General features: G+C 45.1%; 1 protein-coding gene across 2 annotated transcripts; it reads left to right on the top strand.

The window, feature by feature from the left end:
* The first annotated feature begins 12244 nt into the window (after positions 1 to 12244).
* LOC139233186 (bile salt-activated lipase-like) lies at positions 12245 to 55648 on the top strand. 2 transcript variants are annotated; one of them, XM_070863817.1, is made up of 14 exons: positions 12245 to 12348; positions 12440 to 12567; positions 12930 to 13077; positions 13492 to 13640; positions 16533 to 16674; positions 20413 to 20508; positions 23448 to 23627; positions 32771 to 32901; positions 37744 to 37851; positions 40763 to 40871; positions 42970 to 43144; positions 47950 to 48153; positions 53898 to 54077; positions 55359 to 55648. In XM_070863817.1, the coding sequence occupies exons 3-14, from the start codon at positions 13020 to 13022 to the stop codon at positions 55522 to 55524; spliced, it is 1698 nt and encodes a 565-aa protein (XP_070719918.1). In that variant the 5' UTR covers positions 12245 to 12348; positions 12440 to 12567; positions 12930 to 13019; the 3' UTR covers positions 55525 to 55648. The 2 variants fall into 2 exon arrangements, with proteins under 2 accessions (XP_070719918.1, XP_070719917.1); XM_070863816.1 differs by lacking the exon at positions 12440 to 12567 and having other exon boundaries at positions 12247 to 12348.
* The last annotated feature ends 16441 nt before the right edge of the window (positions 55649 to 72089 follow it).

Here is a 72089-nt window from a genome sequence, read left to right as displayed (position 1 = left end):
TCTCTGTGAAGCGGGAAACTCTGAAATTGTAATGAGAATTTTCAAAGTGTTTAAGTGCCTATTAATTTTCATTGGTTTAGTAACAGAAATAAGATTGGACTACACAGTACAAATCTTAGGCAATATTTTGTTTGCTGATGTTTAACCAACACTTTCAGTAAATGCTTCTCGAGATAACAACAGAGTTCTGTTGAGAGGATGTTGAAAGAAAAACTGCCAAAAAGTCTGTTAGATATCTTACCGCACAGTGCTGTTCAGTCATATTTGGGAACTTGGTATCATCATATTCCTATTTTAATGTTTATTACTCTTTTTTAAGTTTAGATATTTATTTATATACTTTCCATTGCCCGTAGGGTCCCACTCATTCAGGTTGGATTTCTTTTAATGAATAAAGTTGTATCTATTTTTAGATTGAACCAGAAGCCATAAAATGAAATACTGACCAATACAAACAGCTTAGTAACGAGCTCAATTTGTGTAACATTAGCCTCACAGACATTGGCACAATTATCACATTAAAATTGAGAAAAAAAGTTGTCCCTGTATCGCCCTTTCTATGCAAAGCATTACACAGGGGGGCAATGTGAAAGAATAATAATATAAATGCTTGCCCACCCTGGATGAACCCAATATCTCCCAGTATTGCTCCCCTATGATCCATTGCCACCAAGGAAAGGATGACAGTTGGCTCATGAACTAATATAAAGCACAAAGTCCCCCCCCCCCCCACCGCCCCTGCACCCCGCCACAAGTAGAGAATCTCCGTTACTCAGTCCTGTATTCCAAGATTGTTCCTCATTTTCCCCAAAATTTTGATGGTAGAATCCTCGCATCCCTGCACTATAAACTGCTTCCAGGTTCATATTCCTGAGGATCAAGAAAGAAAGACTTGCCTTCCTATAAAGCCTTTCACGATCATCGGATGTCCTAAAGCGCTTTACAGCCAATGAAGTACTCTTTGAATTGCAGTCACTGCTGTAATGCATGAAATGTGGCAGACAAATACACACAACAAACTCCCACAAACAGCAATGTAATAATGGCCAGATAACCTGTTTTAGTTATGTTGTTTGAGGGATAAATATTGTCCAGGACACCGGGATAACGCCACTGATCTTCTTCGACATAGTGCCGTGGGATCTTTTATGACCACTTGAGAAAGCAGACAGGCCCTCAGTTTAACATCCAAAAGACAGCACCTCCGACAGTGCAGCAATCCCTCAGTGTCAGCCCAGATTTTTGTGCTCAAGTCTCTGGAATGGGATTTGAACTCCAAACCTTCTGACCCAGAGGCAAAAGTGCTACCCACTGAGCCACGGCTGAGTGGGAGTACACAAAGGTCTCTCTTGATGGACTGTAAGCCTCTTCAACACAACACTGACAGAATCATTCTGTGTGAAGAGCTTTAATGGCAGACACTAATCACAAAAATATATCTTAAACTCATGAACAATGATTACTCCCAGGGATCTAACCTGGGACTATCTCAGTCTCTATGGGTCATCTACTCACTCGATAAGCTTGCTGAGGAATCAGATGAACATGTATTGTTTAACTTACATTATTGCATATTAAAAGTTAAAAAGGATGAACAAGCACATTCCATTAATTGAGTGGTAACCATATATAATCCCTATAATCACTGTCCAAAAGCTTAATACCCATAGAAAGGATGGGGCCAAAATTGCCCTCCGCCCAAAACGGGACGCATTTGAGCGTCCCTTACCGCTGAGATGGATGGAGTGGTGTTAAGATTGAAGACTGCTTTTTCGGGCCCAAAATGGAGTGGAGTGGTAATGATTGGGGTTATAGGCTGGTTTTAGCGGTGTGGCAGCAGAGTGGCGTTTGGACCGTGAAATTCTGCTCTGAACCAATTGATCCTAACGATGCAGCTGCTCCCTGGCCTTCTTAAAGGGAAGGTTTTGCAGCCGTGTCATGACTTCGGTCTCACTTATATCAGAGGAGATGGCTGCAAGGGGACGTTTGAGGAGGGCCAGCCGCTTCAGCGACACGGAGCTCTGTTGGTAGCTGTGGAGGGAAGGAGGCGGCTACTCTTCCCTGAAAGTGGTGGGAGGCCAAGTAGGAGCATCTTCACAAATGCCTGGAGGGAGATTGTGGAGGAGGTTTTGGGGACCTCAATTCACCAGCGCACCCCCACCCAATGCAGGAAAAGGCTAACTGACCTTATTCGACTGATGAAATTGAGTACACATTCTCCAAACTCCTCACATTACATCTGCCAGATTCTCCTTCACCTTAACTTCTTTCTCACCGACACTACATAGTAGCTGAAGTAGCTGTTGATTGCTAAGGCATGTATGTGTGCACACTCACAATGGAAGATCCCTTCCATCTGAGATTCACAGCTGCATGTAATCGACCCAATTTGCACTCATTGCCGAGGCCTCTGGAATCTGCGACTTATCAACCCTTCATTGCTTTGCAGACCAAGGTAGCGCACAACCGTGTCGACTGACAAGCCACTGGTGAGGGCGAGTCACAAAATGCCCAGCTCACTGATCTGGAGGAGAGGGTGCAGCGGCTAGTGGGCAGGCATGTTGGAATCTCTGTGGCTGTTGGTTGCTCCGATGACTCTGGGCGCAGCATGGGTAAGTGAAGGCCTTTGTGCAATGCCATCTCTCCCTCAGTGCAGTGGGCACCTGGCTATCGCTTATGCTTGTGTGCAAGCTTTTTGCTGCATGGTGCTATGCAGCACCTCACCCTCATGACACCCCTTGTCCCTTTTAGGATTGCAGATGACACCCCGAGTGTGAACCAGGTGAATGCTGGTTGCACACTGGGAGAAGCACCGGGGCCTAGCCGCTGCAGCATGGTGAAGGGCAAAGGGAACCTCGTGTGGTATCTCTCCGGGGGGGCGGTGTACAGCCGAGTCCTGCTGAGGACGACTTGGATGAGCCCATCGATGTTGGGGCTTATGAACAAAGGGTGGAGGCCATGCAATCCGAGCTCTTGGCGGCACTGCAAGGGGTGCCCGACAGGCTGTCGCAAGTGGTCGGGAGCGTGGAGGAGCCCGCCTCCCGCATTGTGGACACCATGGGGACCACCATTGCCAGTGTGCCGACGATGGTGGAATCCCAAAATGAGCGTGCGGATCCAGCTGCGATGATGCGTACCTTGACCGAGGTGACAACTGCCATTGCAGCACAGGTGCGAGGAAACAAGCGTGGCTGTGCTTCTTTGGGCAGGATGGCCACTGCCCTGGAAGCTCAGAATGCTCTCATGCACTCTGGGCAACAGGGCACGGAGCATCTGACTACTGTCGTCTCTGATGGCTTCCAGAGTGTGGCTGCTCTCATGTGGTCTCAGCTGGAGGCTACACGAGATCTGACTGCTGCCATTGCAGCTGGGTCCACCATGGTCTACTGGGGGCCTAACGGTGCCACCCCACCCCGCCGATCTGTGCTCCAGCAGCTTGGGGGGAAGTGGGGTGCTGTCCCAGGGGAGTGGCGCTGGCTCTTCGGACCAGGATACTGACATGGGCTCTCCGGTTCACAGCAGCCCTGAGCCAAGACTTGCCAACCCGCAATTACTGCCATCCATGGCAGAGGAGGATGCGGCCCAGTCTCCAGCCGGCCCTTCCAGAGTCAGAGCTGGTCGAGAGTGTCCAAGAAGGACATCTGTAGCTTCCTCTACAGACACACAGCAAACTTCCCAAAGCCCTGAGGCAGCCACAGGGGACACACTGCGGCATAGTGTAAGGATAGGTCTGCGTAAGAGGGGTAGTAACGAGTTGCACAAGAGTGATAATTAATTATCTGAATGTTTTGGAAATCCACTGTTTGGGTTCTAATAAATCTTTATTTTGTTTCAGGAAATTCTGATGAGGTCTCTCATTTTAGTGTGCGGGAATGATGTGTGAGTAGTAGTGAGGTTGGGGATGGCATCAAACAGGAAATTAGGGATGCGTGCAATAAAGTTACAGCAGTTATCATGGGAGACTTTAATCTACATATAGATTGGGCTAACCAAGCTGGTAGCAATGCAGTGGAGGAGGATTTCCTGGAGTGTATTAGTGATAGCTTTCTAGACCAATATGTCGAGGAACCAACGAGAGAGCTGGCCATCCTAGACTGGGTGTTGAGTAATGAAAGAGGACTAATTAGCAATCTTGATGTGCGAGGCCCCCTGGGGAAGAGTGACCATAATATGGTAGAATTCTTTATTTAGATGGAGAGTGACAGTGTTAATTCAGAGACTAGGGTCCTGAATTTAAGGAAAGGTAACTTCGATGGTATGAGACGTGAATTGGCAAGGATAGACTGGAAAATGATACTTAAAGGGTTGACAGTGGATAGGCAATGGCAGACATCTATAAATTACATGGATGAACTTCAACAATTGTACATCCCTGTCTGGAGTAAAAAGAAAACGGAGAAGGTAGCTCAACTGTGGCTAACAAGGGAAATTAAGTATTGTGTTAAATCCAAGGAAGAGGCGTATAAATTGGCCAGAAAAAGCAGAAAACCTGAGGACTGGGAGAAATTTAGAATTCAGCAGAGGAGGACAAAGGGTTTAATTAGGAGGGGGAAAATAGAGTATGAGAGGAAGCTTGCAGGGAACATAAAAACTGACTGCAAAAGCTTCTATAGATATGTGAAGAGAAAAAGATTAGTGAAGACAAACGTAGGTCCCTTGCAGTCAGAATCAGGTGAATTTATAATAGGGAACAAAGAAATGGCAGACCAATTGAACAAATACTTTGGTTCTGTCTTCACGAAAGAAAACACAAATAACCTTCTGGATGTACTAGGGGACAGTGGGTCTAGTGAGAAGGAAATTGTGTTAGGGAAATTGATGGGATTGAAGGCCGATAAATCCCCAGGACCTGATAGGCTGCATCCCAGAGTACTTAAGGAAGTGGCCCTAGAAATAGTGGATGCATTATTGATCATTTTCCAACATTATATTGACTCTGGATCAGTTCCTCTGGACAGGAGAGTAGCTAATGTAACACCACTTTTTAAAAAAGGAGGGAGAGAGAAAATAGGGAATTATAACCGGTTAACCTGACATCGATGGTGGGTAAATTGTTGGAATCAATTATTAAAGATGAAATAGCAGCGCATTTGGAAAGCAGTGACAGGATCGGTCCTAGTCTGCATGGATTTATGAAAGGGAAATCATGCTTGACAAATCTCCTAGAATTTTTTGAGGATGTAACTAGTAGAGTGGACAAGGGAGAACCAGTGGATGTGGTGTATTTGGACTTTCAAAAGGCTTTTGACAAGGCCCCACACTAGAAATTAGTGTGCAAAATTAAAGCACATGGTATTGGGGGTAATGTACTGATGTGGCTAGAGAACTGGTTGGCAGACAGGAAGCAGAGAGTCGGAATAAACGGGTCCTTTTCAGAATGGCAGGCAGTGACCAGTGGGGTGCCACAGAGTTCAGTGCTGGGACCCCAGCTATTTACAATATACATTAATGATTTAGATGAAGGAATTGAATGTAATATCTCCAGGTTTGCAGATGACACTAAGCTGCGAGGCGGTGTGAGCTGTGAGGAGGATGCTGAGAGGCTGCAGGGTGACTTGGACAGGTTAGGTGAGTGGGCAAATGCATGGCAGATGTAGTATAATGTGGATAAGTGTGAGGTTATCCACTTTGGTGGCAAAAACAGGAAGACAGAATATTATCTGAATGGTGACAGATTAGGAAAAGGGGAGGTGCAACGAGACCTGGATGTCATGGTACATCAGTCATTGAAGTTTGGCATGCAGGTACAGCAGGCGGTGAAGAAGGCAAATGGCATGTTGACCTTCATAGCTAGAGTATTTGAGTATACGAACAGGGAGGTCTTACTGCAGTTGTTCAGAGCCTTGGTGAGGCCACACCTGGAATATTGTGTTCAGTTTTGGTCTCCGAATTTGAGGAAGGACGTTCTTGCTATTGAGGGAGAACAGCGAAGGTTCACCAGGTATATTCGGGATAGCAGGACTGACATATGAGGAATGACTGGATCAACTGGGCTTGTATCCACTGTAGTTTAGAAGAATGAGAGGGGATCTCATACAAACATATAAAATTCCGATGGGATTGAACAGGTTAGAGGCAGGAAGAATGTTCCCCGTTGCTGGGGAGTTCCAGAACCAGGGGTCACAGTCTAAGAATAAGAGGTAAGCCATTTTGGACCGAGATGAGGAGAAACTTCTTCACTCAGAGAGTGGTTAACCTGTGGAATTCTCTACTGCAGAAAGATGTTGAGGCCAGTTCATTAGATATATTCAAAAGGGAGTTAGAAACAATGGGCCCAAGTTTCGGCCTCAGTTGCTCCTGATTTTTTGGAGCAACTGGTGTAGAACGGAGTATATTAGAAATTCAAATTCTCGGCATTTAGTTTGCTCCAGTTCTAGTCAGTTAGAACAGTTTCACTTTGGAACAGAATTTTTTTTTCAAAAAGGGGCGTGTCCGGCCACTTACGCCTGTTTTCAAAGTTCTGGCAGTGAAAACTTACTCCAAACTAACTTAGAATGGAGTAAGTGAAGATTTTTGTACGTTCGAAAAAACCTCGTCTACACTTTAGAAAATCAGGCGTAGGTTACAAATTAGGCGTAGGGAATGGGGGGGGGGGGGTTAAAGGGAAGTTTACAAACATTAAACACTACAGTTTTACAAATAAAGAGCCATCATCAATAATAAATGATAAAAACATCAATAAACCAACCAATAAATCAATCCAAAAAAATTAATAAGAAATCTTTTTTTTTTTAAATCAATAAATAAAACATTTTCTACTTACCGACTGCATCACTGGGAGCCCTCCAACAGCATGCTGGGATGCTCCCCCCCTCCCCCAGTGTGTCTCTGTCAGTGTCTCTATCTCTCTGTCTGTCTGTCTGTCTGTGTCTCTCACTCTCTGTCTGTCAGTGTCTGTGTTTCTGACAGCGAGGGGAGGGGGGGTAGAGGGAGAGAGGGGGGGCAGGGGGAGGGCAGGGAGGGAGGCAGAGGGGGAGGGAGGGAAGGGGGAGGGATGGGGAGAAGGAGAGGGAAGGGGAGAGGGGGAGGGAAGGGGGAGAAGGGGAGAGGAGGGGGTGGAGAGAAGGGGGGGAGGGGGAGGAGGAGGGGAAGGGGGGGAGGAGGGGGGGAGGGGGAGGAGGAGGGGAAGGGGGGAGGAGCAGGGGAAGGGGGGAGGAGAAGGGGAAGGGGGGAGGAGAAGGGGAATGGGGGAGGAGAAGAAGGAGAAGGGGAAAGGAGAAGGGGGGAAGGAGAAGGGGAGGGGGAAGGAGAAGGGGAGGGGGAGGAGAGGGGGAGGAGAAGGGGGGGAAGGAGAAGGGGGAGAAGGTGGAGGGGAGGTGGGGGGAAGGGGAGGGGAGGAAAGGAGAAGGGGTGGGGGGAGGAGAAGGGGAGGGGGGGAAGGAGAAGCGGAGCGGGGGAAGGAGAAGGGGAGGGTGGAAAGGTGAAGGAGGGGGGGAAGGTGAAGGAGGGGGGGAAGGTGATGGGGGAAAGGAGAAGGGGGAAAGGAGAAGGGTGGGGGGAGGGAGAAGAGGGGGGTGGGGGAAAGGAGAAGGGGGGGGAGAGAGGCTGAACGGGTCAGGCCCGGCCGGGCCCAAGACTTCGGGCAAGGCGCGTCCCCAGCACCAGATTTACAGGTAGGTGGCATTGGGTCGGGTCGGGTCCGGGTTCCGGGGTCGGGAGCGAGATCGGGTCGGCGGGAGCGCGGGTCGGGGTCGGGAGCGCGGGTCGGGGGGGGGGGCGGAGGGAGGTCGGTTCGGTTCGTGTCGGGGGCGGGGGGAGGGAGGTCAGGTTGGGTCGGCTCCGGGTGGGAGGGGGGGGGGCGGACGGGAATCGGGAGCATGGGTCGGGTCGGGGGGGTGGTGGGAGGGAGGTCGGTTCGGTTCGGGTCGGAGGGAGGGAGGTCAGGTCGGGTGCGGGGGGGGGAGCGCGGGTCGGATCCAGTCCGGGGGTTCGGGTCCGGTCCGGTCCGGGGGCAGTGGGGGGGCGGTGGTGAAGCGGGAGTCGGGTCGGTGTCGGGGTCGGGGTCGGGGTCGGGTCCGGGGGGGGGGGGTGAAGCGGGAGTCGGGTCGGGGTCGGGTCCAGAGGGGGTGGGGGGGAGTGAAGCGGGAGTCGGGTCGGGGTCGGGTCCGGTCCCAGGACGGGGGGGAGGGGGAAGCGGGAGTCGAGTCGGGTCAGGAGGAAGCAGGAGCTGGGTGTGGGAGGCAGCCTTATGCACGCAGCCCCAGTGAGGCCATTCGGCCAGGGCTAGGAACTGCGTGCTTCGGGCCCCTCCCACACAGATTTGGGTGCCTGGAGCTACTGCACATGCGCGCCCACTGTAGCGCGCATGTGCAGAGGTCCCGGCACTGTTTTCAGCGCAGGGACCTGGCTCCGCCCCCTACAGCTTGTGCTGCGCCGCGCCCGACTCAAGAGGACCTGCAGGGAGCCGGAGAATCTGTAAGTTTTTTTTAGGCGCACTTTGTGGTGCGAAAAACGGGCGTCCAGGCCGGGGCTGCGCCGTTCTCGGCGCAGCCCGAAACTTGTGCCCATAGAAACATAGAAACTAGGTGCAGGAGTAGGCCATTTGGCCCTTCGAGCCTGCACCGCCATTCAATGAGTTCATGGCTGAACATGCAACTTTAGTACCCCATTCCTGCTTTCTCGCCATACCCCTTAATCCCCCTAGTAGTAAGGACTTCATCTAACTCCTTTTTGAATATATTTAGTGAATTGGCCTCAACAACTTCCTGTGGTAGAGAATTCCACAGGTTCACCACTCTCTGGGTGAAGAAGTTTCTCCTCATCTCGGTCCTAAATGGCTTACCCCTTATCCTTAGACTGTGACCCCTGGTTCTGGACTTCCCCAACATTGGGAACATTCTTCCTGCATCTAATCTGTCTAAACCCGTCAAAATTTTAAACGTTTCTATGAGAGCCCCTCTCATTCTTCTGAACTCCAGTGACCACAAGCCCAGTTAGATATGGCCCTTATGGCCAAAGGATCAAGGGGTATGGAGAGAAAGCGGGAAAGGGGTACTGAGTTTGAATGATCAGCCATGAACTCATTGAATGGTGGTGCCGGCTCGAAGGGCCGAATGGCCTGCTCATGCACCTAATTTCTATGTTTCTATGAGAGGACTCACAGGTTGGCCCATGGACCTGGCCAGATGCAGGCTCAGCTGGTTATTCAGTTATGTGAAAAGTGCAGTTATGAGACGGCTTTGTGCTTCCCTTGCAGGGTCATGATAGCGACGCCGCCTCCTGTGTGGCTATCCACCTGCATCCTGCTCCAACCCCTGTGCCTCCTCCTCCTCATGCGCCTCCTGCTCCACGGATGGCACTGCTGCCTCATCCTCCAATGGCTGTGCTCGCATGATGACCAGGTTGTGGAGCATGCAGCACACCACCACGAATATGGAGACATGCTCAGGGAGTACTGCAGCATACCCCCTGAGCAGTCCAGGCAATGGAACCTCTGCTTGAGAATCCCAATTGTGTGCTCAATGATGGTCCTGCTGCCCGAGAGACTGTCATTATATGCGTGCTGTGTAGCAGTTCTAGGGTTGCGAAGAGGAGTCATGAGCCAAATGCTCAGTACGTAGCCCTTATCACCAAGGAGCCAGCCACAATCTCGATCTGAACCAGTGAAGAGGTGTGGCACACATAGTAACCTTGGAGGCCACGCTCAGGGCTGTCCTCACCCGTGTTTGCGGCTCCAGGTCTCCCTGCAGGAGATTACAGAGCTCCATCACTACGACCTTGCGGAATCGAAGTCTGCGCAGGCACTGATCATCATTCAGATCCCTGTATGAGAATTGGTGGCGGAAGACCCTTTGCCGATATGGCCTAGCGCCCCCACGTCTGTGCAGCCGTCTTGATCTCTGTTGTGCCTCATTGACTTCTCCCTGCTGCTCTGCTGACTCCTCCACCTCTGCAGGCTGCTGCTGCCCAGCATCTGCCTCTACTGCAGGCTGCAGGCTGTCCTGTTGGCCCAGTATCTTGTGCGGAGGGTCCTCACTCTCCTCCTTAGGGGATGCACTTGTTGAGGGCCTTCCTGTGGCAGCTCTCTGGCCTCCCCTCTTTCGCCATCTCCCTGGCCTTCTCCATGCTGGGCCGCAATGATAGCTGGGGCCCTTGCCCGCTGCCTCTGCTGCCTTCTCCTGCGTGCCTCGGCGGCACGCACAATGTGCAGGAGGCATTGGCCTGCCAGCACTACCCCCATTTCCAACCCCTCCCCAAGCCCAGCCTCCTCGAAGTCGCCTCCAGCAAACAATCGCGCACTGTATCCTTGCACTACTTCTCAAACGGGAAAAAGTCACCGACACAAACTCAACAGAAACCAACACACCGTTAAGGCACTCTGGTGGTGTGCATCAGGAACTATGCACCACCTGAAAAAAACAGCTCTTGGCACCGCCGAGCAGTCAGACGATTTTTAGAGCAGAATGTCGTTTCCGGACCGGGACCTCAGCAGTGCGTGCAGTGATGACGCACTTGTGGAGTGTTGGCCAGCACCGCTGCGGGAGTGGTGGGGGGGGGGGGCGTGGGAGCGGTGCAGCAGGGCAATTGGGCGATTGGTGACCATTACACGGAAATTCGGCGGCCACTCCACTCTGCAGCATGGCCGCCGATTTCCGGTGGTAACAAGCCTTAAGGAAAGTGGCAATTTCAGTCCCGATGACTCTTGCCATATATTCATGAACAGAATTCTTGCTTGTGCATGTGGCAGTAACAGACACTGGTTCAAACACTTTTGCCTAACACTGGAATTAGCTGTCACAAATTCTTATCTGTTGCTCTACCTCTCTCTCTCCTCCGTTAAGACGCTTCTTAAAACCTACTTCTTTGACCAAGTTCTGTTCTAATATCACCTTGGGTGGTTTGATGTCAAATTTTGCTTGGTAACACTCTTGTAGAGCACTTTAGGAAATTTTACTGCATTAAAAGCGCTATATAAATGTAAGTTGTTGAAGCAGAGTCCATAGAGTATGGTAGCATGGTGGTTATGTCACTGGACTAGTAATCCAGAGCCCTGGACTAATGATCCGGAGACGCGAGTTTAAATCCCACCACGACAACTGGGGAATTTAAATACAGTTAATTAAATAAATCTGAAATAAAAAACTAGTGTCAGTAATGGTGACCATGAAACTACTGGATTGTTGTAAAAACCCATCTGGTTCACTAATGTCCTCGAGAAAAAGAAATCTGCTGTCTTTACTCGGTCGGTCTGGCCTATATGTGATTCCAGACTCACAGTGATGTGGTTGACTTTTAACTGCCCTCTGAAATGGCCTAGCGAGCCACTCAGTTGTATAAGGCAGCTCACCACCACTTTCTCCAGGGCAATTAGGGATGGGCAATAAATGCTGGCCTTGCCGGCGATGCCCACATCCCATGAACTCATTTTTTTAAAATGCTTTTAAAAGGGAATCAGATTGCATTCTAGTAGCTTACAGTTTGTGGAGATATCTGAGAATGCATCCATGGAGGAGTCTAAAATTTATATTTGTGCAGTGCTGACCAAGCTGCAGACCACTATGGAGAACATGGCCACTTTGAGACCTGCTGCAGCAGAGGTGCTTAGCTCAGCTATAGGTTCTTTAATGAATGCTTTGGCTGCTCATTAAGTTGGGGAATAGACTCTAATCTACAGCAGCCTGCCTGGTGTGGATTTATTATTTTGGGAAATTAGATTGAAATAATCATAATACAGGGCTTCAACAGCCTCATTACTTTCCAGTAATCCTCACACAGATCTTTAACCAGGCAGCAGAAGTGGCAGGAGCTGGTGTGGATCATGGCGATGTCTCTCAGGGTGAAGCCACATAAATGATCCAGAAATCCAGTTAAATGGTGGCCAAAACTCCACAGAAGCAGAAAGGTTCTGCTTTCCACCAAATGTTCCATTCTCATTCTGAAAAATATTAATTTAAAACTTGATTTTCTTAACCTACAGTATATGTGGTCTATGTTGTTGCTTTGTGTTTGATATTCCATATTTCCACACAAGAACAAAAACTTTCATGGGCCTGGTTTTAGTGACTGAAGTATTGTGCTGTGGCAATAATGAGAAAAACAATTTATTACTAGGTTGCAACAATGGGCTAAACCAATGATCTTGTAAAAAGCACATGTTTAAAATTGCACTTAGTCAATATATTGTTGCAATTCTCATTTTACAGATACCCCAGGCTAATGTAACCAAAGTGTAATCTTGCCCAATGTCCATGCCAATTGGTTCACTGATCTGAAACAAGAGATGGTGACTTACTATAAATGTAGGTTCGCTTTTCGGAAAAGCTGACAATCAGGTGATGATAGAGTGTGAGGAGAAAGAGACACCTCTGTCAAGCAACAGGGACCAACAGTGAAGGAAGGCTGTAAGAGGTAAGTAGAGAATGGAGTGGTAACTGCAAACAATGCAGCCTATAATGTTATACAATTGTATGTTTTTATCTGCAACCACTTAACCCAACAGAACACTTCACCTCGGCCTTTCACAGGAATCATAAAAAAAACAAGCATTCAAAATTGAAATAATAATCGTTGTTGTGAAACGTTTTGTGGAAAGCTATCTGACTTTGATAGTATAAGGTGAACTCTATTGTAAGTATCTGCCATGGTATCTGTAGAATTACTTTCCCTTTTAGTGTGATGTGTATTTTGAGTACGAAATACATGTGTGTCACATCAAAAAAGGCCATTTAGGTTTCAAGTTTAAAAAGACCCTGATATTTTTGCTTTCAATAGATTTGAATCAATTGAAATTGAGGAATAATTACCAGTGATGTTTCTTTCTGAATGTGGATAATCAGGTGTCAGAATGAGAGGCTGGTGCTGCATCACTAGAGCCTTCAGGCACTGATATTCAGATGGGTTTCCAAGAATTTGCAGATCAGACATGTAAAGTGGTCATTCTCTTACTGTTGAGATTTCTTCTAATACCGTCTAACTATTATTCTGTCTAGCCCGCATAAGAACAGTGCATTCATTGCATCTCCTGGATATACAAAGAGAAAAGGATAGACAAAAAAAATAGCAGTTAAAAGGATAAAGCTATGGAGACAGTTCTACTAGTGATGCTACTGATTGCCTTAGGGCCAGGCGCACAAGCAGGTAAGCCCGTGTTAAATGCTAACAGTTCTTATTGACAATTGTCACACAAATTAAAATGTAACTTTTTTCAGGATTCAAGCACATCCTGACGCAATTATCCAAACTGCAGTTGTAGTAAAATATGAATGGGAGAAACCAGGAAAGATGCTGACAGTAACCAAAATTTAATGAGTAATTTGGAAGTTTTAATTAGAGACGGAGTCTCCTTAAGGCACATTATATAACACAGAAAAAGCAGCTAAAATATACTTGCTTACATTTAGCGATAAAAAGAAAAATATTAAACACTGTAAATTCCCAACTGATGGGGACGAACAATGTTAACATTGACACCTTAACGCATCAGTACAAAGGATAGAAGTGTAACAAAAGTGAATATAGCTGACACTATTGTAACTGTTTTCTGTTTGACAGGCTCTTTGTACACACTTGAAACTGAAATTCAGAAGGAAAATAGCGTTGAGTTTAAAAACCCTGTTATTCCAGAAGGTTATGACTGTGCTGAAAGCATTGGCGGTCCTGAAGGAATTGATACGCGAAGTCTTCGTGAAAATCCGGAAAGGGTAATTGCATAATCTTTAAAGGGAATGTATTTGCTTTCTTGAAAGAATTATTGAAATGACTTTTACACAGATTCACATAACAAATATTAAAGCTGGCTAATTAAAAAGCAATACACCAGTGTGATTTGCAGAGTAATTTATGGTCATAGAATTTAGTAGTAACTTGATCTTTCAGAGCAGAACATGGTGTGGGCATGTTGCAGTTCTAAGCTGTGGCATAAAGTGATAAGAGGGCTTTATGTCCACAATATTTTGTAGGGAGAGTTTCCAATCTCATCCATCCAGTCATCATTTTGATTTTGACTTCGTGTTGGTCTAACTTCATGCTTTCTGTGCTCTGGTTTATACAGTTCCCTTCCTTGCCCCCATGCTAGCTGACTCTGTAATCGGAACCCTCTCAAACACTGCACAGCCCCTTTCAAACTTGTTGTCATTCCTCCCCTCGTAAAAAAATCCAAGCTCTTGCCCATCTTTCCTTGCCTCGTTTCTAATTTCTCTCCAGGTTCTTTGAACATGTTATCATCTCCCATCTCTCCCATAGCTCCCTGTTTGAATCCCTCCAACCTGTTTTCTGCCTCTCCCATAACTCTAAACGGCCCTAACCAAAGCAACGAATCACATTTTCTGTTACTGTAACCTTGGTGCATTATTCCTCTTCAAGCTCGTTGCAGTCTTCAACATGTTAACCACACCATCCTCCTGCAATGACACTCCTCCAACGTTCCAACTCTGGCAATGCCCTCACTTGGCTCCACCTATCCAATCGTAGCCAAACCATTTCTAATAATGTCCTCTTTTCCCACCCTTACACTCAAAGAATTCATTCTAGGCCCCTTTCTTTTCCTCATTAACATGCTGCCTCTTGGCATCTGCAGGCATGGATCATAGGAACAGGAGTAGACCATTCAGCCCTTCAAGCCTGTTCCACCATTCAATCAGTTCAAGGCCGATCTGTATCTTAATTCCATTTACTCGTCTTGGTTCCACATCCCTTAATATCTTACCTAAAAAAAATATATCAATCTCAGTTTTGAAATTTTCAATTGATCCAGCCTCAACAGCTTTTTGGGAGTTCCAGACTTTACTACCCTTTGCGTGAAGAAGTGCTTCGTGATTTCACCCCTGCATGATCCAGTCCGAATTTTAAGATTATGTCCCCTTGTTCTGGACTCCCACAGATCAATTTCCACCTGATGTTGTATAACTCTAAATCTCCACACCACCACAGCTCTACCATCAAACTGCTTGTCCAACATTCAGTTTTGGATGAGTCTTTACTTCGTCCAATAAAATATTGGAAAGACTGAACCATCGTCTTTGGCCCCTGTCACAAACTCAGCTCCCTTGCCACTGTCTTAGGTTGCACCAAACTGTTCAGCGTCCTGTTTGACTCTGAGCTGAGTTTATGACCCCCATGTCACTCCACCACAAGAAACTGCTTACTTCCATTTTCATAACATCACCCATCTTCTCCTCTACATCAGCTTATCCACCAATGAAAACCTCATACACACATTTATCACCTCTTGACGTGATTACTCCAGTTTCTCCTTGCCATTCGCCACAAACTCCGGCTTGTCCAAAACTTTGTTGTTTGCATCCTATACCCCATTACCCCTGCCTTCACTAACATATATTTGGTCCTGGTTTGCCTGTGGATTAAATTTTAACTCATGTTCTTCTGTTTCAGCTCTCCATGGTCTCACCTTCTGCTAACTGTGTAACCTCCTCCAATCCAACAGCCCCCCTTCTGCTGATCTCCGTTCCTCTAATTCCAGCTTCTTGTACAGCCACCTTTCTTTCATTCCATTATTGGTGGCTTTTGCCTTCAGGCACTAAAATCCCACTCTCTGGAATTCCCTCATGAATCCCTTTTGCCTCTCCACCTTCTTCTCCTTTTTAGAAACCCTCCTTAAAGCTCATCTCTTCAACCAATCTTTTGGTCAACCCTCCTAATCTCTTCTTATGTGGTCTTGCATTCATTTTCCTCTGTCTGCTTGAAGTGCCTTGTGATGTTTTCTACATTAAAGGCAGTCTAGAATTGTAATTTTTTTTATTGTTGTTGATAGTGGTCACCAGCTACACACAAGCAGTCTCTCTAAAATAATTGTTGGTTTCCAAAACATGCCATGTGGCTTTCTCCGTTAAGTTTATACCATGCACTGACAATGGTCAGTTATGCTTGAAAAGAACAATTGATGAATAGCTAGTATTCAGGGTAATCATCTGCACATATCATGAACTGGGAGTGTATATAAACGAGACTGTGAACCCTGATATCTGTTTTAGTTACTGCTCAGTTCTTAAGAGAAATACAGACAAGATAATGGGGTAGAAATTGGAAATTTTGGGCACAGAGCATACCAATTTACCAGTGGGATGGCCAGCACCCTATTTGTGCAGGCGTTGGTCCCACTGTTAAATTCACGGTGCCCTTTTTTTTTTAGGTGTCCGCACTTCCCCAGTCTAAATTAAATGATTTTAAAATTCTCATAACCATGTTCAAATCCCACCATGGTCTCGCCCCTCCCTATCTCCGTAACCTCCTCCAGCCCTACAACCCTCCGAGATTCCGAGATCTCAGCACTCCTCCAACCCCCTCCTTCCCACCATTGGGGACCACACCCTCGTCCATGTAGGCTCTATGCTCAGGAATTCCCTCCTTAAATCTCTCGGCATTTGCACTTCTCTCCTCCTTAAAAAATACTTCTTTAACCAAGCTTTTAGTCACCCATCTTAGTAAATCCTTCTTCAGTCTGTTGTCAATCTGATTATGCTCCTGTGAAATGCCTTGGGACATTTTTGTATGTTAAATGTGCTATCTAAATGCAAGTTGTTGTTGAGTATTCGAAGGGAAGGCAACTTGTGTAATATTTGCTCCATTATGTGCAGGTAATTGTACAGACTGAATATGGACCTGTGAGGGGATCTGTTGAGACAGTTGATGACAAGACTATTAATGTTTTCAAAGGGATTCCATTTGCTGCACCTCCAGAACGATTTCAGAAACCTAAGCCACCCAAAAGTTGGACCGGTAGGACTAGATACAAACACTCAACAAGAAAGTGAAAAGTTATGTTTTAATCAGATAGAAAAGTCAGACACTGATGTGTATATTAAGTGCAAATATTTTTTCTTGACGTGGAGGTGGTTTGCATAAGGCAACCTCTCTCAGAATTAAACAGTCACTTATTAAAGGCAGGTCTCTCTCTCCACTATTATTTGATTTATCTGTTCTGGAGAGTTATGTCTGTACATTGACAATTCAAAGATAAACATTTTCCTATTAATTTATATGTAATATATATCCAGTTCTAACATTGTTTTTATTTTGTCATATTTTAAAATTTAAAATAAGCTTTTAAAAAAAATTATACATAGGACGGGGCATGGTTTTGGTATCATATTCAGGGATATAGTCATGGTAGAGCTTTGTCCTGGAGCAATGTTTTAATTATTACAAATACTATTTTATTAATTGGTTCTTCCTATTGTGATGACGACCTTAATATTCAAACATAGAAATTATACAGAAGAGAGCCACTTGCTGTTTCTTCATCTCAGTCCAATTTTATTCCCTTGCCATTTCTCTGTATCGATCCAATATTTTTTCAGTTTCCTATGTTATTAAAATCTCTGCCTCAATAGCCACTTGCGGTAAAAGAGTGATATGTTCTGTTAGCCATGAGTGTGACATTTTTTTCCCATCTTCTCCATTGCTTTTATACTGATAGCCTTCAGTCTCTGGCTGGTATTTTGCCTACCTCGGCGTGTCCGGTGCAGTCGGTGGTCATGGCAGGTCACGACCCCACTGCTAGCTCCATCCCATTGCTGAAAATGAACTTACGTTAATAGGGCCTGTTAAGCCTGTCCAGCGTGTTACCCAGTCCAATTAAATGGAGCGAGTCTGGTGACGTCATTCATGACGTGCTTTCAGCCGGGATCTTTAAAGGGTCCATGGCCACATTAGATGTGGCGTTTAATGTAACTTAATGCTGTCAGTGTACTACAGCATTGGAGGGCTGCAAACACTAACAATGACTGCACAAACGCAGAGGGCTGCACCCAGACTCTCCAATGACTTCCTCCCTATGGTTATGTTTATGGAAGGAAGCAGAGTACACAGGGAGGCTCTCTGCCCTTCTGATGGGTGGAAGAGACCTCCCCAGGAGACTAAAATAACCTAGTTGCAGATTGCACAGGAGGTCACAAGCAGGAATATGTTCAGGAGGGTCTGGGTGTAGTGCCGCAAACATTTCAATTATCTAATTAAACAGGAAACGTAAGTACAAAGCCAGACTCAACTTCATCCTCCTGTGCCTCTCATCACAACCCCATCACTCTGTCTTCCCTACCTTACTCCTGCACATCCTTACACCAACATACCTTGCACCTCTGCCCATCCCTCTCTCCCTATCTACATTATCGCATCTCCATCTCACTAGCCATTCCTCACACTCACCTTCATCCTGCTACAATCATCCAACTAACAACACATGAGGGTAGCCACTTGGGTGTTTTATCCAATGTTCATGTAAAGCTTCTGTTAATGAGGTGTCAAACATAAAAATCTTTATTTTCAACACTTTCCAGTCTTGGGCAGATTTGTGTGCACCTTTGGAAGTGCTTTAGTGAGTTACAGTGAATGGTGAGGCATAATGATATCTCCGCAATGGTGATGAGTATGAAAGGAATGGCACGGTCATTGTAGGGATGCTTTATGGTGTTGGTGAAGGGTGGTACTGACCTAGCGCATCATATAGCAGCCATATGGATATACAGCATGAAGTTAACTAAATCTGGCCATGATATGGCCATCCCTGGCCTCCCGGGCAGCAATGTGTTCAGGTGCTGATGCCATCTGTCCTGTGCTGCATCAGGTGATTGCGGAGAAGACTAGTGTTGTTGTTGATGCTGCTGGCGCGCTTGGTGCTGCTGGTGTTGGGGTTCATTGTGGTCCAATTCTGAGGACCAAGGTGTGATAGTATAAACAGCATCTATGTTGATGGAATAGAAAGCAGGTGACATACAGAATACTGAAGTGTTCTGTCAATGGTGAGAGAGGTCTTCAAATGAGGTGAGATTGGATGGAGACTGCTGGAAAGACTTGAAGCCTGCAGAATCTGTGCTGGAAATGGCCTGAGCAACAGCTTCTGCCTGAGGAAGGTGGTAGATTTTACTGTACATTTGATGCTGTCGAGTAATCAACTGGAGCAATGGCCACAGAAATCCCGCGTCAGGTTGACAGATATACTTCCCGAGCCATGTGGTTGCCATGGCCATGCAGTTAAATTTAATAAGTAAGTTAAAAAAGCCTGTTAAGGGTCTGACAACTAGCTGTTAATCATCTCAATCGGGTCACTCGCTGCGTCCAGTCGGGTTGGCTCCGCAATGACAGATGCGTGTGGGGGAAAGACGCGTGGGGCTGGGATGACAGCGGGTTCCCGACCCACTGTCAAACCTAACAACTTTCCCACCTGAACCGCCAACGATCGCGCCCGCCACCACCCTGGAAAATTCCGGCCTATGTATCTTGTTACCAGTTTGTTAACAAGTAAAAACAATCTCTCATTAGTTACCCTATGAAAACCTTCAAAATTTTTTAAACAGCTGTTTTATTTCCGGGGGTGCCGATTTGCTCTGAGTCCGTTTAGTGCTACCAGCGTAGACCAATTGCACCCTCAATATTTCAACTGCAGCTGAGACGAACTTTTGTACTAATTCAACTTCACTAAGTCGGGGCTTCCTGCACCCGGCCCTCAGTCACACCCCAGCGTAGGGTCAGTGTAAGTACAGCTGGTCTTACCAGGCGTTCCTCGCCAATGGGGTGGGTGTGAATCTCACATGGAGGACCAGGCTTTAAAAAAATATATTGCGAGTGGCCCCTTACACAGAGAACTACTGAGGGCAGCCTCCTCCCCTTGCTGAGGAACGGCCAATCCCCTCTTGTCCCTTGTCTGCAGTCTGCCTTTCTAGCCTCTTTAGTAATGGGGTCACCCCGCCCTGCTAAAGCCCCAAAACCGGTGGGCCCTCTATGACCCCCATGAGCTTTTCTGGGATCAACAGTGGAGGTTGCAGTTGGGCACATCCCCATCTTCCACTGGGATGCACTCCCACCCCATCCCCCTCCGCCACCACCACAGACTTTCAGAACCTCTATGATTTCCTCAAAAAAGTTTGATCAGATTAGTCATGCATGTGCAGAAATTCAAGCTGACTGTTCCTGGGTGACCCATGCTTTTTTAAGAGTTCACTAATCTTATACTGCATCATAGGGACTAGAGGGCCAACCTTTTGAACTCCCAATACCAATGAGGAGGCTCACTGGCTGGCCTTGTATGTTGGAAAATTACAAGCACTCCATTCATTTTAACAATTAATTTCTGTATAATAAATGCTGTAATCTATAGCAAATATAAATTTCACACTTAACTGTAGCTATTTGTACAATGGGTAGAAAATGATTGCAATCAGGTTGCGCATTGGCAGGCAGTTTCCGCATTCTGCTTCAAACTGACATGGTTGTCCCCATGATGCATTGTCAATTGGATATACTTAGATAATTAATTAGATGATCTCATTATTGTATAATAAAGGAAGGAAAGAAAGATGATGAGAAGTTAGATTGAAGAGAGCCATGAATTAAATAAAGTAGTAATATACAGTAAATGTGATGGTGAACACAAAATGGATCAAAGAGGAATACGAATGCAATGTATGTGTCTGCAATACTTTATGCCTACATTTATTCAAAACTCTGTCCTTTCTACAGACGTCTTGGATACTACTAAATTTGGAGCATTTTGCCTACAAATGGGTTTCGGAAGCGAAGACTGCCTCTTTCTAAATGTTTGGTCTCCACAATCAAGTACGTAAAGATAAACTTGTCGAAAGTTTTAGTTCACGAAGAAAAATTTACATTGAAGCTTGTGGTGCTACAAATGCTTTCAGTTTTTTGTTTTATTGTGCATGTATTTTTGGTTATTTTCAAAGCTATTAGACACAAAAACCCTTTTCCACCAGTTCCGATGAATTCAGGAGCCACATCAGTGCAACTTCTAAGCTGTACGTAACTGCTCAAACCATGTAACTTCAATAACTCACAATGACCTTGTCAAAAATTAATTGATTAATTGACTAATTAATTAATTAAAGCAATAAAATAAGTCATACAGACCAGAAAGTCCCAGACTGATCTCAATCAAGGAGCACTTGGGGTGCTACAGTTAACCTCAGGAACCCTAGTTTAGGCAGAGAAAATATCAGCCAGGCTCCTGTCTACTATCGAATAAACTCATCTAGAAACTGCATGTATAGATGCCAGAACAGGACAAGATTGGGTTTCTCTGCAATGCCCCTCATAACACCACCTGCCAACACTCACTGTGGGGATTCACATGTGAGGAACTGCCATTTGGTTGACATACCAGAGTGTCATTAGTGCCTGTGTTGTTGGACCCTTCAGAAAAGTCGGGTAGAAAAAGAGAGAAAATGGGTAAGAAAATGAAACACACCGGTTCACAGGGAAATAATGGGGGGCGGAGGTTTGAATTTGCTCGGAGCTGCTCCCGCTAGCATTGCACCAGGCATCTGCCAGAGGGGTTGGATGGGAATCCTGGTGAAGAAAGTGACCTACATTTATAAGGGGGCCCAAAAATACTTTCAAAATGTTACCAATTATCAGGGATCCGACCCAGGCTTAGACCTCAGTTGGACCCCACTTTGGCTGGATGGCGGGTCGATAAGCCTGCTTGCAATTTGGCATACTGGCCTGACACTCTTCCACCAAGCCAGAGATAAGCTATGCAGCTCATGCTGCTGTCCCTGTTGGGCGGGATTGCACAGAAAAGACAGAAGATTTATAGCCTGACGGATCTAATGAAAAAAACCACAAAGTACTAAAAAAGCACCTTCCTCAACTTACTTGCAGGGTTTTCGCTTCTGCATTCGCCAGATTTTGAATTTTTTGCCCACTAAAATGAATGTGGGGTTGGGGGGGAAATGTGAGCGGGAAGCTCACAAACAGTAAGTTCTTACAACCAAACTCAACTCCAAAATGAAAGCAATGGGAAACTAAGGATCCGTGTATAATATTAGAGACAATGTGAGAAGCCCCCTTGAGCAACGCTTCTTCCTACATTATGGCATAAACAGTCGTACAGTCAAATTAGACAGATGAATGCATGCACCTTTATCACCACTGTATTGCTGTCTGTCACTATAAGAACATAAGAAATAAGAGCAGGAGTAGGTCGTACAGCCCCTCGAGCCTTCTCTGCCATTCAATAAGATCATGACTGATCTGATTTTGACCTCAACACTTTCCTGCCCGTTCCCCACAATCCCTTGACTCTCCTATAGTTCAAGAATCTGTCTATCTCAGTGTTGAATATATTCAATGACTCAGCTTCCACAGCTCTCTGGGGTAGAGGATTCCAAAGATTCACAACCCTCTGAGAGAAAAAATTCCTCCTCATCTCCGTCTTAAATGGGTGACCCCTTATTCTGAAACTATGCCCCCTAGTTCTAGACTCTCCAGGCAGGGGAAGCAACCTCTCAGCATCTACCCTGTCAATCCCCCTCAGAATCTTATATGTTTCAATGAGATCACCTCACATTCTTTTAAACTCCAGAGACTTTAGGCCCAATCTACTCAATCTCTCCTCATGGGACAAACTCTCATCCCAGGAATCAATCTAGTGAACCTTAGTTGCACCACCTCTAAGGCAAGTATATCATTCCTTAGATAAGGAGACCAAAACTGTGCACAGTACTCCAGGTGTGGTCTTATGAAAATTCTGTACAATTGTAGTAAGACTTCCTTACTCTTGTACTCCAATCCCCTGTGCAATAAAGACCAACATGCCATTTGCCTTCCTAATTGCTTGCTGTACCTGCACGCTAACTCTCTGTGTTTCCTGTACTAGGACACCTAAATCTCTCTGAACACCAACATTTAATAGTTTCTCAGCATTTAAAAATATTCTCTTTTTCTATTGCTACAAAAGGGTATAACCGCATAATTCCCCACATTGTACTCCATCTGCCACCTTATTGTCTACTCACTTAACCTATCTATATCCCTTTGCAGGCTGTGTCCTCACAGCTTACTTTCCCACCTAGCTTTGCATCATCAGCAAACTGGGATACATTACACTCGGTCTCTTCATCCAAGTGATTAATAAGGATTGTAAATAGCTGAGGCCCAAGCACTGATCCTTGTGGCATTCCACTAGTTACAGCCTGCCAACCTGAAAATGACCCGTTTATCCGTAATTTCTGTTTCATGTCCATTAACCAATCATCTGTCCATGCTAATATATTACCCCCAACCCAATGAGCCCTTATCTTGCATAACAACCTTTTATATGGAACTTTATCGAATGCCTTTTGGAAATCCAAATATACTACAGCCACTGGTTCCCCTTTAGCCACCCTGCCAGTTACACCCTCAAAAATCTTAAATAAATTTGTCAAAAACAATTTCCCTTTCATAAAACTATGTTGACCCTGCCTAATCGGATTATGATTTCTAAGTGGCCCGTTACCACTTCCTTAATAATGGATTACAGTATTTTCTCAATAACTGATGTCAATGTGAAATCCTTCTCTCACCATCCCCCTCCCTTCTTTTCTGTATACACATAAAGGGTAATCTTCTAACTTTGCACTTCTGACCAAAAGTCTTCAATGCGCACAATTTTCTGATGAATAATTTAATGATGCAATTCATACCTCCACTTGTTTTCTGTGTGTAAGAATTTCCATTAAAAACAAATATATATTTTTTAAATATCATTTATCCAGAAGGGAAGAATTTACCAGTCATGGTTTGGGTCTATGGAGGTGCTTTCATTGCTGGATCATCTTCAAGCAAGTGGTACAAAGGAGTGCAAGTCGCTGCCCGAGGGGATGTTGTTGTTGTGTCATTTAACTACCGCGTGGGACCCCTGGGTTTCTTAAGTACAGGAGATGCAAATGCACCAGGTCAGTTTCACCAGTGTTGCTGAAATCATTAACTATTTAATGAGAACTACAGGTATGAGCAAAATTATAGCATGCCATTTATAAGGCTGCAGCAGGTATCACAACCTTAAATAAAAGTTCTATTTTCCATGCCTCCCCATTATAAGATATTCCCCAACAGGATGTGGGTGTGGGCTCATGTTTCTTGGTATGGCAAATTTTCAATCTTGGGCAAGCTATCAGAACAACATCTTCTTCTTAGGCAGACCCTCTGATTCGAGGATGACTTGCTTCCACACTAGCATGAGTTCTAAGGTGGCTGATGAGTCCAATCGGGGATCCATAGACTTGGTCACAGGTGGGGCAGGTGGTGGTTGAAGGAATGGGTGGGTGGAGTGCTTGGCTTGTCGGACGCTCCTTCCGCTGTTTGTACTTGGCTTCTGCGTGCTCCCAACGAAGAGACTCAAAGTGTTCGGCGCCTTCCCGAATGCTTCTTCTCCACTTTCAGCGGTCATGGGCCAGGGAGTTCTAAGAGTCGGTGGGGATGTTACATTTCCTCAAAGAGGCTTTGAGGGTGTCCTTGAAGGGTTTTCTCTGCCCTCCTGCAGCCCGCTTGCCGTGACGGACCTCGGAGTAGAGTGCCTGTTTCGGGAGTCTTGTGTCAGGCATGCAGACTACGTGGCCCGCCCATCGGAGCTGATTGAGCGTGGTCAATACTTCGATGCTGAGGATGTTGGCCTGAGAGAGGACAATGACGTTGGTACGCCTATCCTGCCAATGGATTCGCAGAATTTTGCGGAGGTATTGGTGGTACTTCGCAAGTGCCTTGAGGTGTCTACTGTACATCGTCCATGTCTCTGAAGCATAAAGGAGGGCGGGAATCACTGCTGCTCTGTAGACCATAAGCTTGGTGCCAGGTTTGAGATCTTGATCTTCAAACAGCTTACATTTACATAGTGCCTTTAGTGTAGAGAAATAGTCAACAGAGCGTCACAGAGTTGTGAGGAAAAGAAATGCCAAGCCAGAGAAGGAGAGATTGGGAAGATTGACCAAAACAGGAGTGTCTTAAAGGAGGAAAAGGAGGTGAAGAGACAGAGGAGTTTAGGGAGAGAGTTCCGGAGAATGTGATCTAGGTGGTTGAAAGCATGGTGGCCAATGGCATGGGTTAAAAGAGGCTGCGCAAGAGCCAGATGAATGGAAAGTTTGGCAGAGGGAGACGTAGGGCTGTAGGAGGTTACAGAGATAGGGAGAGAACATAATAAGAACATAAGAATTAGGAACAGGAGTAGGCCATCTAGCCCCTCGAGCCTGCTCCGCCATTCAATAGGATCATGGCTGATCGGGCTGTGGACTCAGTTCCACTTACCCGCCCTCTCCCCGTAACCCTTAATTCCCTTATTGGTTAAAAATCTATCCATCTGTGACTTGAATACATTCAATGAGCTAGCCTCAACTGCTTCCTTGGGCAGAGAATTCCACAGATTCACAACCCTCTGGGAGAAGAAATTCCTTCTCAACTCAGTTTTAAATTGGCTCCCCCGCATTTTGAGGCTGTGCCCCCTAGTTCTAGTCTTCCCGACCAGTGGAAACAACCTCTCTGCCTCTATCTTGTCGATCCCTTTCATGATTTTAAATGTTTCTATAAGATCACCCCTCATCCTTCTGAACTCCAACAAGTAAAGACCTAGTCTACTCAATCTATCATCATAAGGTAACCCCCTCATCTCCGGAATCAGCCTAGTGAATCGTCTCTGTACCCCCTCCAAAGCCAGTATATCCTTCCTTAAGAGGCCAATGAAAGGATTTAACAACAATGGCCGAGAAGTTGGATCGTGCTGCACCCTTTTCACAGATGTAAAATGGGTGCCTAAGGGTCAAATATGGTGGCCGGAGTGTGCACACTCTTTCTGCGCTGCAAGTGCATCGCCCGCTGTATAGGTTAGGGCCGCTCAACGAGCGTCCTGGACACTTGCTAGAACCTGACGTTAGGGTAACTCCATATGCAAATCGGGGGCCTAATGCCGGTTTCAGACCTCTTTGCCAAATTACTTTGCAAATGATCACAGCATGTGTCATGTATGCGGCAGTCATTTTCTTCAGGTGTCACTGGAGCTGAGGGTGGATTCACTCTGGAGCATCCACGATGCTGAGAATGACGTGAGTAGCACGTGTAGCGAGTTGGTCTTACTGCAGCTGAAGGGTCCACAGCCAGATAGGGAATGGAAGGCCAGCAGGAAGAGCAGTGCAAGGAAGGTAGTGCAGGGGTCCCCTGTGGTCAACCCCCTGCAAAACAGATACACTGCTTTGAGTACTGTTGAGGGGGATGACTCATCAGGAGAGGACAGCAGCAGCCAAGTTCATGGCACCGTGGCTGGCTCTGCTGCACAGGAGGGCAGGAAAAAGTGTGGGAGAGTGATAGTAATAGGGGATTCAATTGTAAGGGGAATAGATAGGCGTTTCTGCGGCCGCAACCGAGACTCCAGGACGGTATGTTGCTTCCCTGGTGCAAGGGTCAAGGATGTCTCGGAGCGGGTGCAGGACATTCTGAAAAGGGAGTGTGAACATCCAGTTGTCGTGGTGCACATTGGTACCAACGATATAGGTAAAAAAATGGGATGAGGTCCTACAAGAAGAATTTAAGGAGCCAGGAGCTAAATTAAAAAGTAGGACCTCAAAAGTAGTAATCTCGGGATTGCTACCAGTGCCACGTGCTAGTCAGAGTAGGAATCGCAGGATAGCTCAGATAAATACGTGGCTTGAGCAGTGGTGCAGCAGGGAGGGATTCAAATTCCTGGGGCATTGGAACCGGTTCTGGGGGAGGTGGGACCAATACAAACCGGACGGTCTGCACCTGGGCAGGACCGGAACCAATGCCCTAGGGGGAGTGTTTGCTCGTGCTGTTGGGGAGGAGTTAAACTAATATGGCAGGGGGATGGGAACCAATGCAGGGAGACAGAGGGAAACAAAATGGAGACAGAAGCAAAAGACAGAAAGGAGATGAGTAAAAGTGGAGGGCAGAGAAACCCAAGGCAAAAAAACAAAAAGGGCCACTGTACAGCAAAATTCTAAAGGGTCAAAGTGTAATAAAAAGGCAAGCATGAAAGCTCGGTGCCTCAATGCGAGGAGTATTCGGAACCCAGGAGAGGGCTCTGAGCTAGTTAGAGTGGGCGAGAGCTCAGATGAACAGGACCCCAAGAAAGAATGCAAAAGGCAGGAGGCAACAGAGCAGAGTAGCACTGGGGTAAGTGTAAACCACAAGGTGATAGGAAGGGACAATATGTATTAATATAAAGGGGCTGCAGGAGGGGTCAAAACTAAAAAACGTGGTTTAAAAACTAGTATTAAAACACTCTACCTAAACGCACGCAGCATTCGAAATAAAGTAAATGAGTTGACGGCACAAATCATTACAAATGGGTATGATTTGGTGACCATTACAGAAACGTGGTTGCAGGGTGGCCAAGACTGGGAATTAAACATACAGGGGTATCTGACAATTCGGAAAGATAGACAAGAAGGGAAAGGAGGTGGGGTAGCTCTGTTAATAAAGGATGATATCAGGGCAGTTGTGAGAGATGATATTGGCTCTAATGAACAAAATGCTGAATCATTGTGGGTGGAGATTAAAGATAGTAAGGGGAAAAAGTCACTGGTGGGCGTAGTTTATAGGCCCCCAAATAATAACTTCACGGTGGGGCGGACAATAATCAAGGGAATAATGGAGGCATGTGATAAAGGAATGGCAGTAATCATGGGGGATTTTAACCTACATATCGATTAGTTGAATCAAATCGTACGGGGTAGCCTTGAGGAGGAATTCATAGAATGCATACGGGATTGTTTCTTAGAACAGTATGTTACAGAACCTACAAGGGAGCAAGCTATCTTAGATCTGGTCCTGTGTAACGAGACAGGAAAAATAAACGATCTCCGAGTAAAAGATCCTCTCGGAATGAGTGATCACAGTATGGTTGAATTTATAATACAGATTGAGGGTGAGGAAGTACTATCTCAAACGAGCGTACTATGCTTAAACAAAGGGGACTACAGTGGATGAGGGCAGAGTTGGCTGAAGTAGACTGGAAACACAGACTAAACGGTGGCACAATTGAGGAACAGTGGAGGACTTTTAAGGAGCTCTTTCATAGTGCTCAACAAAAATATATTCCAGTAAAAAAGAAGGGCGGTAAGAGAAGGGATAACCAGTCGTGGATAACCAAGGAAATAAAGGAGAGTATCAAATTAAAAACCAATGCGTACAAGGTGGCCAAGGTTAGTGGGAAACTAGTAGATTGGGAAAATTTTAAACGACAGCAAAGAATGACAAAGAAAGCAAAAAGAAAGGAAAAATAGATAACGAAAGTACACTTGCGCAAAACATAAAAACAGATAGTAAAAGCTTTTACCGATATATAAAACGGAAAAGAGTGACTGAAGTAAATGTTGGTCCCTTAGAAGATGAGAAGGGGGATTTAATAATGGGAAATGTGGAAATGGCTGAGACCTTAAACAATTATATTGCTTCGGTCTTCACAGTGGAAGACACAAAAACCATGCCAAAAATTGCTGGTCACGGGAATATGGGAAGGGAGGACCTTGAGACAATCACTATTACTAGGGGAGTAGTGACGGACAGGCTAATGGGAATCAAGGTAGACAAATCCCCTGGTCCTGATGAAATGCATCCCAGGGTATTAAAAGAGATGGCGGAAGTTATAGCAGATGCATTCGTTATAATCTACCAAAATTCTCTGGACTCTGGGGAGGTACCAGCAATTGGAAAGCAGCTAATGTAACACCTCAGTTTAAAAAAGGGGGCAGACAAAAGGCAGGTAACTATAGGCCGGTTAGTTTGACATCTGTAGTGGGGAAAATGCTTGAAGCTATCATTAAGGAAGAAATAGCGGGACATCTAGATTGGAATAGTGCAATCAAGCAAACGCAACATGGATTCATGAAGGGGAAATCATGTTTAACTAATTTACTGGAATTCTTTGAGGATATAACGATCATGGTGGATAGAGGTGTACCGATGGATGTGGTGTATTTAGATTTCCAAAAGGCATTCGATAAGGTGCCACACAAAAGGTTACTGCAGAAGATAAAGGTACGCAGAGTCAGAGGAAACGTATTAGCATGGATAGAGAATTGGCTGGCGAACAGAAAGCAGAGAGTCGGGATAAATGGGTCCTTTTCGGGTTGGAAATCGGTGGTTAGTGGTGTGCCACAGGGATCGGTGCTGGGACCACAACTGTTTACAATATACATAGATGACCTGGAAGAGAGGACAGAGTGTAGTGTAACAAAATTTGCAGATGACACAAAGATTAGTGGGAAAGCGGGTTGTGTAGAGGACACAGAGAGGCTGCAAAGAGATTTAGATAGGTTAAGCAAATGGGCTAAGGTTTGACAGATGGAATACAATGTCGGAAAATGTGAGGTCATCCACCTTGAAAAAAAAAACAGTAAAAGGGAATATTAATTGAATGGGGAGAAATTACTACATGCTGCGGTGCAGTGGGACCTGGGGGTCCTTGTGCATGAATCCCAAAAAGTTAGTTTGCAGGTGCAGCAGGTAATCAGGAAGGTGAATGGAATGTTGGCCTTCATTGTGAGAGGGATGGAGTACAAAAGCAGGGAGGTCCTGCTGCAACTGTACAGGGTATTGGTGAGGCCGCACCTGGAGTACTGCGTGCAGTTTTGGTCACCTTACTTAAGGAAGGATATACTAGCTTTGGAGCGGGTACAGAGACGATTCACTAGGCTGATTCCGGAGATGAGGGGGTTACCTTATGATGATAGATTGAGTAGACTGGGTCTTTACTCGTTGGAGTTCAGAAGAATGAGGGGTGATCTTATAGAAACATTTAAAATAATGAAAGGGATAGACAAGATAGAGGCAGAGAGGTTGTTTCCACTGGTCAGGGAGACTAGAACTAGGGGGCACAGCCTCAAAATGCGGGGGAGCCAATTTAAAACCGAGTTGAGAAGGAATTTCTTCTCCCAGAGGGTTGTGAATCTGTGGAATTCTCTGCCCAAGGAAGCAGTTGAGGCTAGCTCATTGAATGTATTCAAATCACAGATAGATAGATTTTTAACCAATAAAGGAATTAAGGGTTATGGGAAGTGAGCCGGTAAGTGGACCTGAGTCCACGGCCAGATCAGCCATGATCTTGTTGAATGGCGGAGCAGGCTCGAGGGGCTAAATGGCCTACTCCTGTTCCTAATTCTTATGTTCTTATGTCCTTATGTCAGTAGCAAGACAGTGTTCGATAGATTTTTGGATATTAAGGGTGTCAAGGGATATGGGGATCGTGCAGGAAAGTGGAGTTAAGGTAGAAATTCAGCCATGATCTTATTGAATGAAGGAGCAGACTCAAGGCCAAATGGCCTATTCCTGCTCATATTTCTTATGTTCTTATCCTAAATAGACCGGCAGACCAATTTACCGTGGTTCAGCCACTGGCCTCATTAAGCACGTGCACTGTGCATTGCATCAGGATCGGCCTGATTCAGGCACGATCTAACTTGCAGATCAATGACTGGAATTGATAATTTAGGAGATACTATCTCCTAACTGATAAATTGAGAACTGATAAATTGGGAGACCAGGAACCAGTGTTCGTCAGGGTGGGAGTAATGGGCAAACAGGATTTTGGTGTGAGATAGGATATGTTGGATGAGGTGGAATTTCTGGAAGATGGTGGATAGAAGAGCAGCAAGGAGAGTATTGGTGTAACCAAGTCTGGAGGTGACAAAGGCATGTATCAGCAGTGAATGGGCTAAGATTAGTTCGAAGGCGGGAGAAGTTATGGGCTGAAATTAAACAGTCTTTGACATGGAAAGGATTATGGGGTTTGAAACTCAGCTCAAGTTGTACAGGATGCTGAGGTTCCAAACATCTGGTGCAGCCTGAGGCAACCGCAAGGGAGGGAGTTAGAGTCAGTGGTGAGGGGCCGTAGTTAGAGACTAGAACTAAAGACAGCAGTTTTAGTTGCCCAATGTTCAGCTGGAGAATATTGTGGCTCATCTAAAATTGGATGGCGGAAAAGTAGTTTGATAGGACAGAGGTAGTGGAGTGTTTGAGAGACCTTGTGGAAAGTTAGAGCTGGATGTCAGTGGCATCCTTGTGGAAGCTGATCCCATACCTGTGGACAGCTCCCCATCCGAGCAAAAATGATGTGATAAAAATTGTATAATGGCAGAACACATCTCTGGGTTCAGATGAAATTGATAAACTACTTGAGTTGTGTTTTCAATATTCAAATTGCCAGCTGAACTCCTCTATTGTGATCCTGCCATGTCGTGTGCTGCAACCTAATTAATACTCTGAATAGATTTAAAGTTGTGTGTCTTTAATTTATAGAATGCTTTAATAACACCTGAGCCTGCTGCAATGCCTCTGCCCAAGTTGTCTCTTAGGCAGGTGACTCGGAAGTGCGAGTGGCTTGGAGTAACTTGCTCTATGATTTTCTCATTTTAGTTGGAAACATGCATGCTCTATATTGCAATCGCTCAACCATTGGTGGCCATGCCTTCTGTTGCCTAGGCCCTAAGCTCTGGAATTCGCTGCCTAAACCACTCTGCCTCTCTACCTCTTTCCTCCTTCAAGACGCTCCTTAAAACCTACCCCTTTGACCAAGCTTTTGGCTACCTGCCATAATTTGTCCTTATGCGGCTCGGTGTCAAATATTTTATTTCATAATACTCCTGTGAAGTGCCTTGGGACATTTCACTACGTTAAAGGTGCTATATAAATACAAGTTGTTGTTGTTGATTAGAAGCCATGGGCATGAATCTCACTCCTTTGTTCTCGTGATGTGAGCAATGCTGGCAATGCCACATTTATTGCCCATTTCTAGTTGCCCTCAGAAGATGCTGGTAGGCTTCTCCTTGAACCATTCTTGTTGTTGGATAATTCTTTCTTTATTCTTTAAATAGATTTGTACAACTATAGGCAGAAATATGTTTGATAATGCACTCCATTTATTATCAACAAAACATTAATCTTAATGCACATTAGTCCAATGTCTGAAACTCATGTGCTTGAATTTGATGAGAAATTGTGAAAATTGCTTCTCCAAACTTGTTCACCTCCCAGGATTTTGAAAGTAACAAGAGGTCTCTTTCTAACTAAGTAAAACATGACATCTGTCTTATATCTTTTCGGTTTATGATTCTCTTCCTGTCGAATGCAACCTACCTCATGTATTACAACCATCCATTTGTTTCAAATAGTTTGCCAAACAGACATGAGAGACCTCGTACCCTTTTCATACCAGAGTGTTATTTCTTATTTATTGTTTCCCTAAACCGTGACTCAGCTGGTAGCACTCTTGCCTCTGAGTCAGAAGGTTGTGGATTCAAGTCCCACTCCAGAGACTTGAGCAGAAAATCTAGGCTGACACTCCAGTGCAGTGCTGAGAGTGTGCTGCACTCTCAAAGGTATTGTCTTTTGGATAAGACCTTAAACTGAGGCCCCTTCTGTCCTCTCAGGTGGGCGTAAAAGAATCCATGGCACTATTTCGAAGAAGAGTAGCGGAGCTATCCCGGGGTCCTGACCAAAGTTGGTGGAGTACAGCTAGAGTGCACCCTAGACAAGACACGGCAAACCATGGCCTTGTTGTAAACAATCCTCTGATCTATGCACTCATGGCACCCCCTGCTGTGATAAAAGCTTGTGTTTCAAAAGCTTTTCTTATCAGCAGTATTGTGAAAAACAAAAGCAATATAAACACATATTGATATATTCTTACACTTGTGGTTGTGGTGCTCCCATAATGGTGTAAAGTATGGAACTTACAGGTGATGGGGTTTCTGCAACATTGGTGCTTTTTTCCCCTCCTCTGTTGTGTTCCTGCCAGGACAGGGATGAAGGGAGGGATGAGCTGTCAAACTAACCTTGGTGAGTCGTTGCGATAAATCCTATATATTGTACATACTGCAGCTACAATGTGCCCATGATGGAAAGGATGGAATAAACACAGAAAAATCAGGAAACACTCAGCAGGTCAGGCAGCATCTGTGGAGAGAGAAACAGAGTTAACATTTCAGGGGAACAATAAATAGGTAGCAACAGTCTGTATGAAAAGGGTACGAGAATGATTGATTTGTAAACAACCTCCATAAGAATGTATAATTTCCAACTAACTTCTCTAATCCAGGTAACTATGGGCTCTGGGATCAGCATGAAGCCATTACTTGGGTATCAAGAAACATCAAAGCATTTGGTGGAGACCCAAACAGTATCACTCTCTTTGGAGAGTCAGCAGGAGCCGCAAGTGTCAATTTTCAGGTAAAAAAAGTTAATTTATAGCTCTGGTAGTGTGGCCAGGAATGTAGCAATGTAATTATCAAATAGAAACAAGTGTAATTTACAGCACTATAACTGTAAAATATTCCACATTTCAGCAGCTGGTGGACTCCATTCTGACAGGATAGAGGGTGGGGAGTAGAGAATTTAACCAATGTTCAATTGAAAAGCGCCTTTAAAGTAGGAAACAGTCCAAAAAAGCTTCACAGGAGTGAATATCCAATATACACCGAGCCAAAGATGGAGCTATTTGGATGCTTGACCAAAATAGGTAAGTTTTAAGGAGGGTCTTAAATGAGGAGGCAGAGGTGGGAGCTGAGAGATTTAGGGAGGGAATTCCAGAGCGGAGGACTGAGACGGTTGAAGGCACAGCCGCCAATTGTGGGACCAAGGGAGTGGGAGATGCAGAAGAGACCAGAGTTGGAGGAATGCAGAGTTGTTGGAGGGCTGGAGGAGGTTTCAGAAATAGGGAGGAGGCAAGGCCATGGAGAGATTTGAACATGTGAATGTGAAATTTAAAATTGAGGCATTGGTGGACCGGGACCCAATGTAGGCCAGTGAGCACAGGGGCGATGGGTGAATGGGTTAGGATTCGGCTAATAGAGTTTTGGATGAGATCAAGTTCGTGGTGGGTGGAAGATGGGAGGCTGGCCAGTAGAGCATTGGATAAGTCAAGTCTGGAATTAACAAAAGCATGGATAAGTGTTTCAGCAGCAGATAAGCTGAGGTAGGGGCAAAAATGAGCGATGTTACGGAGGCAGAATTTGTATGGAGAAGATATGGGGTTGGAAACTCAGCTCACGTTCAAAGAGGATGCTAAGGTTGCATCCTATTACACCAAGTATATTTTGATAACAAGCCATTTTTTGTTGGACATATGAAGAATACCTCGTCCATATCTCCAACATATTACAAAAGCAAAATACTGCAGATGCTGGAATCTAAAATAAAAACAGAAAATGCTGGAAATCACAGCGGGTCAGGCAGCATCTGTGGAGAGAAACAGAATTAACGTTTCAGGTTGATGACCTTTTGTCCAGAATTGATGAAGGGTCATCGACCTGAAACATTTACTTTGTTTCTCTCCACAGATATTGCCTGACCCGCTGAGATTTCCAACATTTTCTGTTTTTATCTCCAACATATTAATCCGGTTAAGCTAAGCAGGGTTGACTCTTAAAGCTGATAAATGTAATAGTCTCCTCCTCATAATTCAAAGTTACTTCATTCAAATTATTTGATAAATCAACTTCTTTTTGCACTGAATTTCTACATTCTTTATTATTTACATCACTTAATTCACATTATTGGATTTTAACATTTGTTTTAAGTGCAAGAAATAATCAGCTTGACCACAGTATGTGAGGAGGGACTCCTACTTTAAACAAATTGGAAAATCCCAGCCAAAATAATTGATCATCATCTGAGCACTTCAAAAGCTACTTATACATGATTGCCTTTACTGCATATTCTGACCAGAATCCCTTTGTGTAGCTATAGTCAAACCTGTCTTAATTTCAAACTTGACCCCCAGGTTTTCCATTTTCCTTCGGTTTTCCACTTCCATAGCTATTCATATGCCCTTTATTTCTTTAATGTCCTTTAATACTTGATGAGCTGATCTGTTACATCATTCCACTGATATTTCATTTCTATGATTGTTTGTTTTGGTTAAATTGAAACAAGCACAGAGAAAAAAAAAGACTTGCATTTATATAGCGCCTTTCGCGACCACCAGATGCCCTAAAATGCTTTACAGCCAATGAAGTACTTTTTGAAGAGCAGTCACTGTTGTAATGTAGGAAACGTGACAGCCAATTTACACGCAGTAAGCTCACACAAACAGCAACTGATAATGATCAGATAATCTGTTTTGTTTTAGTAATGTTGATTGAGGGATAAATATTGGCAAGGACACTCGGGATAACTCCCCTGCTCTTCTTTGAAATAGAGCCATGGCATATTTTACGTCCACCTGAGAGAGCAGGCAGAGCCTTGGTTTAACATCTCATCTGAAAGACAGTGCAGCAATCCCTTGGTACTGCACTGGAGTGTCAGTCTAGATTTTTGTGCTCAAGTCTCTGGAGTGGGACTTGAACCCACAACCATCTGACTCAGAGGCGAGGGTGCTATCAACTGAGTCACAGCTGACAAAATAAATACCAGTGGAATACCTATGGGTATTGTGTGCTATTTCACTGAATACTATTTTGTCAGTATGAATGGAGAAAAAAACCAGCTAATCATAATAAACCTGTAATAATGAGCCTTTAGATGAGAAATGCAAATGATGATCTAGATAACTAGCAAAAATAACAAAAAGTTGGGGTATCCGTGTGTGAAATAGGTGAATAGAAAATTCAAAAATCTAATTGTGAAACTGTGAGCCAAAAGTAAAATTAGAATTTTTTTACTGTACATTTATGTTATTGTTTAATCTGTTACGGTGCTATCGGTGAAAAAGTCTTGGAAAAATAGTTATTACAACAGAATTTGGTCGTTGTATGGAATTGTTTTGTTATTAATTCTTCAGTAACTCACTCATAACAAGCAACAACATAATGGGCCCAAGTTTCGGGCCGCGCCTAAAACGGCGCAGCCCGGACCTGGACGTCCGTTTTTCGCGCCACAAAGTGCGCCTAAAAAAAACTCACCTATTCTCCGGCTCCCTGCAGGCCCTCTGAAGCTGGGCGCGGCACAGCATGAGCTGTGGGGGGGCGGAGCCAGGTCCCTGCGCTGAAAACAGTGCCAGGACCTCTGCACATGCGCGCTACAATGGGCGCGTATGTGCAGTAGCTCCAGGCGCCCAAAACTGTGGGAGGAGCCCAAAGCACACAGCCCCTAGCCCTGGCCGAATGGCCTCACTGGGGCTGTGTGGATAAGGCTCCTCCCACCCGACCTTACCCGACCCGACCCCCGCTCCCCCCCCCCCCCGGCGACTCGACCTCTGCTTCCCCCCGCCCCCCCCCCCCCCCACCGGCGACCCGACCTCCGCTCCACACCCCCCACCCTGACACGACACGACCTCCGCACCCACCCGGACCTCCGCGACCCCCCCCCCCCCGAGACCCGACGCCACCTACCTGTAAATCCAGCCCGAAGTCTTGGGCCTGGCCGTTCAGCCTCCTTCTCTCGCTTCCTTCCTCCCTCCCTCTCTCCTTCCCTCCCTCCTTCCCTCCCTCCCTCCTTCCCTCCCTCCCTCCTCTCTCCTTCCCTCCCTCCCTCCTTCCCTCCCTCCTTCCTTCCCTCCCTCCCTCCTCCCCTCCCTCCTCTCTCCTTCCCTCCCTCCTCTCTCCTTCCTTCCCTCCTTCCCTCCCTCCCTCCTCTCTCCTTCCCTCCCTCCCTCCTTCCCTCCCTCCTTCCCTCCCTCCCTCCTTCCCTCCCTCCTTCCCTCCCTCCTCTCTCCTTCCCTCCCTCCTCTCTCCTTCCCTCCCTCCTTTTCCCTCCCTCCCCTCTCTCCTTCCCTCCCTCCCTCCTCTCTCCTTCCCTCCCTCCCTCCTTCCCTCCCTCCTTCCTTCCCTCCCTCCCTCCTTCCCTCCCTCCTGCCTCTCTCCTTCCCTCCCTCCCTCCCTCTCTCCCTCCCTCCTCTCTCCTTCCCTCCCTCCCTCCTCTCTCCTTCCCTCCCTCCCTCCTCTCTCCCTCCCTCCCTCCATCCTCTCTCCCTTCTCCCCCTCTCCCCCTCTCCCCCTCTCCCCCTCCCTCCCTCCATCCTCTCTCCCTTCTCCCCCTCTCCCCCTCTCCCCCTCTCCCCCTCTCCCCCCTTCTCTCCCTCTCCCCCTTCTCTCCCTCTCCCCCTTCTCTCCCTCTCCCCCCTTCTCTCCCTCTCCCCCCTTTCTCTCCCTCTCCCCCCCTTCTCTCCCTCTCCCCCTTTCTCCTTCTCCTCCCCCCCTCCTCCTCCTCCACCCCCCACCTCATCCCACCCCCCTCCTCCCCCACCCCACCCACTCCTCCTCCCCCAACCCCTCCTCCGCCTCCCCCACTCCTCCACCCCTCCTCACTCCTCCCCCACCATCCCTCCTCCTCCCCCACACCCCCTCCTCCCCCCCTCCCCCCCCACCCACCCCCCTTCTCCTCCTCCTGTCACTGTCAGAAACACAGACACTGACAGACAGAGAGTAAGAGACACACACACAGACAGACAGAGAGATAGAGACACTGACAGAAACACACTGGGGGGGGCCATCCCAGCACGCTGTTGGAGGACTCCCGATGCTGCAATCGGTAAGTAGAAAATGTTTTATTTATTGATTTTTAATTTTTTTTTTATTTTTTATTAATTTTTTTTTTGATTGATTTATTGGTTGATTTATTGATGTATTTATCATTTATTATTGATGATGGCTCTTTATTTGTAAAATTGAAGTGTTTAATGTTTGTAAACTTCCCTTTAAACCTCCCCCCCCATTTCCTACGCCTAATTTGTAACCTACGCCTGATTTTCTAAAGTGTAGACAAGGTTTTTTCGAACGTACAAAAATCTTCACTTACTCCATTCTAAATTAGTTTGGAGTAAGTTTTCACTGCCTAAACTTTGAAAACAGGCGTAAGTGGCTGGACACGCCCCCTTTTGAAAAAGAAATTCTGTTCCAAAGTGAAACTGTTCTAACTGACTAGAACTGGAGCAAACTATATGCCGAGAATTCAAATTTCTAAGATACTCCGTTCTAAACCAGTTGCTCCAAAAAAACAGGAGCAACTCAGGCCGAAACTTGGCCCCATAATAACAACTCTGGCTAAGAGGGCATACAGATCTCATTGTAATTAATACTTGTCCCACTTGTTACATCTAAACTTGTTTTTATCTGGATTTTTCTCCTTCCACAGATACAGAGCCCACACAACAAAGGTATAATCAAGAGAGCCATTTCTGAGAGTGGAGTAGCAAATAGTCCATTTGCTTCAATAGACAATCCTCTCCAATGGGCCCAAAAGGTAGGTAGAACAACCGAAAAGCACTGGGCAGGAATTTCCATTATTATGCTAAACTTTCAGTTGTTTAAAGCAGAATCCTCATCAAATTTGGAGGGGGAGAGGATAAAGGTGGAACTTTCGATCAACCAAGTTCATGTCCAAAACACTTTTCTACATTTCTGTGTGCATTATTTTCATGCAGGCATTAACCCAGTTATTTTCAACAATTGGTAGTTCCACGTTTAGATGGGATCACAATGATGTCAAATGCAAGCAACGCATTGGCTTTCTTCTATCGATATGTCACATTTTGTAAGAGGACAAATAAGCTCTCTCTAGACATTCATAGTGGAGACAATGGCCTTGATTTTTACAGGGCGGGAGGGGGAGGTGGGTGCGTGGGAAGGGTGTGCGGGAGCAGCGGGTGAAGAACCTGGCAAGGTCGGGGACCAATCTTCGCTCTAAGCTGTGTAGCCAGAATCTGCAAGATCTCGCGCAGGCAACTCACCGACTTTTCCACTGTAAATACCACGCACGCGCAGAGATTTAAAGGGACAGTGTTTTCAAAGAAACAGGCCGCACAGCACAAAGCGCAGTTTACAGGGAACATCGTTGTGACATGACCTCATTTGAATAAATCTTTTCAGAGCCTCGTCTAACACCCCGCCAGATTGACTACCTGTCCACCTGGTGGGAATGGTCATCTGGTGGCAGGAGGCCCGCAGTTGGGGACCTATGGCCCAAGGCTTTCAACCTCCTGGCCCACAAGGAAGCCTAAAATAAAACTTTACAGCTTATCTTCTGGGCCTCCTCTGGCCCACCATCCAGCTCCCAACAGTTAAGTCCTATGTGGCGTGCAAATTCATTGAGGGGTGGGGTAATACATTAAAGGCCATATCCTTCTCATATGCTGTTTCATTTTTCGACTCTCCATCTGCACCTCCTGCTTTTCCTCCTTCATTATAATGACAAAGTAATTCTCCTTGGAATCTCATCCCTGGTTTTCAGTACCTCTCACTGTGGGTGAGAGTGAAATATCCTGGGGTTTCACGGTCTCAAAGGCAGTCAGAGGCAGGTCCAGTTCTGTCGATGAAAAATGCATGCAAAAAAAGCTTCAAAAACTCTTTCCCAACTCGAATGATCCATGGACAAATTTTCAGTACTCTTCAAGATCAAAAGTTCCTCATTTCTGCCAATCTCTGCTGATCCTGGCCAACAGTTAGGCCTTCAACATTTCATTCCAAGTTACCTACTGGAGCACTGTGAGCGTAACTTTCAGATTTTCAATGCACCAATGCCACTGGTCCACATTTTAATATATTTAAATTAACTATATGAGGACTCGCCAGGCAGATTGCAGAATGAAGACCCAAAAACGGCTGACTTGTGGGCACATCGATTTTGGAGTGAAAAACTTGCAGAAATGGGTCCGTCCCAATTTGCAGGCCAGTATATTGAGTAACCCTAATTGTAGGCCCCTAGGCATGCTGAAAACAGCGAGGAATTTCTTAGCACAGCCAGTTGGTTCTTCTACTAGCCTCTTCGAAAGCAGTAAGATGTTGGTTCATCCGTACAAATCTCCAGAGTGAGTTTCCAATCCTTGAGATGCCAATGGACATACTGAGTAAAATGCTTTTCCACAGGGAGCATTAGAGTCTGAGCCTCACTGGAGGTGGTATTGTGAATCTCTTCAGAGCAGCATTGTCAACACTGTGAGCAGCTCAATTGTGAACCTTCTAAGCCAATTATATCATTTTAACTGTGTTTATATTTGTTTTGGTATTATGAGCATTGACCCTTATATATTATCAATTTTTTAAAATGCAGCTGCACTACAACAGGATTAGTAACTTTCCTAAATTTGACAGCTCTTGTACTCTAACCCTTTGTAATAAAGATATGCTAAAAGACTGAGATGAGGTAGATAGAATGGATGGATACTTGTGTGGAGTATATTCAGTCATTGAGCATATTCAAGACAGAGACCAATAGATTTTTGGATACTATAGAAATCAAGGGATATGCAGAAAGTGCAGGAAGGTGGAGTTGAGGTAGATCAGCCATGATCTTACTGAACGGCAGAGCAGGCTTGAAGGGCCGAATGGCCTACTCCTGCTCCTATTTATTATGTTCTAACACCAGCACAGACTAGTTGCGCCGAATGGGCTGTTTCTGTGCTGTACATTCTATGTAACATTACAACTGTTTAAACAAAACTATAAGTCAGCAGAAATAGTCTATGTCTGACATGGAAACTCCTTCCTTTTACATCCTACTGAATGGAAATGATTTTGGACATGGACATTTTAATATTGGAATTAATTTAAAATTATCTGCATTGATCTTAATTGGGCCCATTGTATTAAAGCAGACTGCTTATCATTTACAGTAGAGCATCACTGTGGGGTATATATATTCAATATAAAATACATCAAGTTTTTAAAAATGTTTTTATTTCTCCAATCTGTTAAGAAAAATTCCAAGTCTGAACAGCCACAGGGCACCTTGCTGCTGACCTGTCGTTTTAGGTCTCCCAGCCCGAAGAGAGATGTGTAAAGAAATTCTCATTGTTTTGACTACAAATTGGCATTTTCGGGACAAAATGTAAATCTGTGATACTCCAGTGGCATTTGGAATTTCAGTGTTACCCAAGAACATGAATCCCACTGAGGAACTGAATTTTCTGGTGCTGTGGGAGCACTGGGTACAACATCGAAGACCAGAAAGGAAGGCAATCTAATTCAAAAGGAGAAACATTTGCTGAATTTGAGTGGAGCATTTCTCTGTCATGGGGCGGGGGGTGAGAATGTAGTACTTTCAGTTGAAGGTACTGTCCTTACTGGGTTCTTTTTTGATAATATAACAATGAAATGTTATAGTATAATTACTAAAAAATAGTAATATTAATACAGTCTTTATTTTTTACTTGTAGACTGCAAAGCATTTCTGCTGTCCAACCAATGACACAAAAACTATGATAAACTGTTTAAGAAAAGTAAATGGACGGCGCCTAAGCTTGATAATGCGATTGAAGAAACTGAGTAAGTTATACAACAACTGCTAACCTAGTTCCATTATTCTATGATACGTTATTAGTTGGATTCGTCAAGACTGGAGGTAACAATGGCATTGATGAGGATTTCGGCAGATGAGCTGAGGCGGGGCGGAGACAGGTGATGTTGTGGAGGTGGAAATAGGTTGTCCTAATGATGGCGTGGATATGTGGTCAGAATCACAAAGACAACTTTTTTCCTTCCTGGGATAAATGCAAACCAGGTTCCAGAAGTGAACGGATGGTATAAATTTAATTTGGTTTATTCCCCTTCATTTAGTTATATTCCAGAAGCTATGCGCAAGATAATTTACACAACTCATAAATTCAGAGGAACACCTTTAAGATTTGTGAGATTTATGTCATGTTCTCTTGCTGTGTCGATAGGATCAACTCTCAATGCAGCATTCCCTGCCTTTAGATTCGATACAAGACAGGGAAGTCTCGCCCTGCTGTTGACATTCACATAGAATGCCATAAGTATCTTATGCTGAGTCTTAATTTTGCAGCTTGGCGGTTTATCATGAGTTCCAGGAAAGGAAAAGTAAGACTCCAGAGACTAAGTGACACTCCTAACTATGGGCAAGGCAGAAAGCAGACAATAACTTGCATTTCTTTTCTTTAACATAGTAAAACATCTCAAGGCGCTTCACAGGAGCATCATCAAACAAATATTTGACAACGAACTAGAGGTGGAAGTACGCTGTCTTGGTGATGGAATGAACATGTGGTTGGAAGCTCATCTGAGGGTCAAATAGATTGCGAACCTATAGGCTCAGCCTCAGACAGTGACCAGAGGGAGGGATGGAGTCAGTGGCTCGGGAACAGAGTTTGTGGCGGGCACCAAAGACAACGGCTTTGGCCTTCCCAATATTTAGTTGGAGGAAATTTCTACCCATCCAGTACTGGATGTCCGGGAAGCAGTGTAGCAAATCAGAGGTAGTGGAAGGGTCAAGAGAGTTGGTAGTGAAGTAGAGCTGGGTGTCATCAGCGTACATGTGGAACTTGAGGCCGTGTTTTTGGATGATGTTGCCGAGGGGCATCATGTAGATGAGAAATGGGAGGGGCCCTAGGATAGATCCTTGATGGACTCCAGAGGTAAGGGTGTGCGAGTGGGAAGAGAAGCCATTACAGGTGATTCTCTGGCTACCATTAACTATATAAGCATGGAACCAGGCAACCTGGAGTTCTGTCATTGCCTGGTTCCATGCTTATATAGTTAATGGTAGCCAGAGAATCACCTGTAATGGCTTCTCTTCCCACTCGCACACCCTTACCTCTGGAGTCCATCAAGGATCTATCCTAGGGCCCCTCCCATTTCTCATCTACATGATGCCCCTCGGCAACATCATCCAAAAACACGGCCTCAAGTTCCACATGTACGCTGATGACACCCAGCTCTACTTCACTACCAACTCTCTTGACCCTTCCACTACCTCTGATTTGCTACACTGCTTCCCGGACATCCAGTACTGGATGGGTAGAAATTTCCTCCAACTAAATATTGGGAAGGCCAAAGCCGTTGTCTTTGGTGCCCGCCACAAAGAACATTCATCCTCACGGGATTACCAAGTTTGGAAGACATCCACTAACAGTTGAACAATTTCCAGATTATTGTCAATCCTGGAAATATTTACAGTTCAAAATACTTTAAAAGGGAAACAATATACCCACATTAATATCCAATTTCCTTGCCATGGGCTCAGTTCCAGACATTATCATACCTTGGTGCTATCCTCCATCGGGGTAGCACAAGTGACTCCTAAGACAGGCTTCCAAAATATTGTTATATATGCACCCAGCTGCAACAGAATTTGATGGGCATTAATAAGTTTGATTTAAAATACTAAAGCCATCAAGCTTCACATTACTCCTGTAACATTTTCTTCCATATTATGCACCTCTCTCATTTCCTTCTTTATTTCTCCTGCTCTCTGCAGGTGATTGAAAAAGTTTAGCTCAGACAAATGCTGTGACTCCAGTTAGATGGGTCAATATTTTCTTAAGTGATTTCAGAATAACAGTAGTGATGGTAGAGGTTCTTTTAGTTTAGGGAATTAATTAAATCTTGCATTTCTGCCATATAGTTCCTATTATACAAGCTGTAGTCTGGGCTCCTGTGATTGATGGTGACTTTCTTCCTCGTGATCCTGAAATTCGACACTCAAATGCTGCTGATGTGGACTACATTGCTGGTGTTAACAATTGGGATGGTTTCATTTTTGCAAAGATTGATTTGTACTACTTTTCCCGAGTTACAAGGTAAAATATTTAAAAATAAATCCAGTGTTCAATTTATTTGCTAGGAAAAGTTATTTATCAGTGTAGCAGCAAACAAAATATGTAGTGTGTAGTTACGCAAAGGTTTAGAACATTTTATTTTAATATGAATAATGAATTTGTTTAATGCATATATTACTCAGTTAAAAGGTTTTAGATACTTTACTGTACATTAACAACCCAAGGATCATGAAATGTTAAAACTGGGATGAAGATACAATAGACTAAGGTCTCATGAAAGTAATAAGAAATACCTAGCTTCCCCGCTTTTAATTGCTCCACCATTGGCGACCATGTCTTCAGCTGTCTAGGCCCCAAGATCTGGAATTCCCTCCCTAAATCTCTCCACCTCTTTCCCCTCCGTTATGATGCGCCTTAAAACCTACCTCTTTGACCAAGCTTTTGGTCATCTGTCCTAATACATCTTTATGTGGCTCATTTTTTAAATTCTTTCATGGGATGCGGATGTTGCTAGCAAGGTCAGCATTTATTGGCCATCCCTAATTGCCCTTGAGAAGGTGGTGGTGATCCACCCTCTTGAACTGCTGCAGTCCATCGTAGCAGTTTGTTTTTGATACGACAGAGTGGCTTGCAGAGGGCAGTTAGTTAAGAGTCAGCCACATTGCTGTGGGTCTGAAATCACATGTAGGCCAGACTGGGTAAGGACGGCAGATTTCCTTCCCTAAAGGACATTAGTGAACTAGTTGGGTTTTTGCAACAGTGTCAACAGCAAACATTCCCAGGTCAGGTATATCATAGCCGCCTGTAGGGTAAAGCACTCTCTAATATGTCCAACAATAAGCAGTAGCCCTTAGGACAACAACCTCTGTGGTACTGGTAATATTTCCATTCCCCACATTGGATGGCCTTGTTGTCTCCCTGAGTAAGATTAGTAATTTAGGGACATGGTTCCCTTTTTTTGGAAATCAGGCCATTAATGTTGCTATTTTTTGTTTATTTCAACAATATTGAATAGAAATGTTAATTATTTTATTTTAATTGATGAGCTTATTCTATAGGATTCCCACAATTATTCTATTTTGAGGCAAGTGGCTTAAAATTCACTAGTGTTAATCCACTAGAGAGGGTAATTGTAGGAAATTAAGCAGAACACATTTGTACATTCTGATTCACAATACCTCAAAATTTTTCTTGATTGATTTATAGATGTAGACCCACCAGAACTTATTATTGTTCCTGGTATTCTGTCAGTTTTAACTCCAATTTCTGCTGCTGTTGCCATTAAGCAATAGAAAACACCCGCATTAGTGGCAAGTTAGTGGCGGTGGAATGAGCATGGGCCCAGGCTCACAGTGGTAAACCATGAGAGCTAAAGTATAGCTGCAAACAAAAAACTTTTAATTGTACAGCGAACTTAAAGAAATAAATAATATGCATTGTACCAAGAAAATCAACTGCTTATCAAATTAGTATATTGTCAGTCAAAAATCCCCGAAGATGATCCAAAGGGCTGCCACAAACTCGGTACCCGTGGCACACTGAAGCAGACTGGTTGCAATCGGTGTCCTACTCGATCCAGGGCTGGGCTTTCAACCTCATATCCTCTCCATCACAAAGACCACTTACTTCCACCTCCATAAACATTGTCCACCTCTAACCCGAGCTCAGCCCATCTGTTCCTGAAACTCTCATCCATGCCTCTATCGCCTCCAGACTTGACTACTCCAGTGATCTCCTGGCCAGCCCCATTCTTCACCATCAGTAAACTTCAGCTCATCCAAAACCAAGTTGACTCATCAGCCCTATACTTTCTGACCTACACTAGCTCCCGGAATCCCAATGCCTCTAATTTAAAATTCTAACTGTCGCGTTTAAAACCCTTCACACCTTTCCCCCCTCTATCTCTGTAACCTCTGTCAATCCTACAACTTACTTCCCCTGAACTCACTGCTCTTCTGACTGGCCTTTTTTCACCTCCCCCCGCTCTCCCCAATTCTTCACTCTACCATTAGCTGCTGTGCCTTCAACCGCTCCATGCTTTGTAATCCTCTCCCTGAACTTCTCTACCACCTCCTTTAGGGTCTTCCTTAAAATTCAACTCTTCGACTAAGCTTTAGTTTATCTTTCCTAATATCTCCTTCTTTGTCTCAGCACACATTTTGATCTGATTACACCACTGTTCTGCGCCTTGGGACATTTTTCTATGTTGAAGGTGCTATATAAATGCAAGTTGTTGCTGCTGTAAGATTGATGAACTTGTGGTACAAATCTCCACACCATATCATGTAGCACAAGGAGATTCAAGATCACATGTTCTAGAGAGTGGACATCCCACGAGCAGATAGTTGAGTGAAACAGGAGAGCTTGGGGAGAGGATAGGAATGATTGACCATCTGCAGGGAGAGGACATGCAAGAAACCACCAGGCTATAAGATTTAGATAGCTATGAGGAAGTCAGCAACAGTGACTTGAAGTAGGGTAATCCTGATGAAAATTTGGGCTTCAAGATGGAAGGGGACACCCAAGAGGTGGAAGGAAATGTTGCAAAAAGTATATAGTCCTAGAAGGGAATTCCATAAGCAAAGCCATAGATAGCATGTGTTGCAACTACGACTGAGTCCTGCATAGTGCGTTGCCTCCCTGGTGATGAGGTAAGAGATGTGATGCAGCAGCTGGACAAACTTCTGGCAAGGGATGGGAATCAGCTAGTGGTTATAGATCATGAGGGAACCAAAGATATTTGGCAAGAGTAGGTTGGAGTTCCTGCTATTAGATTATTAGGAACTGGGTGCTAGATAAAGAAAATGATCCCTAGTGTCATAATCTCTGAATTATTATGGTGCCACTTGCTGGGCAGCATAGGTAGGATAGGATTAAACAGTTAAAAGTGTAGCCAGAAACATTTTGTAGAAGAGAAGGATATTGTTGAGACACTGGGGCGAGTTCTGGGACAGAAGGAGGCCATCACCTGAACTATGCTTGCATCAATATCCTGGTGGAAAATATAAAAAGGGTGAATTTCAACTGGTATAGCAGACAGAGGGGCATTTAAAGATCAAGAAATAGATAGCATAAAACTTAACCACATGGCAAATATGTTGAAAACAAGGAATGTAGAGCAGGTAAAGAATGACAGTAAGCCAAAGAAATTGGAGAGGTCAGGAGAAATGGGAATTCTGGCAAGAACTGCATCAATGAGTGGCGGGAAGGAAGGTTAAGAATAAATTAGATAATCTTGAGCTAAATGCTGGTGACAAGGATCATGATGTTAGTTGTGGCTAAATTAGCCACAACTAACATCATGAGTGGGTGGTACAACTCAAAGGATATAGACTGATGCATAAAGGTAGAGAGAATAGGCCAAGAGAGAGTGTTCGTATTTATGTAAAAAGATAAAGTAAGCAAAATAATTAAACCTGGATTTACTCCAGATAAAAGTAGATGTTATGGACTGAGATAAAGGATAATAAGGGATAATATGGTGACCGCTACCAGTCCCTGTGCAACCCTCAATTTCACCTCTGCCCCTCCGCCCCCCCCAGGATTGCCTCACCCTCTAGGCCCAGTCTGTGGGTCATCTGGACATAGGAGCTGGCTAATTGTCCACCCTTCCCAACTAGCGAGCTGCTTTGGAGTTCATCACTGCATGCTAAAGAGCTCCGATCACCAAGATGATTCAAACCTAGCACTGGTGCAATTGGCGCGATTGCAACATCTGCCACTCGCCCAATTAGCACACCAGACACAAATTGCTCCCATAGAGTCTCGATGAAAGAACATTGGTTCCTGTGGGACAGAAGCAATTTATCTTCCAGAACAGTTCTACTTGTGCATCTTGAGCAGGGGTAGAAATGGGTTGCGCAGGTTTGGGATACAATGAGATTGAAGGCAATGAGGTATTGAAGGTTATGGTCCAGAGAAGACAGGCAGAGTCAGATATTTGATACTCAGCCTCAGCCAAATTCAGGTCCCTCGGTCCTACAACAGCGCCTTCTTTGACAGCAGTTTTGATCATCCTTTCAGGGTTGGAGCTGCAGAAAAGGAGAGCTACAAGTTTAGAATGAGATAGATTGAAGTGGGTAATGGGAGTAGAGTAACTTAACTTGGCTGATATCTAAGGAAGGCAAGAGGCCAGCGAGAGGGATTTAGGAGGATCGAGAAGATTGGAGACAGAACAAGGAATCAGAAGGGGCAAGAGGGTAGCCAAGAAGAAAGAGTTGGAAGTGGTGAAAGAGCTCAGCTCCATGTTGGAGGGGTGAGTGTAGTGGGATTACTCATGGTCAGAAAAGGGAAAGTCAGAGGAGATTTTGAAAACAAGGAATGAAGCTAGGGAAGATACAAGCAGAATAAAGATGAAAGAGGAATTACGGGTGGGATGGCATCCCATGGGATGGTTGAGCCTTCGGTTCTTAATATCTGAAAGGAAAAAAAAAAGATTTTTGTTCAAGCTTTAGATGATATGAAGGTTGACATGGAACTGAAGACCGAGACAGCTATGGTATAGATTGAGCTGATGCTGTTGAAAAGATAGTTTGAGGATGGACATGAAATGCCATGTGAGGGTGCACTATACGTACTCATGAGCAGTAGTCAGCAGAGCATTGAGTATCACAATGGTATTGTTGGTCATGAATAGATCCAACTGAGGAAGAGTGAAACTTTAACAAGAATCCATGTGCAGTGAGTGAGAGGTGGAACAGGTGTTGATAAAAAATTATGGTTGTGAAAGCAGATCTTAGCATTAAATAGTCACAAATAAGAACGGATACAATTTTTAAAACATTTGGTTTGGTGGAAATAAAATTTCAAAACATTTTTCTCCACAGAAAGAGGTTTTACAACCTGATTGAAAGTATCTTCCCCGATAAGGATAAAAAGGCTATAGATAGCGTATACGAGATATACAGCCAGGCCAATGGAAATTTAACAACCCGGAAAGAAATTAAACAAGCAACAATTGATTTTGAAACAGATATCATCTTCTTGGTTTCTACACAAACAACTCTTAATTTGCACCAAAAAAATGCCAAGTAAGTCACGCAAGGATATATTTTTTAAAACAATTACTAATTTCCTGTGTGGCTCCACGGTTGGGGAAGGTGAGAGAAATTCAATTTTGTGATGAATAGGCTAAGGGGACTTTTAAGAAGGTAACTGGATATTCTCTTGCTATAACTATTGTGTAATAATTTACATACACTCTTCTTGGTCGCAAAATTTCCCTGCTTAGCGCCGGCAGTTCAGGCCGGTTACAGCAAAATAATTGCGGCCACCTCGCTTCCAGCCACTTCTGGCATGGGCTACAGTGGATACTGTCATCTCTTGGAACCAGACCCCCGGCCTGAGAGCAAAACATAGAAACATAGAAAATAGGTGCAGGAGTGGGCCATTTGGCCCTTTGAGCCTGCACCACCATTCAATATGATCATGGCCGATCATGTAACTTCAGTACCCCATTCCTGCTTTCTCTCCATACCCCTTGATCTCTTTAGCTGTAAGGGCCATATCTAACTCCCTTTTGAATATATCTAATGAACTGGCCTCAACAGCTTTCTGTGGTAGAGAATTCCACAGGTTCACAATTCTCTGAGAAAAGAAGTTTCTCCTCATCTCGTTCCTAAATGGCTTACCCCTTATCCTTTGACTGGGCGACCTAGCTAACATTTCCTAAAGTCAGAAGTGGGGATGTTCGCTGATGACTGCATACTGTTCAGTGCCATTCGCAACTACTCAGATAATGAAACAGTCCATGCTTGTATGCAGCAAGACCTGGATGACATTCAGGCTTGGGCTGAAAAGTGGTAAGTAACATTTGCGTCACACAAATGCCAGGCAATAACTATCTCCAACAAGCGAGAGTCTAACACCGCCCCTTGACATTCAACAGCATTACCATCACCGACCCCCCCACCATCAACATCCTGGGGGGGGTCAGCATTGACCAGAAACTTAACTGGACCAGCCACATAAATACTGTGGCAACAAGAGCAGGTGAGAGGCTGCGTATTCTGCGGTGAGTGTCTCACCACCTGACTCCCCAAAGCCTATCCACCATCTACAAGGCACAAGTCAGGAGCGTCATGGAATACTCTCCACTTGCCTGGATGAGTGCAGCTCCAACAACACTCAAGAAGCTCGACACCATCCAGGATAAAGCAGCCCGCTTGATTGGTACCCCATCCATCACCTTAAACATTCCCGGTGTACTGTGGCTGCAGTGTCGCTGGGTCAAAATCCTGGAATTTCCTCTGTAACAGCACTCTGGGAGTACCTTCACAACACGGACTGCAGCGGTTCAAGAAGGCAGCTCACCACCATCTTCTCAAGGGCAATTAAGGATCGGCAATAAATGCTAGCCTCGCCAGCTACGCCCACATCCCATGAACGAATATATATTTTTTACTTGCCGTCCATTGCTGCATCCGGGAGGTCACAGAGGCTCTGTACGCCAGGAGAAGGGACTTCATTGTCTTCTCTCTGAACAGCGAGAAGCAAGAAGAGCATACACCTGGCTTTGCCAGGATATCTGGCTTCCCCATGGTGCAGGGTGCCATTGACTACACACACGTGGCTTTGTGAGCGCCGCATACCAATTTTGAGATGTACCACAACCGCAAAGGCTACCACTCTCATAATGTGCAGTTGGTGTGCAACCATGCCCAGCACATCATGATGGTGAATGCCCAGTATCCCAACAGCAGTCATGATGCCTTCATCCTGCACCAGTCCGCTGTGCCAGCAATCTTCCAACTCGGACACAAGGGCTATCCACGCTATACCTGGCTGATGACTCCCCTCCACAATTCCACCACACATGGTCAGCACTCATATACTGACAGCCATACTGCCACGAGGAGTGTCATCGAGCAGACCATTGGGGTGCTCAAGCAATGGTTCTGCTGCCTTGACCGCTCGGGAAGAGTCCTCCAGTACATGACAGAGCGGGTATCCCATTTCGTGGTGGTCTGCTGCATCCTCCACAACTTGGCCATCACGAGGGCTTAGCCCTTGCCACCGTGACTGCCTCAGGAGGAAGAGGAGTGTGGTGTATGTAGCACACAAATCACTGACTCCACACGGTCTGGTGTAAATCTAACTGCTGTGACCTTCGTCCTTTATTGTTCAGCTCCAGAGTGCCTCTCAGGTGTGGTGGTCAGCCTTTTATAGTGCCTGTTGCAGGTATCCAGGTTTCCCACCACAGCCCCCTCTGTGGTGTACCATTGTGCTTATATTACATTTAAGGTACCAGGACGATACACACATTAATACATAACATCACACATCCCCCCCACCAGGACGCAGGACAACGATACACACATCAATACATAACATCACACTTGTCCAACGGAAGGCAGGTAAGCATAGACAGTGCGTTAGTATGGTACATGACTAGTTATTGACTGGTAACGGATCCCTGATTTCCTTGTTCGCTCTTATCATTAATTGTACTTCATATCCATTATTTTACACAAGTACAGTGGCCATTCAACATTAAAATATTAATTCTTATTACAAATTCGTCATCCCACATTAACATAGCTCATTTTAGACTCGCTCTGCCTTACAGAAGTCCTTTGTGGGGACCACCTCATGGTAAGGCCCTTTTAAGACTCCCGGGTGCATTTCCTTTTTAAGGCGCCATCTTTGATGCAGGAGGATTCCACGAGGCTTCTCCTTGGGCGCCGCCATCTTTGATGCTCTGCTGCTCTGGACACAATGCCGCCGCCATCTTGTTCTCCGCCGCTCCGGATGCCCTCCGCTGTCGCAGCCTCCGCTGCTACCTGACTTGCCGCCTCTCCTGCGGCCTTCGTCATCGCTTCTCCAGCGGCCACCGTAGCCGCCTCCCCTGCGGCCGTCGTGGCCTCTCCAGCGGCCGCACTTGCCGCCTCCCCCGCGGCCTCCGTAGCGGCCTCTCCTGCGGCCGCCGTGGCCGCCGACCTCCAGCTGCTACTGCCGCCTGACTCTCCCTCTGCGTGGGCCCCTCCGATCCGCCGGCCATCCTGGATCCCTCGCACCCAGCCTGCAGCGCCCCGCTGGCTCACCCCGCCCCCCCCCACTAGGCCCCTCGCTGCAGAGCTGCTTGCCTGTGGGGGCTGAGGCTGCAGCTCCAGCTCAGTCGGCGTTGCTCTCTGGGGACCCGGGGCACAGCAGCACCCCGGGGAGCAGCAGCCTGTGGAGTGGTGAAGTCTTCCCAGCTCCCACGGACCGTCCCCATCCACCTCCGGCCGAGGAGTGTTGGCCCATCGCCTGCAACGACCCACAAAGGTAAACCGTGTGTCTCGTCCCCGTGGGATACCTGCACCGTCACTCTGCCAAGAACAGGTATAGTTCCCTGGTGTCGGTACGCAGCTTCGCCGTGACCGGGACCAGCTTGGGTCGTGCAGCTGGGTTAATCCACAGTTTATCAAAAGTTCTCCGACTCATCAACGATGGACCCGAGCCCGTGTTCACTTCCATACTCACAGGGACTCCGTTGATTTTTACTTCCCTTATCACTGGGGGCGAATCGTCGGTACACGTGTACAGTCCCAACACCTCATCATCTTCTGCCTGCTCCTCGCTGGATGGTGGATCATCCCCCATCTCCTCAGCTACATGTTGAGTCCGATTTCTTTTACACATACGCTGAAGGTGGCCTTTCCGTGAAGGCCTCCCAATCATTGCCCACGGTAAAATCCTTTAGCGAGCCCAGAGTAGCCATGGTTGCGTGGAGTTCGTCCGCTTCCTTGTCGCCAATGTGGTGTATGTAGCACACAAATCACTGACTCCACACGGTCTGGTGTAAATCTAACTGCTGTGACCTTCGTCCTTTATTGTTCAGCTCCAGAGTGCCTCTCAGGTGTGGTGGTCAGCCTTTTATAGTGCCTGTTGCAGGTACTTCCAGGTTTCCCACCACAGCGCCCTCTGTGGTGTACCATTGTGCTTATATTACATTTAAGGTACCAGGACGATACACACATCAATACATAACAAGGAGGAGTTAAGGAGGAGGCAGGATGTAAATCTCTGACTTTTGCAGAGTTTATGTCGATACTGGCTCCGGTTCCAACGAATGAAACCCCAGCTGCTCGTTGCTCAACAGTTCCTCTTGTGTAGAAAGCTGAAATGAAAGCCATCATAAAACAAACAGTCGAAACATAATTTATAAATTATTATTTTGAATCTTATATAACAAAGTCAACTAATCACCCTTGTGCATTCCCTTAGTGTCTGTCTTTTGTGTTCCTTTCCTTATTCTAGTATTCCTATGCAGTGCTACCCCAGTAGCTGCAGCATTGCTGGTGGAAGGCTGCTAACTTGCCATGGAGGGACACTGCAGATGACCTTGCAGCACGACCTCAGGGATCCTAGTCACCTGTTGGCGGCACTTGGGTTTCACCAATTTTGGGCCCATAGTGTAATAACCTAAAGGACAGAGATTCCTTCCCATGTGTTAATTTATCAGAAACTTCACAATGTGGGAAATCCCACTGACTCTTTTCACACGGCTGTTCTGAACTCAAATTCGCTATATAAAAGGGAAGGGACGCACTACTTATGTGCAATAGAGGGCTCTAGCCACTGCACAACCACATTTATGGATGGTGTCTTTGAGGTACTGCTGCAAGAAGTGAGGCAAAGGAGGGCTGCCCTGGTTGGCACTCAAGGGTACCCTCTCCAGAAAAGAACTGTTGAAAGATGCCTGGCAGGAGATAGCTGACAGGGTAAATGTTCTCCGCAACATGCAAAGCATATAGCTATAAAAGAAGACAGTAGACTAGAGGGGAGATGCCAAGGTAAGGCTATCTAAATATTTCCTATACTAAATATCTGCCCCAAGTATACATGTCATAATATGTGTCTATAGACCTGTTAGTCTCTTAGGCTGCCATATTTACCTACATAACAACAGTGACTGTTCTTCAAAAGTATTTTATTGACTGTGAAACACCTCCTCAGGATGTAAAAAGCATGATATAAATGCAAGTCCGTCCTTCTTTCTGCACTAATGGCCCATCCAAAGCTGGTATATAACATTAGAGGTCTATGAATGCAAAGCATTCTTGGCCATAAAACACAACACAAATACAGGCTGCAACTTCCAGCTGAAATGGTCGTTCTACTAAAATCTAACTATTGACTCGGCGCAGCATGTTTAAGAATATGCAATTCAATTTTTAATGTGACTTATATATATGCCATAACAATGGATTCAACAAAACAGGAAACATAGTGCAGGTCTCAGTGAGGAGATACATATCTTAAACAGCGCTCAAAAATAGCAATAAAACATTAGAAAAATGACTTTGGTTTCCTGCTGTGCCTAAAATGTTGTGCTTAATTTTACACTCATTTTGAACCAGTGTAACTGCAGGAAATTCATGTGTACAGCTCTTTAGCTTGGGGCAGAGCTATTATAGTGAGTCGAAATGCGTTCAGGGTCAAGAATCGATAGATTGACGTATAAGAATGTGGAAATTTGTGCTTATTGCGCCTACATGTGTAACACATTTGTGCCCAAGTGTCCTTGATCTTTTACACCAGCTATTTGCTTTACACTCCATTTGCACGTGTCTCCTGGCGCAAATACAGAGGAAATTCCACCCCTTGAAGCAGAGGAAGATACAGGATTATGGGGAGAGAGTAGATAGTAGAATGAGTTTGGATTACTCGAGTAAAGAGCTGTACAGACAATTTGGGCCAGATGACTTCTTTATTGCTGTAAACTTTTTTAGTTCTATGGTACGTCAGTTTTTATCTTTATTTTACTGTTAACCTTTACTTTCTTTTTTAGGAATGCAAATACATATAGCTATGTGTTTTCCTATGCAAAAAAAAACAAAGGAGCTGACCATGCTGACGAGTTGCCCTACGTCTTTGGAATACCATTTGAGACAAAAAGATATTACTCTCGGACTGATCGTAAAATCTCTGAGTACATGATTGGGTATTGGACTAATTTTGCTCATACTGGGTAAGCAAATTGAATAATAATCTTAAAAGAATATTCAGTCTGATTTGATTTGATGGCTCAGTTCTGATTGGAACCTGCCTTCGCATTTTGTAGTGTGTTGTTTCATGGGTTCTTTGCTTAATAGGGTTTTATTGAGTCTTGTGAACATCATGTGACTGGCTAAGTCACTCACAGTGCAACAATTCCACAACTATTTTAAAGTATAACATGAAAACAAGTGCCCCCTTTTGACAGGTGCATACATTACACATTTGAAGGTGAATTAAAAGCATTATCAGCTTTTTGCTTTTCATTTAGAATAGAGTCTTTGCAAGATTGACCAATCAGTCAAATAGTAATCAGGGAGTGATCCTGTGGAACACTGACACTCAGCATCTTTGTAATTCAAATATTAGCATATTAAGGATGTTTTGTTCCTTCAAGCTTTGTCCCTCTATAGTTGAACAATCTTAGATGAACCACAGTATCCTCCAGTTAAAAATGTCCTCCAATGAAAAAGGTGCAAATCATGTCTTTGGCCCCTGCCACAAACTCCGTACCTTTGCCACCGATTCCAATTCCTCTCCTTGGCCACTATCTCAAATTGAAACAGATAGTTTGGAACCAAAGTGTCCTATTTGAACCTGGGCTTTGCTTCTGACCCCATATTCTCTCCATTACAAAAACCGCCTACTTCCACCTCTGTAAAATCACATACCTCCACGCGTGCCTCAGCCCACCTGCCTCTGAAACACTATCTATGCTTTTGTCACCTCCAGATTCGAGTATTCTAATGTATCATGGCTGGCCACTGGTATCCTTTCCCGTATCAAGTTCCTCTCACTCAAATCCACTTGTGCTCACTGACCTTCCTGGGCTCTTGATCCCCCAACGCCTCAAAGTTACAATTCTCATTCTCGTGTTTAAATCCCTTCATGGCATCACTCCTCCCTATCTCTAACCTTCTCTAGTCCTACAATCCTCCAAGATCTCAGCATTTATTCCAACTCTAGCCTCTTGTGCATCCCCCATTCCCGTCACCCGTGGTGGTGTGCCTTCAGCTGTCTTGGCCCCATGCTCTGGAATTCTCACCCTAAAGTTCTTCACCTCTCTCTCCTCCTTAAAACCCACCTTTTTGACCAAGCTTTTAGTCACCTCATCTAATATCTGCATCCTTTTGGCTTGGTGTCGATAGTTGTTCAATTACTGTATTGTGGAGCACTTTGAGATTTTTTCTACATTGTTAAGTGCTATATAAATACAAGTAGTTGCGTTGGACTAAATATGTTTTGTTTGTTACAGAAATCCTAATAAAGGAAGCTCTGCAGTTCCTGATCTCTGGCAACCTTATACTATTTCAGATGCATACTATTTGGAGATCAACAATCCCCTCAATAAGGCATCGGTTAAGCAGCATCTGCGTAAAGATTTTGTGAAATTCTGGGTTGACGTATTCCCAAAATTGTAAACTCAAATGAGAGGCAACCCAAATGCGCGTGCCATTTTTGTTAACCCGCTGAATGCTTAATGTCCTTTGCAGCTTTCAAATCTCTGGCGCTAAAAATACAAATAAAGAAGTATTTGCTTTTTGATTTTGGTGTGGTTAATTTGTAACCCGGTCCCTGCGCTGTTCAAATCCAGTTTCATTGCATTGTCTCTGATGCTCACTTATCTTTTAGCAGGACTTCAAACCTGCAATTCATTGGTGCCAGAAAGAACCTGAGCCAACTTATATTTGCGAGTCCAAGTCATTTCTATGGCTTAGTGGGAATTGTGCACAGACCACCAAACAGTAGTAGTGAGGTTGGGGATGGCATCAAACAGGAAATTAGGGATGCGTGCAATAAAGGTACAGCAGTTATCATGGGCGATTTTAATCTACATATAGATTGGGCTAACCAAGCTGGTAACAATGCGGTGGAGGAGGATTTCCTGGAGTGTATTAGGGATGGCTTTCTAGACCAATATGTCGAGGAACCAACTAGCGAGCTGGCCATCCTAGACTGGGTGTTGTGTAATGAGAGAGGACTAATTAGCAATCTTGTTGTGCGAGGACCCCTGGGGAAGAGTGACCATAATGTGGTAGAATTCTTTATTAAGATGGAGAGTGACAGTGTTAATTCAGAGACTAGGGTCCTGAACTTAAGGAAAGGTAACTTCGATGGTATGAGACATGAATTGGCTAGGATACACTGGCAAATGATAAAGGGTTGACAGTGGATAGGCAATGGCAGACATTTATAGATTACATGGATGAACATCAACAACTGTACATCCCTGTCTGGAGTAAAAATCAAACGGGGAAGTTAGCACAACCGTGGCTAACAAGGGAAATTAAGGGAAGTGTTAAATCCAAGGAAGAGGCATATAAATTGGCGAGAAAAAGTAGCAAACCTGAGGACTGGGAGAAATTTAGAACTCAGCAGAGCAGAACAAAGGGTCTAATTAGGAGGGGGAAATAGAATATGAGAGGAATCTTGCAGGGAACATAAAAACTGACTGCAAAAGCTTCTATAAATATGTGAAGAGAAAAAGATTAGTGAAGACCAACATAGGTCCTTTGCAGTCAGAATCAGGTGAATTTATAATGGGGAACAAAGAAATGGCAGACCAATTGAACAAATACTTTGGATCTGTCTTCACTAAGGAAGACACAAATAACCTTCCGGAAATACTAGGAGTTCGAGGGACTAGCGAAAAGGAGGAACTGAAGGAAATCCTTATTAGTCAGGAAATTATGTTAGGGAAATTGATGAGATTGAAGGCCGATAAATCCACAGGGCCTGATAGGCTGCATCCTAGAGTACTTAAGGAAGCGGCCCTAGAAATAGTGGATGCATTGGTGATCATTTTCCAACATTCTATTAACTCTGGATCAGTTCCTGTGAACTGGAGGGTTGCTAATGTAACACCACTTTTTAAAAAAGGAGGGAGAGAGAAAACAGGGAATTATAGACTGGTTAGCCTGACATCGGTGGTGGGGAAAATGTTGGAATTAATTATTAAAGATAAAATAGCAGCGCATTTGGAAAGTAGTAACAGGATCGGTCCAAGTCAGCATGGATTTATGAAAGGGAACTCACGCTTGACAAATCTTCTAGAATTTTTTGAGGACGTAACTAGTAGAGTGGACAAGGGAGAACGAGTGGATATGGTGTATTTGGACTTTCAAAAGGCGTTTGACAAGGTCCCACACAAGAGATTGGTGTGCAAAATTAAACCACATGGTATTGGGGGCAATGTATTGACGTGGATAGAGAACTGGTTGGCAGACAGGAAGCAGAGAGCCGGAATAAACGGATCCTTTTCAGAATGGCAGGCAGTGACCAGTAGGGTGCCGCAGGGTTCAGTGCTGGGATCCCAGCTATTTACAATATACATTAATGAAGGAATTGAATGTAATATCTCCAAGTTTGCAGATGACACTAATCTGGGTGGTGGTGTGAACTGTGAGGAGGATGGTAAGAGGCTGCAGGGTGACTTGGACAGGTTAGGTGAGTGGGCAAATGCATGGCAGATGCAGTATAATGTGGATTAATGTGAGTTTATCCACTTTGGTGGCAAAAACAGGAAGACAGAATATTATCTGAATGGTGACAGATTAAGAAAAGGGGAGGTGCAACGAGATCTGGGTGTCATGGTACATCTGTCATTGAAGGTTGGCATACAGGTACAGCAGGCGGTGAAGAAGACAAATGGCATGTTGGCCTTCATAGCTAGAGGATTTGAGTATAGGAGCAGAGAGGTCTTACTCCAGTTGTACAGAGCCTTGGTGAGGCCACACCTGGAATATTGTGTTCAGTTTTGGTCTCCTAATCTGAGGAAGGACGTTCTTGCTATTGGAAACATAGAAACATAGAAAATAGGTGCAGGAGCATGCCATTCAGCCCTTCTAGCCTGCACCGCCATTCAATGAGTTCATGGCTGAACATGAAACTTCAGTACCCCATTCCTGCTTTCTCGCCATACCCCTTCATCCCCCGAGTAGTAAGGACTTCATCTAACTCCCTTTTGAATATATTTAGTGAATTGGCCCCAACCACTTTCTGTGGCAGAGAATTCCACAGGTTCACCACTCTCTGGGTGAAGAAGTCTCTCCTCATCTCGGTCCTAAATGGCTTACCACTTATCCTTAGACTGTGACCCCTGGTTCTGGACTTCCCCAACATTGGGAACATTTATCCTGCATCTAACCTGTCTAAACCCGTCAGAATTTTAAACGTTTCTATGAGGTCCCCTCTCATTCTTCTGAACTCCAGTGAATACAAGCCCAGTTGATCCAATCTTTCTTGATAGGTCAGTCCCACCATCCCGGGAATCAGTCTGGTGAATCTTCGCTGCACTCCCTCAATAGCAAGAATTTCCATCCTCAGGTTAGGAGACCAAAACTGTACACAATACTCCAGGTGTGGCCTCACCAAGGCCCTGTACAACTGTAGCAACACCTCCCTGCCCCTGTACTCAAATCCCCTCGCTATGAAGGCCAACATGCCATTTGCTTTCTTAACCGCCTGCTGTACCTGCATGCCAACCTTCAATGACTGATGTACCATGACACCCAGGTCTCGTTGCACCTTCCCTTTTCCTAATCTGTCACCATTCAGATAATAGTCTGTGTCTCTGTTTTTACCACCAAAGTGGATAACCTCACATTTATCCACATTATACTTCATCTGCCATGCATTTGCCCACTCACCTAACCTATCCAAGTCACTCTGCAGCCTCATAGCATCCTCCTCGCAGCTCACACTGCCACCCAACTTAGTGTCATCCGCAAATTTGGAGATACTACATTTAATCCCCTCGTCTAAATCATTAATGTACAATGAAAACAGCTGGGGCCCCAGCACAGAACCTTGCAGTACCCCACTAGTCACTGCCTGCCATTCTGTAAAGTACCCATTTACTCCTACTCTTTGCTTCCTGTCTGACAACCAGTTCTCAATCCACGTCAGCACACTACCCCCAATCCCATGTGCTTTAACTTTGCACATTAATCTCTTGTGTGGGACCTTGTCGAAAGCCTTCTGAAAGTCCAAATATACCACATCAACTGGTTCTCTTTTGTCCACTTTACTGGAAACATCCTCAAAAAATTCCAGAAGATTTGTCAAGCATGATTTCCCTTTCACAAATCCATGCTGACTTGGACCTATCATGTCACCATTTTCCAAATGCGCTGCTATGACATCCTTAATAATTGATTCAATCATTTTACCCACTACTGAGGTCAGGCTGACCGGTCTATAATTCCCTGTTTTCTTCTCCCTCCTTTTTTAAAAAGTGGGGTTACATTGGCTACCCTCCACTCCATAGGAACTGATCCAGAGTCAATGGAATGTTGGAAAATGACTGTCAATGCATTCGCTATTTCCAAGGCCACCTCCTTAAGTACTCTGGGATGCAGTCCATCAGGCCCTGGGGATTTATCGGCCTTCAATCCCATCAATTTCCCCAACACAATTTCCCGACTAATAAAGATTTCCCTCAGTTCCTCCTCCTTACTAGACCCTCTGACCCCTTTTATATCCGGAAGGTTGTTTGTGTCCTCCTTAGTGAATACTGAACCAAAGTACTTGTTCAATTGGTCTGCCATTTCTTTGTTCCCCGTTATGACTTCCCCTGATTCTGACTGCAGAGGACCTATGTTTGTCTTTACTAACCTTTTTCTCTTTACATACCTATAGAAACTTTTGCAATCCGCCTTAATGTTCCCTGCAAGCTTCTTCTCGTACTCCATTTTCCCTGCCCTAATCAAACCCTTTGTCCTCCTCTGCTGAGTTCTAAATTTCTCCCAGTCCCCAGGTTCGCTGCTATTTCTGGCCAATTTGTATGCCACTTCCTTGGCTTTAATACTATCCCTGATTTCCCTAGATAGCCACGGTTGAGCCACCTTTCCTTTTTTATTTTTACGCCAGACAGGAATGTACAATTGTTGTAATTCATCCATGCGGTCTCTAAATGTCTGCCATTGCTCATCCACAGTCAACCCCTCAAGTATCATTCGCCAATCTATCCTAGCCAATTCACGCCTCATACCTTCAAAGTTACCCTTCTTTAAGTTCTGGACCATGGTCTCTGAATTAACTGTATCATTCTCCATCCTAATGCAGAATTCCACCATATTATGGTCACTTTTCCCCAAGGGCCTCGCACAATGAGATTGCTAATTAGTCCTCTCTCATTACACAACACTCAGTCTAAGATGGCCTCCCCCCTAGTTGGTTCCTCGACATATTGGTCTAGAAAACCATCCCTTATGCACTCCAGGAAATCCTCCTCCACCGTATTGCTTCCAGTTTGGCTAGCCCAATCTATGTGCATATTAAAGTCACCCATTATAACTGCTGCACCTTTATTGCATGCACTCCTAATTTCCTGTTTGATGCCCTCCCCAACATCACTACTACTGTTTGGAGGTCTGTACACAACTCCCACTAATGTTTTTTGCCCTTTGGTGTTCTGCAGCTCTACCCATATAGATTCCACATCATCCAAGCTAATGTCTTTCCTAACTATTGCATTAATCTCCTCTTTAACCAGCAATGCTACCCCACCTCCTTTTCCTTTTATTCTATCCTTCCTGAATGTTGAATAACCCTGGATGTTGAGTTCCCAGCCCTGATCATCCTGGAGCCACGTCTCCGTAATCCCAATCACATCATATTTGTTAACATCTATTTGCACAGTTAATTCATCCACCTTATTGCGGATACTCCTTGCATTAAGACACAAAGCCTTCAGGCTTGTTTTTTTAACACCCTTTGTCCTTTTAGAATTTTGCTGTACAGTGGCCCTTTTTGTTCTTTGCCTCGGGTTTCTCTGCCCTCCACTTTTCCTCATCTCCTTTCTGTCTTTTGCTTTTGCCTCCTTTTTGTCTCCCTCTGTCTCCCTGCATTGGTTCCCATCCCCCTGCCATATTAGTTTAACTCCTCCCCAACAGCACTAGCAAACACTCCCCCTAGGACATTGGTTCCGGTCCTGCCCAGGTGCAGACCGTCCGGTTTGTACTGGTCCCACCTCCCCCAAGAATTTGAATCCCTCCCTGCTGCACCACTGCTCAAGCCACGTATTCTTCTGCGCTATCCCGCGATTCCTACTCTGACTAGCACGTGGCACTGGTAGCAATCCCGAGATTACTACTTTTGAGGTCCTACTTTTTAATTTAGCTCCTAGCTCCTTAAATTCGTTTCGTAGGACCTCATCCCTTTTTTTACCTATGTCGTTGGTACCAATGTGCACCACGACAACTGGCTGTTCTCCCTCCCATTTCAGAATGTCCTGCACCCGCTCCGAGACATCCTTGACCCTTGCACCAGGGAGGCAACATACCATCCTGGAGTCTCGGTTGCGGCCGCAGAAACGCCTATCTATTCCCCTCACCATTGAATCCCCTATCACTATCGCACTCCCACTCTTTTTCCTGCCCTCCTGTGCAGCAGAGCCAGCCACGGTGCCATGAACTTGGCTGCTGCTGCCCTCCCCTGATGAGTCATCCCCCCCAACAGTACTCAAAACGGTGCATCTGTTTTGCAGGGGGATGACCACAGGGGACCCCTGCACTACCTTCCTTGCACTGCTCTTCTTGCTGGTCTTCCATTCCCTATCTGGCTGTGGACCCTTCTCCTGTGGTAAGACCAACTCACTACACGTGATACTCTCGTCATTCTCAGCATCGTGGATGCTCCAGAGTGAATCCACCCTCAGCTCCAATTCCGCAACGCGGACCGTCAGGAGCTCGAGGCGGATACACTTCTCACACACGTAGTCGTCAGGGACACCGGAAGTGTCCCTGAGTTCCCACATGGTACAGGAGGAGCATATCACGTGACCGAGCTCTCCTGCCATGCCTTAACCCTTAGATACCCTTAAATTGGTAATAACAATGTTACAGTTCACTTACTGATATAAAAAATAAAAAGAAAAGCTACTCACCAATCACCAGCCAATCACTTACCCCATTGGCTGTGACGTCATCTTTTGATTCCTTTCTACTTCTATTTTGCTTTCTCTCCCGCTGTAGCTGCACCGGTACAACTTTTATAGGCCGCTCCGACGCTGCTCCCACCTCTCGCCAACTGCCGCTGACTCTCGAGCTCCCGCTGGGCCTTTTATAGGCCGCTCCGACGCTGCTCCCGCCTCTCACCAACTGCCGCTGACTCTCGAGCTCCCGCTGGGCCTTTTATAGGCCGCTCCGACGCTGCTCCCACCTCTCGCCAACTGCCGCTGACTCTCGAGCTCCCGCTGGGCCTTTTATAGGCCGCTCCGACGCTGCTCCCACTGTATTGAGGGAGTACAGTTAAGGTTCATCAGACTGATTCCCGGGATGGCAGGACTGACATATGAGGAGAGAATGGATCAACTGGGCTTGTATCCATTGGAGTTTAGAAGAATGAGAGGAGATCTCATCGAAACATATAACATTCTGACGGGATTGGACAGGTTAGAGGCAGGAAGAATGTTCCCGTTGCTTGGGAGTTCCAGAACCAGGGGTCACAGTTTAAGAATAAGGGGTAAGCCATTTTGGACCGAGATGAGGAGAAACTTCTTCACTCAGAGAGTGGTTAACCTGTGGAATTCTCTGTCACAGAAAGTTTTTGAAGCCAGTTCGTTAGATATATTCAAAAGAGAGTTAGACATGGCCCTTACGGCCAAAGGGATCAAGGGGCATGGAGAGAAAGCAGGAAAGGGATACTGAGGTTGAATGATCAGCCATGATCTTATTGAATGGCGGTGCAGGCTCGAAGGGCCGAATGGCCTGCTCCTGCACCTATTTTCTATGTTTCTATGTTTACCTTCGCATTGCACAGAAATGCCTCTTAAAAAAGACTTGCACCTAAAAACAGGGGAAAAAAGTTTGCCTTGCCAAAAGCCTCTTGAGCTTGCAGCAGCAGTAATAGCAATAATCATGGGCGATTGTAACCTCCAGTTTGATTGGACAAAGCAAATTGGCCAGGGTTGGTAGCCTTGAGGAAAAGTTCATAGAGTGTATCTGGAATAGTTTCCTTGAACAGTACGTTGCGGAACCAACCAGGGAGCAGGCTATCTTAGATCTGGTCCTGTGTAATGAGACAGGATTAATAAATGATCTCCTAGTAAAGGATCCTCTAGGAATGAGTGACCATAACATGGCTGAATTTCAAATCCAGTTGGAGGGTGAGAAAGTTGGATCTCAAACCAGTGTCGTATGCTTAAATAAAGGAGACTACAAAGGTATGAGGGCAGAGTTGGCTAGAAACATAGAAACATAGAAAGATAGATTTAAACTGATATGGCAGGGAGACAGAGGGAAACAAAAAGGAGGCAAAAGCAAAAAACAGAAAGGAGATGAGGAAAAGTGGAGGGCAGAGAAACCCAAGGCAAAAAACAAAAAGGGCCACTGTACAGCAAAATTCTAAAAGGACAAAGGGTGTTAAAAGAACAAGCCTGAAGGCTTTGTGTCTTAATGCAAGGAGTATCCGCAATAAAGTGGATGAATTAACTGTGCAAATAGATGTTAACAAATATGATGTGATTGGGATTACGGAGACGTGGCTCCAGGATGATCAGGGCTGGGAACTCAACATCCAGGGGTATTCAACATTCAGGAAAGATAGAATAAAAGGAAAAGGAGGTGGGGTAGCATTGCTGGTTAAGGAGCAAATTAAGGCAATAGTTCGGAAGGACATTAGCTTGGATGATGTGGAATCTATATGGGTAGAGCTGCAGAATACCAAAGGACAAAAAACGTTAGTGGGAGTTGTGTACAGACCTCCAAACAGTAGTAGTGATGTTGGGGAGGGCATCAAACATGAAATTAGGGGTGCGTGCAATAAAGGTGCAGCAGTTACGATGGGTGACTTTAATATGCACATAGATTGGGTTAACCAAACTGAAAGCAATACGGTAGAGGAGGATTTCCTGGAGTGCATAAGGGATGGTTTTTTAGACCAATATGTCGAGGAACCAATTAGGGGGGAGGCCATCTTAGACTGGGTGTTGTGTAATGAGAGAGGATTAATTAGCAATCTCGTTGTGCGAGGCCCCTTGGGGAAGAGTGACCATAATATGGTGGAATTCTGCATTAGGATGGAGAATGAAATAGTTAATTCAGAGACCATGGTCCAGAACTTAAAGAAGGGTAACTTTGAAGGTATGAGGCGTGAATTGGCTAGGATAGATTGGCGAATGATACTGAAGGGGTTGACTGTGGATGGGCAATGGCAGACATTTAGAGACCGCATGGATGAACTACAACAATTGTACATTCCTGTCTGTCGTAAAAATAAAAAAGGGAAGGTGGCTCAACTGTGGCTATCTAGGGAAATCAGGGATAGCATTAAAGCCAAGGAAGTGGCATACAAATTGGCCAGAAATAGCAGCGAACCCGGGGACTGTGAGAAATTTAGAACTCAGCAGAGGAGGACAAAGGGTTTGATTAGGGCAGGGAAAATGGAGTACGAGAAGAAACTTGCAGGGAACATTAAGACGGATTGCAAAAGTTTCTATAGATATGTAAAGAGAAAAAGGTTAGTAAAGGCAAACTTAGGTCCCCTGCAGTCAGAATCAGGGGAAGTCATAACGGGGAACAAAGAAATGGCGGACCAATTGAACAAGTACTTTGGTTCAGTATTCACTGAGGAGGACACAAACAACCTTCCGGATATAAAAGGGGTCGGAGGGTCTAGTAAGGAGGAGGAACTGAGGGAAATCAATATTAGTCGGGAAATTGTGTTGGGGAAATTGATGGGATTGAAGGCCGATAAATCCCCAGGGCCTGATGGACTGCATCCCAGAGTACTTAAGGAGGTGGCCTTGGAAATAGTGGATGCATTGACAGTCATTTTCCAACATTCCATTGACTCTGGATCAGTTCCTATGGAGTGGAGGGTAGCCAATGTAACCCCACTTTTTAAAAAAGGAGGGAGAGAGAAAACAGGGAATTACAGACCGGTCAGCCTGACCTCAGTAGTGGGTAAAATGATGGAATCAATTATTAAGGATGTCATCGCAGTGCATTTGGAAAGAGGTAATATGATAGGTCCAAGTCAGCATGGATTTGTGAAAGGGAAATCATGCTTGACAAATCTTCTGGAATTTTTTGAGGATGTTTCCAGTAGAGTGGACAAGGGAGAACCAGTTGATGTGGTATATTTGGACTTTCAGAAGGCTTTCGACAAGGTCCCACACAAGAGATTAATGTGCAAAGTTAAAGCACATGGGATTGGGGGTAGTGTGCTGACATGGATTGAGAACTGGTTGTCAGACAGGAAGCAAAGAGTAGGAGTAAATGGGGACTTTTCAGAATGGCAGGCAGTGACTAGTGGGGTACCGCAAGGTTCTGTGCTGGGGCCCCAGCTGTTTACACTGTACATTAATGATTTAGACGAGGGGATTAAATGTCGTATCTCCAAATTTGCGGATGACACTAAGTTGGGTGGCAGTCTGAGCTGCAAGGAGGATGCTATGAGGCTGCAGAGCGACTTGGATAGGTTAGGTGAGTGGGCAAATGCATGGCAGATGAAGTATAATGTGGTTAAATGTGAGGTTATCCACTTTGGTGGTAAAAACAGAGAGACAGACTATTATCTGAATGGTGACAGATTAGGAAAAGGGGTGGTGCAAAGAGACCTGGGTGTCATGGTACATCAGTCATTGAAGGTTGGCGTGCAGGTACAGCAGGCGGTTAAGAAAGCAAATGGCATGTTGGCCTTCATAGCGAGGGGATTTGAGTACAAGGGCGGGGAGGTGTTGCTACAATTGTACAGGGCCTTGGTGAGGCCACACCTGGAGTATTGTGTACAGTTTTGGTCTCCTAACCTGAGGAAGGACATTCTTGCTATTGAGGGAGTGCAGCGAAGGTTCACCAGACTGATTCCCGGGATGGCGGGACTGACCTATCAAGAAAGACTGGATCAACTGGGCTTGTATTCACTGGAGTTCAGAAGAATGAGAGGGGACCTCATAGAAACGTTTAAAATTCTGACGGGGTTAGACAGGCTAGATGCAGGAAGAATGTTCCCAATGTTGGGGAAGTCCAGAACCAGGGGACACAGTCTAAGGATAAGGGGGAAGCCATTTAGGACCGAGATGAGGAGGAATTTCTTCACCCAGAGAGTGGTGAACCTGTGGAATTCTCTACCACAGAAAGTTGTTGAGGCCAATTCACTAAATATATTCAAAAAGGAGTTAGATGAAGTCCTTACTACTAGGGGAATCAAGGGGTATGGTGAGAAAGCAGGAATGGGGTACTGAAGTTGCATGTTCAGCCATGAACTCATTGAATGGCGGTGCAGGCTAGAAGGGCCGAATGGCCTGCTCCTGCACCTATTTTCTATGTTTCTATGTTTCTATGAAATAAGGGATGGTATCAATTGGAAACAAGGGCACACAATGTGGCCAAGACTGATGGGAGGCCAGAGGATTGGGAAATGTTTAAAAGCCAGCAAAGAAAGACGAAAAAAATGATACAGAGAGGGAAGATAGATTATGGAAGTAAACAGATTTCTACCCCTGCCCCAGAACCGCAACAACCCTAACCAAAGTCGCAAATGACATGTCTGTGATTGTGACCATGGTACATTTTCCCTCCTCGACCTCGCTGCAATCTCACCATCCTCCCCTAACTCCTCTCGTCTGTTGTCGAGCTCAGTGGGTTGCTCTCACTTGGTGCCACTCTTACCTACCTGATCGTACCCAGAACATCTCTGCCAATGACTTTCCTTTTCACTCACATATGGTTATCTCTGGAGTCCCAAAAAAGCTCCATCCTTGACCCCCTCTTCTTCCTCGTCTACATGCTGCCCCTTTGCAACATCATCCACAGATATACAGTAAGCTTCCACATGTAAGCTGATGACACTCAACTCTGCTGCTTCACCGGCACTCTCGGCCCCTTCACTGCCTCTTATCAGGCTTCTTGTCCAACATTCAGTTGTGGATGAGCTGCAATTTTCTCCAGTTAAGCATTGGTAATACTGAAGCCATCACCATCGGCCATTGCCACAAATATCACACCCTTACCACCAATTCCATCTCTTTCCCTGGCCACTGTCTCGGGCTGACCCAGACTATTTGCAACTTCAGCATCCTATTGATCTTGATTTCAGTATTCCAATTTCAGCAGCCTATCTCCTACTGAAACCCTCATACACTGGAGCAGTCACCTTCAGATCTGACTTTTTAAAATGCTGTTCCTGTTGGCCTCCCATCCTCCGTCCTTCGTAAACTTCAGCTGATCCAAAACTCTGCTGCCCATATCTGTTCCGCACCAAGTGCTGCTCAACCATCCGCGTGTCCTTGTTAACCGGCATTGGTATTCAGTTCCCAAACACCTCAAATTTAAAACTCTCGTCCTTAAAAATCACCATGGCCTCGCCCCGCCCCACCCCCACTCCACCAAATCTCTAACCTCCTCCAGCCCTACAAATCCCCCCAGAACTCAGTGTTCTTCCACTCTAGCCTCTTGTGCATCCCCTCCCTCCCTTCACCCCACCATTGACAACTATCTATGCTCTGAAATTCCCTCCCTAAATCCCTCCATCTTTCCACCACCATCTCCTCCTTTAAGACTCTCCTTAAAACCCACCTCTCCGACCAAACTTTTGGTCACCCTCCTTGGTTTGGCACATTCCCTGTGCCTCTATGAAAGGCCTGGAGATGTTTATTTCTACATTAAATATGCCATATAAATGCACTTTGTTGCTGTTGATAAACTTTCTAGCCGATTCCAGGCTACCATGAAGCTGAAAACTATTTTAATCGTACTTCACAGTAACAAGTCAATTTTTGCTTCCTTGCAGAAATGAAAGCCACACTCTAGTAAATATATGAAAAAATCAAACACAAAACAGGAAGACTTTTTCTCCCACAAACAAAATAACTTGCTAGGTACAAAGAAATAAGAAAGACCATGGTGAACATCAAAAACGCCACATTATATATCGATCTCTCCAAGGAGAGTCATCTAAAAATTCATTATCCCAAATGCCTTATTTCACAATTTGATGTACAGTATAGTACATAAAACAGGTGCTTACTGGACAATCTGAGTGCAGTCTTACTCTGGGAATATGCAGCACATTTCCTCAAACTAAATATATTCTTCTGGGATTTGTGTTTTTTCCAAGGAATTTAATAGGGTGTGAAGAATTTCACCGAATGTTTATGCGTTGATTTTAGGAGACCTCCCTGGAGTAGATCTTGTTCAAAATGAAAAACAAACTATTTTGGTTGAACATGGATAATAACCAAGTATGGTAGTTGCTGATTATAATTTGAGAAGAAGAAATCTGCTTAATCATCACTTTTATCTGTGTCTTCAATATAAACTTATTTATCTTCCAGATGGACAAAGCAGATATGATCAGTTGAATTGACAATGAGATGGGACTGGGAATATATATATATTTTTTTAAATTTCATATTTTCAAAACTACTAAATGGTTTTGCTTTCCCCCCCCCCCTCCCTGTATACACATAAGCTCTGAAATTCCCTCCCTAAACATCTCCGCCTCTTTACCTCCCTTCCTCCTTTAAGGCGCCCCTTAAAACTTAGCTCTTTGACCAGAGTTTGGTCATCTGCCCTAATAATTCCTTGTGTGGCTTGGGACGTTTTTCTATGTTAAAGGCACTATATGAATACAAGTTGTTGTTGTTGTTGTAGTAGACACTGTTTCTCATCCTCTTTCTAGCTCTTCGTTTCTTTTATTTTCTCACTCTTTCTGTAACTCTCATTCTCTGTTCATCTCTCTTCAGTCGGTCTCCCATGCTCTTTATAGCCCCAATTTTAACCTGCACCAAGAGGTGGCGTGATGGTCAGGGATGGGGGGGGGGGTATGGAGCAGAAGGGCCAGTACAGGCCCCAAGGTTTACCTGTGGGGCATAGAGAAACATTACTGCTCCTCCTGGCCCACAAGGAAGCCAAAGAAATTTTAAGTAACTTGCATCACCTGGCATCAGGCTTCGCTGACAAGGCACTGAATGTGGAACTGTTCGTTAAAGTCTACTTAGGGTCCGAATTATGTCACTGGACCGCAACTTTTGAATTTTGAGAGGCTTGCCAGCCTGCAACGAATATCTCACCCACTTCCCAAAACCCGGGAGTTAAAATTATGCCCGCAAAAGTGCGGCGCCAAGCAAGAGGGCAGTGCACTGCCTCTATTTTAGCTCCAGCACACTTTGTTTTCATACGGCGCAGAGGGTTAGGATTAACCCATATTTCTTTCAGATTAGTTATTTTTTCTCTCTCCATATGTATAGATCTTCCTTTATTTTAACCCAGGGCAAGAAATGATCATGCAGGGGCCAGGGTGGGTAGCAACCCCCCATGACATGTTTGGCATAACTCCCAGGCCTCATTTAAATAAGATTGACTGGCTGCATTGCAAATCACGCAGCCCACCCTCATGATGCGTGCAATTTCTGTCACAACTCACAAGGTTTTCTTGAAGTGGGCATACATCTCTTAAAGCAAGGTTGCATCCCTGGCCTGCAATATTAATTGTAAACTGTGAAAGACTTTGAGTTCAAAGATGGGTTGAAGGGCTGCTCTTTGCTTTTCAAATGCCTCCCTAGGAGATCCTAGTGGAGGATGTGAAGACAAGAAGGGAGCAGGTGTATGCCAAAGCTTGCAAGGGCATCGCCAAGGCCAGAATAAAGCAGGCCTGGACAGAGGTGTCAGAGAGGATCAGTGACGCCAGCATCACCCACATGACCTGGGATCAACGCACAAAGTGATTCAATGACCTCAGGATAGTAAGGGAGAGTACAGCTCTTTACCTTCCCACCTCTCAACACTCCTGTCACTCCATCCCTCAGCACTCTTTACAATTCCCACTTCTCCATCACATCCTTCAGGATAGAAGCACATTCATATGTTGCCACACCTCTTTCTCATTCTAAACACATCTCTTCCATTCCTCTCCACTTCACACACACTTACATCATTCTGTTCTCACATACTATCACTTGCACAACCAGCAACTCCTTTCAAGAAACAGAAATTTACAGTGCAGGAGGCCATTTCGGCCCATCGTGTCCACGCCGGCCGACAAAGAGCCGCACGCCCCTTGGTCAGCAGCCCTGAAGGTTACATATAAATCTATGAACAATGACGGAAAGGCAAAGAGTACCCAGCCCAACCAGTCTGCCTCACACAACTGCGACATCCCTTGTACTGAAACATTCTACACTCCACCCCAACCGGAACCATGTGATCTCCTGGGAGAGGCAAAAACCAGATTAAAAACCCAGGTCAATTTAGGGAGAAAAAAATTTGGGAAAATTCCTCACCAGCCCATCCAGGCAATCAAAACTAGTCCAGCAGATCACCCTGGCTGTATTCTATTCCCTGCAGTACTTATCATTATATCTGCGCCGTTCAACAAAAGGTCATCCAGTCTAATCCCAATTACCAGCTCTAGGTCTGTAACCCTGCAGGTTAATGCACTTTAAGTGCCCATCCAACTATCTCTTCAAAGTGGTGAGGGTTTCTGCATCCACCACTCTTCCAGGCAGCGAGTTCCAGATCACCACAACCCTCTGCGTAAAGAAGCCCCCCCTTAAATCTCCTCTAAACCTTCCACCACCCACCTTAAAACTATGCCCCCTTGTAATAGACCCCTCCACCAATGGAAACAGACCCTTACTATCCACTATGTCCAGGCCCCTCAATATTTTGTACACCTCGATGAGGTCTCCTCTCAACCTCCTCTGTTCCAATGAGAACAAATCTAGCCTATCCAATCTGTCCTCATAACTAAGATTCTCCATTCAAGGCAGTATCCTAGTAAATCTCCTCTGCATCCTCTCTAGTGCAATCACATCCTTCCTATAATACAGCGACCAGAACTGCACGCAGTACTCCAGCTGTGGCCTAACCAAAGTATTATACAATTTAAGCATAACCTCCCTGCTCTTATATTCCCTCGGCAAATAAGGGCAAGCATTCCATATGCCTTCTTAACCACCTGGCCTGCTAATTTCAGGGATCTGTGGACAAGCACTCCAAGGTGCCTTTGTCCATCTACACTATTAAGTGGCCTACCGCTTAATGTGTATACCCTTTCCTTATTAGCCCTCCCAAAGTGCATTACCTCACACTTCTCGGAATTAAATTTCATTTGCCATTGCTCTGCCCACCTGACCAGTAGATTGATATCCTCCTGCAGCCCATGACTTTCTTCTTCATTATCAACCACACAGCCAATTTTAGTGTCATCTTCACATTGCACATTCTTCCCTTTACCTCTCCATTCTCATTCCATCATGCTTCTTCTCCACCTGTCACCATGTGTATACAAGTCCTACACATCGCCATTGAGAGTCCACAGACACTCTATAACACTCGCCCTCCCTTTCTGCAGGACAAGACCGTCCATTAAACCAGGGCAAAAAACAAAAAAGATTGGTGGAGTTCCAACATCATCATCCTCACCCAGTCACAACTCAACCAATACCACCAAATCAAATTAGCTATTACAGGAAACAAAAACAAAGTGTTGGAAGTATTCAGCAGGTCAGACAGTATCTGTGCAAAGATCAGAAAAGTTAACGATTCAGGAATAAACAGATATTCACTGACCTGCTGAGTGTTTCAAACATTTTCTATTTTTATTTCAGATTTCCTGGATCTATAATTTTTATTTAACTGTTGTGGAACTTGCTATGCATAAATGGCTATCACATTTGCCTAGATAGGACCTGGAACATTTTTCTGTTTTAAAGGTTTCATAAATGCTAGCTGTTGTTGTGACTACACTTAAAAATTAATCATTGGTGCTTTGGGCTGTCCAGCAGACTTGAGAAGTGTTAAATATACTATTTTTCCTTCTTAACTTTTAGACATTTTCTTTTCTACTGTAAAGTTCTTTGAGGATTTAATGAGCAGGGTGGATAACGGGAACCAGTGGATGTGGTGTATTTGAATTTCCAGAAGAAATTCGATAAGGTGCCATACAAGAGGTTACTGCGCAAGATAAAAGCTCACAGGGTTGGGGGTAACATATTAGCATGGATAGAGAATTGGCTAACTAACAGAAAACAGAGTCGGGA

Source organism: Pristiophorus japonicus, chromosome 20 (genome assembly GCF_044704955.1).
Source record: "Pristiophorus japonicus isolate sPriJap1 chromosome 20, sPriJap1.hap1, whole genome shotgun sequence".
NCBI classification, from domain to species: Eukaryota; Metazoa; Chordata; class Chondrichthyes; family Pristiophoridae; genus Pristiophorus; species Pristiophorus japonicus.
Note: the sequence above shows the minus strand (reverse complement) of the source record. Positions and strands in the feature narration are given on the sequence as shown.

Bases quoted from the DNA above. Each gene is read 5' to 3' on its own strand.
- LOC139233186 (XM_070863817.1), top strand. From the start codon at position 13,020: ATGGAGACAGTTCTACTAGTGATGCTACTGATTGCCTTAGGGCCAGGC. The intron at 32,902-37,743 runs GTAAAAAAAGTT...CTCCTTCCACAG, and splicing joins CCGCAAGTGTCAATTTTCAG to ATACAGAGCCCACACAACAA. The intron at 40,872-42,969 runs GTAAGTTATACA...TCTGCCATATAG, and splicing joins AATGCGATTGAAGAAACTGA to TTCCTATTATACAAGCTGTA.